The 55,155-nt window shown below is 31.6% G+C and overlaps 4 protein-coding genes across 4 annotated transcripts; 2 read left to right on the top strand and 2 right to left on the bottom strand.

Annotated features, from left to right (window-relative positions):
• Positions 1-3,536: 3,536 nt before the first annotated feature.
• Positions 3,537-6,662, bottom strand: LOC131654774 (carotenoid cleavage dioxygenase 8 homolog B, chloroplastic-like). Its single transcript, XM_058924705.1, has 6 exons — positions 6,291-6,662; positions 4,875-5,618; positions 4,566-4,759; positions 4,278-4,467; positions 4,083-4,185; positions 3,537-3,994 (listed from the first exon to the last, which is right to left on the bottom strand). Exons 1-6 carry the CDS (start codon positions 6,588-6,590, stop codon positions 3,849-3,851), a joined length of 1,677 nt encoding a protein of 558 aa, XP_058780688.1. The 5' UTR covers positions 6,591-6,662; the 3' UTR covers positions 3,537-3,848.
• A 1,743-nt stretch (positions 6,663-8,405) lies between these two features.
• Positions 8,406-9,036, top strand: LOC131657154 (uncharacterized). The gene is made up of 2 exons (XM_058926634.1): positions 8,406-8,758; positions 8,895-9,036. Exons 1-2 carry the CDS (start codon positions 8,406-8,408, stop codon positions 9,034-9,036), a joined length of 495 nt encoding a protein of 164 aa, XP_058782617.1.
• An 8,691-nt stretch (positions 9,037-17,727) lies between these two features.
• On the top strand, positions 17,728-22,267 carry LOC131660080 (probable transcriptional regulatory protein At2g25830). Its single transcript, XM_058929210.1, has 8 exons — positions 17,728-18,019; positions 18,119-18,258; positions 18,484-18,545; positions 19,516-19,672; positions 20,239-20,516; positions 21,094-21,214; positions 21,639-21,774; positions 21,906-22,267. The coding sequence occupies exons 1-7, from the start codon at positions 17,827-17,829 to the stop codon at positions 21,729-21,731; spliced, it is 1,044 nt and encodes a 347-aa protein (XP_058785193.1). The 5' UTR covers positions 17,728-17,826; the 3' UTR covers positions 21,732-21,774; positions 21,906-22,267.
• Positions 22,268-22,280: 13 nt separating this feature from the next.
• Positions 22,281-25,566, bottom strand: LOC131660078 (carotenoid cleavage dioxygenase 8 homolog B, chloroplastic-like). The gene is made up of 6 exons (XM_058929209.1): positions 25,196-25,566; positions 23,538-24,281; positions 23,236-23,429; positions 22,946-23,135; positions 22,751-22,853; positions 22,281-22,662 (listed from the first exon to the last, which is right to left on the bottom strand). The coding sequence occupies exons 1-6, from the start codon at positions 25,511-25,513 to the stop codon at positions 22,517-22,519; spliced, it is 1,695 nt and encodes a 564-aa protein (XP_058785192.1). The 5' UTR covers positions 25,514-25,566; the 3' UTR covers positions 22,281-22,516.
• Positions 25,567-55,155: the final 29,589 nt, after the last annotated feature.

The following is a 55,155-nucleotide window of genomic DNA, read 5'->3' as shown; positions in this document are numbered from 1 at the left end:
GCCACCTCCCTATGGGGGGTCACCCCCAGCGAAAATTCCAAAATACCCCTGCTTCGGAAGTTCATTTCCGAAAGCGTCTTTTTTTGAAAAAATTGACTTATTTCGGAAGTTCATTTCCGAAAACATTATTTCGGAAGTTCACTTCCGAAATACTGCGATTTCTGCAGATTTATCAAAACACTCCCCCTCCCCCAATCATTTACCCTAAATCAAAACAAAAAGTGGCAAAGGCGAAAATTTGTGCAAACAGAATTCCAAAGCTGCATCAAGGCTCCAATCACACTGCTAAACAACATTCAAAAGCCCTCAATCCTAACACTTTGTAAGTTTTGAAATTTTTAGATCTATTATTCAAATGCATGTTATTTAGGGTTTTAATTGCATAAATGATATATGGTTAGGTTGTTAGTAGTATTTAGGTTGTTTAGAAGCATTTTGATTTGGTTTGAAGTTTGGTTTAGGGGTCTGCCATGGAAGTTGCAGAAAACTCCATCGCAGGGGTGTTTCGGAAGTTCATTTCCGAAAACACCTCCATCCCAATTTTCGGAAATGAACTTCCGAAATGTATCAGAAGTTCAAATTTTTTTGTTTTTTATTTTGTCTCGCATATTAATCGATTTCAATTGTTTACAGGAACATGTCAGACAATCAACCAGCACGCAGGACTGCGTCTTCTAGAGAGGGTAGGGAGTGTCCGTTTTAATTTGCAAGTACTTTATTTTTAACGCCTTTGTTTATTGTGCCTGTTTCTTTGAAGTTTGTGTCCCTTTCTTCTTTTATAAAAGGAGGTCTCATGGACCTTTCTTTCTTCATTTTTACGCAGGAATGGGTGGCGCTAAGGGAAGAAAGGGTTCTTCAAAGAAGGAGGTGAAGGAGGTGAAGGAGGTGAAGGAGAAGAAGAAGGTTTTGACTGGTTCTGCTTCTCGTCCCCTGGGGGTCCATGGCTCGGACGTGCAGACTCAGTCTCCAGGCGTGATCAACGCTGATGGTTCTGATACTGAGTGGGATGAGGATTGGTATAATTATCTTCATTCGGAGGAGTTCGCTCGTCGGGAAGAATAACGTGTTTTTATTTTGTTTGATGTGTATTTTGTAACGCTCGTCGGGCAGAATAACGTGTTTTTGTTTTGTTTGACGTGTTTTGTTTTGTTTTGTTCTGATTTCGGATTGTATCGCACAGTGTTTTTGTATTGGATTTATCATCTTAGTTTTTGGATTGTTCTGATTTCAATATGTAGATTCTTGGATTTCATCGCCGCGAACACTATCCATCTTCTGGATTATAAACATAGAACTTTGACTTTCCCAGCGCACCCCTTTGTTTGATTTTTTTGTAATGACGTCCCCTGATCAGGTAAGAAATGTGGACACATGTGCCTACGTAAGCCTTCTAAGACGGTTACCTTCTAAGAAATGTGGTAACACTTTCCTACTTAAAAGCCTACGTAACAAAAATTGGGAAGCTCTACAGCCACGCCCTATTTAAAAGAATAAAAAACCTTTTGAAATTTCGAAGTTCCCTTTTCCTTCTCCCCACCACTCTCAGACGGTTAACTTCTAAAACACTTTCCTATTTAAAAGCTTCTCACCCATTTTTCTTTCAAAATATCCCAAATCATTTTCGATCCTAAGTCTTCTTCTTTGCTTTAACGTTTTCTATCTCTTGTTACTGCTTTCATCACAATGTCTCGCCGCGGTGGAGGAAATCATCCCGAAAATCGCCGGAGTCAACCATCTCCTGCACATTCTCAACAATCATCCATCAATGCTGCAGGATCAGGCCGTGGTGGTGGTGGCCGTGGCTCTCGCGGTGGACGTACCTCCAATCCTTCTTCCTCCGGACATCCACCTCCTCCGTCATATGCTCCGGCCCCGGTTACCTCTCCTCCGTCTGTTGTTGCAGCTCCGGTTGTTCGTCCATCTGTTTCAGCGCCGTTTGTTCCATCTGTCGCAGCGCCGGTTGCTTCCTTGAGTTCGGCTCTGATCTTCATCGAGAGCCTGACTGCCGAAGTTAAACAGAAGGCTACTCTAGAGTCGGCTCCGTCGTCTCAGAAGGAAAATTGGGAAGGAAAATTGGGAAGGAAAATTCAAGTTCGTGCTAATCATTTTCAGTTGCGAGTGGCTGATAAGGATCTACACCACTATGATGTAAGTATAGTTTGCTCATAAGTTTTTTGTTGTTGTTTATTATGTTGGTAAGTTACAATGTGGTATGGATTTCTAGAGGATCAGGACTTTCTAACCTGTTGCAGCGTCTCCTCCATCGTCTTCATCTGATTAAATAAAGCGAATCGTTCTTGTTTGTTATTTTTCTTCTGTCCAGACCTTTTTTCGGAAGTGCATTTCCGAATTCCTCCAAGGGGGGTGAGTTCGGAGATGAACTTCCGAAACACCACATTTTCTGAAAATGTAACTTTATTTCGGAGATGCATCTCCGAAATCAATATTTTATATTAAAAAAAACACGTTTTCGGAAGTTCATTTCCGAAAACACCTTTTTTTCAAAAAAAAGTACCTTTTCGGAAATGAACTTTCGAAACAAGGGGTAGTGTTGTAAATTCACCAGGGGTGAGCAAGAAGGTTAGGAGGTGGGTGGAGAAATTCTCTTGAATTTTCACTTAAAAGACATTGCTCCTCAGATTTCAAAGCAACTGCAATTGTAAAAGGACCTTCACTCACTACAGTACAAGAATCCAATTGAGCAGAAATACCCTTATTATTGAAATGATTTTCGTAATTGATTGTGAGAATCTCATTCCATAAACACCCTTGTGCATCTCCTTCATATATACCAAATTCATCATCACCATAATTTAGTTCAATATTCTTTGTTGCCCTTTCGACAATTTTGGACATTGCCTCTTTAATAGAAACTGTCTCCAACTTCTTTTGTTTAGGAATGATACTCTCAGGTTTGCAAGGTATATAGTTTTTCTACAATCTGTGTAAATTGGAAGCTTTTACCTGAGAAAAGAAATCAATGAAAGGAAATGAATTCCATAAACTTGATGATTTTATTGTCTCTGTTTGATACATTGTTTGATCTATTATGAATGGTGGACATAGAACGAAAATTGGGTTATCCGAAAGTTTTCCGCCCCTAACCCGTTCTTCTCTCCCGTCTCTTCGCTAATTCCTGTTTTTGTTGGCGTTGTTTACCTGATTTGCTAAATTCTCCATCTGTTCAGTCAAAACAGTTAAAGTCGTGGTAAAAACCGCAATAATTCCCTTAAGATCTGCTCTGGTCGCCGATTGATCCGCCATGCTTGTCAAGTTACAAAAAGAATAGGAAAAATCTGCTCTGATACCAACTGACATAGTCGGAAACTCCAAAGGAATAGCAAGCTCTAAACCTAGAATAAAAACACATGGTGATTGCAAGCACAAAATTTGTCAGATAAGCTGGAATCCACCAGAAAAAGATAACTTTAAATTTTATTATAATGAAATATAATCCTTATGGCCACATTATAATGAAATATAATCCTTATGGCCAAACCAAAGGTCTTTAAATACAGAAAATAAAGAAACCCTAAAGGATCTTATGGGCCTTTAATCCAAAACATAATTAAATAAATAAAACAGAAATTGCTCAAATGGTAGAAAATAGTAAAATGATGTTTTCAAACTTGAAACGAACTTGAATGGTTTTAAAAGCCCATAAATCACAGCATAGCAGTATGTGGACTCGTGAGCCGATTCTCTTTCCGAAAAGGTACAATACGAGTCATTCTAACATCAGACGCCAAACTTGCACAAATTTTGCTGAACCGTTTCGACACGCGGCTTCCCTTTTGATACGCACAACCAACCCTCCTACATCATAATGATAGTTTTTAGTCACATTTTTACTGTTTTGGAACCCAACATCCATGCAACCCATATGGAAGACCATAAGGGAACTTAGCCCTAGCAACCTCTTCAAAAGTGGAACCATCTAACACCAATGCATATCCTTCTCCATTTTTCTCACTGATTATGGAGATTACCACACCTGTCATACAAGGGTTAAAAAGTTCAGAAAAATGAGGGGATGATCTTGCAGAAACATGAATTGATGAACTAATTATAAGAGTTCTTACCATCATCTTCTTCTGTTGCTCCTGGTCGAGGCACAAATAATGGTTCTGAGGGTACAACTCCTTCTTCGTACCAGTTCTTAGCCCTTTTCAATTCTAGATCAATCTAGATATTGCATGTTAAAGCACATTCAATTAAATATTTGTAGGGTTAAATTAAACAGAAATTAAGAATGGTGAGATATAATGCAAAATAACCTTGGTGAGGGTGTTGGGGAAGTTACAAGGGCGTTGTGCTCCACAAGCATAGGTATATTTGTATTTCATCCCTAAATAATTAGGGTTTATGCTGCACATATCAATGCCTCTCCCATGTTCATTTGGGTCTAATGCTGCTTCTAATGTTCCATATGGACTTCCATCTAGTGGTATTCTGAACCTACCAACCCTGTTATTTCAATAAACATTGATTATAGATCAATTTCATTAAATTTACTATCTGCATTCAATTATGACCTTGCAGGAAGGCATACGATAAATACGTACCTAGAATCTGGTAGAACATCTTTGCCATCAAATGAGCGAAGATTCTGTAATCTAAGCTTGTCAAGAATGTCAGTGTTTGAATTCTGCTCACAACAATCAACAATGATAGCAGTAACCCTCCCATCTTCATCTTCCTCTTCATATGCATTTATGAAATGGAATGTAACAAATAAAGGCACTTCCACACTTGCCACCTTCAGAATCACATATCAAAATTAACAAGTAATAACAAAACTGATAAGTGAAACATTAATACAACTCATCCTATTATAACATGTGAACAATGAAATGTAATTAATATTTACTTACAATCTTTCCACTATTCTTGCACATTACATGCATAAAAGCTTTGGATTCGGGATCCCACTGAAATATGTATAATGGAGTTGGTTCAGCCCTGAGCAAATTCTGAGCACAATACCTCAATGGCATTTCAGGCACAATAGCATAGTGTTGAGTAACCGGAAAGGAGTGAACCCAACCGGGTAAAGATCCGCCTCGACAATCGACCCGACCAATAACATTTCTCTCATTAGAGCCAGCTTCCATCCTCACCACCAAGTATCCTGATTTCACAAGGTTAGGGATTAATGTTAAAAACTCCTTATCTGTCACAATGGGGTGTGGAGAGTGAATGAGTCCCCCCAATGAATCACTATACTCAAATTTTCCAATTGTCTCCAATGTCTCAGGGTCTATCACTATAGACCCTTTTTGTGTCTCCGTTAGACAAACCACCCTCCCATCGCCGAGCTTCACCACACCAGTGTTGGCATTGTCTGTAAGCGAGGAACCAGAGAAAAGACTTGCTAGCTCCACTATGTAAGCTAAGAAATTTTCAGCCTTAGGTACTTCAGAAAATTCACGGTAACATATCTTCTGATTTTTCTTTGCTTCTTGATAAGCTTGAGATTCGATTTGGCGATGACCAGCCGTCAACCGCCCATTCTCAAAGTGAAGTCCAACCAAGGTGGCATAACCATCAAAGAGATGCCTGAAATTGTAGTCTCCTATGTTCCACATGCCTGGACCATTTCTTATGTACGTTCCTTTCTGCATGTGTATAACGATAACCATTTTTATTTTTATGTGTATTTTATTCGTATATAATTGATTTTTCAAGCCAACAACACGATACCATTTGTGTATTATAGTGTTACGAATCAATGAATGTTCAAAGATGCTTTTTTATCTGGTCAAATGTTCAAAGATGCTTTGATATTTACATAGTATAAGTTCAATTATTCATTTTAATTAATTTGATATTAAGTTCTTGATTCCAGTAATATATAGTACTCTGCTAGGTTTCATTAACTAACACTATTATTACTCGACAAACACAAACCAATGTAGAATCAGCATCTTTTTTATTTTTAATAATTTATATGGAGGTTTTGAGACCAGAATATTTATGTTGTTCTCCACTTTGTCTATGTTTTAAATATTTAGCTCTATCAAATATTACTACTTACTTTAGTGATATTATTTAAAAATAAATAAATTAAATTTCAATAGCTATTTTATTTTTATGAACTCAAAATATACTTATTTTTATAAGATGAAGAAGAATAGTTGTATTTTAACTAAACTAATTAACTGTTTTTTTTAATAATTTAATTAATTAATTTTTAATAAATATAAAATTAGTTACTTTTGTTTATATTCAATAAATTGATATTTTTATTTTATAAATATATCAATGTTAGAGAAAAAAAAATCACTTACCAGCCAAAGTGGAACATGTCCTTGAATCTGAAGTTCTCCTTCCCATCTTTCTTGGGGGACACTAGTCCATGCAGCATGGTGTTGGCCACCGGCTGTTCCCGGAGGGTTCTCCTGCGGTGGAGGTGGAGTAATCACACCCGACGGGCTCGTAGCATTTGCGATGGTCAAATGATCGTGACGATTGCGTCGGCCTTTATAAATGCCCTTGTTTCTAAATATAGACTTGTCCCTACAAGAGTTACCAGGCATATCACAAACAGTGGAGTTTCTCATTATAGTTGGTGAGACTATGAAAGCCATGGAAATGGAGTTACTATTGAGTGAAGAAACAGGAGGATAGATGTATTGAATATGAGTTTTGTGAGTGAGGAGTATGAGTATGAATGAGATGCAAAAAACTATGTACGCGTTGCTTTGTGGGAATCTTAAATTGGTGTTCCACTACGAGACACCGTTTGTGTTTTTTATTGAGTCATTAGTATCCATATATACCTTAAATTATAATATTTCAAATATTTAAATAATTACTTTTAGGATATGTTTGGTTTGGAAGAGAAATTGTGAAGAGAGAAGTAGGTAAGAGAGAGTGTGAAAAGAGAGAAAGTAGTGAGAAATGGAGTTGATTTAATATATTGTTTGGTAGAAGAGAAAGATAAGAGAAATAGAAGAGATAGAGTAATATGATTATTTTTAAGGGGACAACTTCTCTACCCATCACAAAAAGTTGGGTAGTGTACCTCCAACCAATCACATGATTCCATCTCATTTAAGACATTTAATTATTTACTAAAATACTACAAATGTTTGTTGTTTTCAAAGCATTTTACAAAGGAGGTAACCTTACCCAACTTTTTGAGTTGGGTAGATAAGAATTCACCTATTTTTAAATGACAAAACTATCCTTGAACAAAATAAAAAAATAAAAAATAAACATAATATTATATTATAGGAGCACTATTTGGAGGATATAATTGGAATACTGTAAATATTGTGCATCTCTCGTCTATTTCTTCTCATGTATGAGAAGACTCTAAAAACAGTGGGGTCCACATGTTTTATTTCTCTCTTTTCTCAATCTCTTCACAACCAAACAAGAGAAGTATGAATCTTCTCTTCTATCTCTCTCTCTTCAACCTCTCTCTCTTCTATTTCACCTCTACCAAGCACACCATTAAGCAAAAATGACACTAATATAGTAAGAGTATATTGTAAATTGTAATTTGTAATTAGACATAGTAGAGTTGCTTATATAAGAATATAAACAGTTAACTAGTACTAAGTGTTGAGAAAATTACTAATTCAAGTGGTGATATCATGTTACGTCAGGACTGTAATCAGTTACCATCTAAGTCAGCAGTTTCTCATAACAGATTACTACTTTTGTATAATCGGTTATTACTTAAGTCAGTAATTTTTCATAATCAGTTATCAGAAGTGTGTATCCGCTTACCACCTCGAAATATTTGTTTTTTATTAAGTTTATTAAGTTGGTTAGCTATTATTTCATGTAGTATTGTATAAATACTCCATTGAGTTGATCAATGACACACATAACCACTTTTTCTCCTCATTCTCTCAAACTCTCTCTTTCTCCAGTACTCTATATATTATTGTTCATTATTTTTCACTTAGTGATTCTAGTCCCAACATTTGACATCACGGGCCATTTTTTTTCAAACACTAAGTGTGTTAAAATGATTTCCATTTCAAATGAACGAATCTCTGCAAATCTCCCAACTTTCGATGAGAAGAATTATGAGAAATGGTGCAAATAGATGAAGGCGTTGTTTCGTGATCAAGACGTTCTTGAAGTGATCCATAATGATGTTAATCTATCTGTAGAAGGTGGAATGGCTCCACAAAGGACCGTGTATAAGGAAGAGAAGACAAAAACTTCAAAGCTTTGCATCTGATTCATCAGTGTGATGATGCTGATAATTTTGAGAAGGTTGGTTATTGCACTTCATTAAAGGATGCTTGGGAAATTTTGGAGAAAAGCTATGTAGAAGCTAATAAAGCAAATGTGGTGAGGTTAAAACTCACAAGAGGTAGCTGGAATTTATTCAAATGAAAGAGAAGGAAACTATTAGTGATTTTACTAGAAGAATCATAAGAATGGCGAATCAAGTGAAGGCTTGTGGAGAGACAATCATTGAGCAGTACATGGTTGGTAAAATCTTGAAATCTTTAATATCAAGATTCGATAACATAATGGTTGCAATTGAAGAGTCCAAGGATCCTTCAACCATAAGCAAAGAAAAAATACAAAGTTCTCTTGAGGCTCATGAGCAAATAATGGAGGAAAGGAATGTTGACAAGGCAAAGGATGAGATTGCTTTGTACGCCCGTTTTGTTGGAAGAGACAATAAGGTGAAAGGAAAGTGGTCCATGAATAGAGGTCGAGGAAACTATCAAAACAATGGTGGAAAGGACTCCCAAATTTCCAACAAATTCAATATTCCAAAATGGTGAAAACAACTACAACGGAGGTGGTAGATAAAACAATTACAAAGGTGGCAACAATAGATGAAGAAGAGGAAAGAAGAAAGTTAATAAGAGCAATGTTCAATGCTATAATTGCCAAAAGTTTGGACATTTTTCTAGTAATGCCAACAAGAAAGATTCACAAGAAGCTGAAGTAAAGTTTGCAGGGCAAGAGGATGATGATAAGAGCATGCCGTTGATGGTGATCACTGAAGCAGAAGACAAGACAGAATGGAGTGATCATGATTGTCAAACTCGCTAAACTCGTATGAATTTAGGAGTCTAGGAAGCAAAAACAAGCAGACTCACGCATATAATCATGTTTTAATAGACTCGAGTAGACTCGCACAAAGTCGTATAGATTTACGAGTCTATAGCGAGTTTATGAGTCTATAATTTTTTCTAATTTTTTTCTAAAAACCCAAAAAAGGCCCAAATTTTCGAAATAAAATTTTGATTTTTTTAATCTTATTTTATTGCTTGTACGAGAATTAGAAATGCGTATATCCTAGTCTCTTCTTTCAACAACATTTTTTTCTCTCTTCGTTGACAATGTGGTCACATTTGACAGTCTCTTGTTGTGTTCGAGTTTGTTGCCATAAATCAATCTTTTGTCGTGTAAGTGTGCTTATCTTGTATGTGTTCTCTTGGGTAAAGGTGATGTGCCATTTTGTTTCCTGCAGGTCCACTGATAGCTAATATTCATGTATCAATTTGCTCCACCAAATACAATCTCTATATAGAGATATCTTGTCAAATTGGAGGCACTGTCTGTGAGTTTTAAATGGATTTCATATGACATTTGTAGGTGTCAACACATATATAAGTTCACATATAATGTAACTTGAGCAACTGTGCCCTAACAATACATAATGTACTATAGGATGAGTAAAGGTTTTAATATTCCTTTTTGGGAAGCTATTTGGTTGGAGGAGTCTAGCTTGAGAGAGGATTTTATGGATCTTTACTCGTTGTCTTGTTTGTAAAAAGTATCGGTGGCCGGTATGGGGTGATGACGTGATGGAGTGTGATGTTGGGGCGATTTTAGTATCAAAGATGTTTTGTTGTCTTCGAATATTCGGTCGAGGCTTTCTTTGCTCATTTTAAAGTTAGGGGGCGTGCGATCACGATAAGGGTTTTTGGTTTGTGAAACCGGCCGACGTTTTTTTGGTTTCTTCTTGTTATGACTTTTATGCAAGATTTCACATTCCTTTCGGTCCCTATAATAGGAATGATGTGGCGTTGGGAAAGATTTAGAATTTTGAGGTTCCTTTTAAGATCAAGGCTTTTGGTTGGAGAATTTTTATGAATAGAAGTATTGTTTTTCCTTTAAACTCTTTAAATTGTGTTTTTTTGTGATATAGATCTTGAGATTAGAGAGCATTCTTTTTTTAATTGTAAAGTGATGAAGATTATTTGGAACGAAATCTCTATTTGGATTGGCAAACCGGTCGATATAGCAGAGGAGTGCTTATCGAGTTTTATGGATTTGTGCTTATTTTCTAAAGAAAAGAAAGTTAGGGAGGGAAAATTGGGAGTTGTTTGGCTTGCAAATTCGTGGTTTATTTGGTTATTACGAAAGAGGAGTTGCTTTCGGAATGATGGTTGAAATGTCGATAATACAGTATGGTTGACGTCGACCATATCTAGACTACTTATTTGTAGTGTACTTATAATCTAAATTCACACATCCAACCATTTACCATATAAGTATAAAATAGATAAAACTAAACCCACTTCGATAACATTTTTTCCCTTAAAATATCAACTTTAACGCTCCACAATTTGTTATATTTAAAATAAAATATTGTTACATAAATAAGTGTCTATAAAAATGGAATGCTTAACACATTTTATTTATCTCGTAGTACCATAGTCTATAAACATTATGAACCATGTATAAGGTGAGAAGGGAACTATCTTTGATTGCTTTCTGATAATGCTCCCTGATCTGGTGATCAGGCTATCAGTCCAAATGACGAATTTGGAAATTCTCACGACTATGATGAATAATTTAACCGCCTCGCCCACTATATTGTGCCGCAAAATATATCTTTAGACAAAATGTATATTTAGATATATTCTGATATATCCATGAGTTTAAAAACTCTTGTCGACCATAAGGATAGTTGGTTGTGGCATTTGAGGTTTGGACATTTGAACTTTCGATCACTCAATCAACTAATTACTCAAGATATAGTTACTGGTATTCCAAGTCTTGAGATGCCAGACAAATTCTATGAAGGTTGTTTAGTCGGAAAGCAATCCAAAAACTCTTTTGCTTCGACTATGCCAATGAGATCATCATGCATACTCAAAGTGGTGCACTCAGATGTATGTGGTCCATTCGAAGAACATACCCTTGGTATAAACATATATTTTGTTTTGTTTATTGATGAGTTTAGTCGAAAGCTGTGGCTTTATGTGATAAAGAGAAAAGACAAAGTATTTGAAATCTTTAAGAGATTAAAGATACTTGTCGAAAACCAGAGTGAGAAGAAGATCAAAGTTCTGCGAATAGATAGAAGTGGCGAATACACATCCAAGATGTTCGAAGAATTCTGTGTCGAACATGGTGTTGATCATGAGGTAACTTCTCCTTATACTCCTCAACATAATGGAATTGCCGAAAGAAGGAACAAAATCATATTGGATATGGAGAGATGCATGTTGAAGTAGAAGAATCTGCCAAAGTCCTTATGGGGTGAGGCTGTTTCGAATGCAGTTTATATCCTGAATAGGTGCCCTACCAAGAAGTTGAAGAATAAGGTTCCTGAAGAAGTGTGGAGTGGAAAACGACCATCAGTGAGTCATCTGAAGGTGTTTGGCTCTATGTGTTTCAAGCATGTTTCTGATGCAAGAAGAAGGAAGCTGGATGACAAGAGTGAACCTATGATTCTGGTAGGATATCATCAGACTAGTGTATACCGGCTATTCAATCTAGTGAATACGAAGATTATGTTGAGTCGAGATATTGTGGTTGATGAAAATTCTTCTTGGGATTGGAATTCAAGTAATTCAATCAACAAGCCATTAATGAGCTCTAACTTTGAAGAAGAAAATGTTGAAGTCGAAGTTGATGAAATTGTCGAAACTTTGGTCGAAGTCGAAGCAATTGCCAACATTCCTGACACAATCGAAGTCGAAGAAAGTGTGGCTGATACAAACCAGAGACCTCAAAGAACTAGAACTCTTTTAGCAAGACTTCAAAACTATGAAGTGGCCGGCGATGATGAAGTCACACCAAATGAAGAATTAGTTCATTTTTCTTTACTTGCAGGTGTTGAACCAACCAACTATAACGAGGATTTAAAGATTCAACAATGGAAATTAGCTATGGTCGAAGAGTTACGGGAAATCGAAAGAAACAACACATGAGAGTTAGTCGAATTGCCAGCACATAAAAAAGCTATCGACATAAAGTGGGTGTTCAAACTGAAACACAATGCTGATGGGTTGATAGCAAGACATAAAGCAAGATTAGTAGCTCACAAATTTCTTCAAAGAGCAGGGCTTGACTACTTTGAAGTATTTGCTCTAGTGGCAAGATTGGAGGTTGTTCGAGTAGTGGTAGAATTGGCATGCAACCAAGGCTAGTCGATATTTCACTTAGACGTGAAGTCAGCATTTCTGAATTGTCCTTTAGACGAAGAGGTCTATCTCACCCAACCTCCAGGGTTTGTGATTCAGAAGGAAGCGAGTAAAGTATATAAGTTTAACAAAGCGCTCTATGGCCTCAAGCAGGCACCTAAGGCATGGAACAAGAGGATCGACTCATACTTAGTCGAATTCGGATTTGTAAAATGCAAATCTGAGTATGGTGTCTATGTTCAGGTTGTGGCACAAAATATAACAATCATCTGCTTATATGTTGACGACTTGCTGGTAATTGGAAATAGCTTAGAGAACTTGTCGAAGTTCAAAGAGCTGATGATGAAGGAATTTGAAATGTCGGATCTGGAAAAATTGTCTTATTTCCTAGGCATGGAATTTTAAATATCTAAGCAAGGTATGGTGCTGCATCAAAGGAAGTATGTCAAAGAGATACTTAAGAGATTCATAATGGATGATTCGAATCCTGCATCCTGACCTGTCGAAACAAACTTGAAGTTGGAGAAGCATGGAGAGGAAGAAAAAGTCGATGTAACTTTGTTCAAATAAATTATCAGATCTCTGCGATATGTGTGCAACAGTCGACCTGATATAGGTTTTGCAGTCGGATAAGTGAGCAGATACATGAGTGAACCAAGAGTGTCACATATGAAGGCTGCAAGAAGAATTCTAAGATACCTAAAATGATTGATAGACTATGGAATTCTATTTTGATGAGACTCTAAAGGCGAAAAAACAAAAATTACTTGCTTTTCAAATGCTAATTGGTGTGGAGATAAGGAAGATCGAAAAAGCACAACAAGATATTTCTTTCAAGTATTTGGTGCCCCAATTTTATGGTGTTCGAAGAAACAACCTGTGGTGGCATTATCATCGTGTCAAGCTGAATAAATAGCAGGATCTTATGCTGCATGCCAAACAATCTGAATCAGATCAGTACTTGAAGAAATGGAGGTCGAAGTGAAGAAACCTCTTGTTGCAAATCGACAACAAGTCATCCATAAATCTGGCGAAGATTCTAGTTATGCATGGAAGGAGTAAGCATATCAAAGCTAGATTTCACTTTTTGAGGGAAAAGGTAAATCAAGGTGAACTTGAAGTTAGGCATTGCTCGAGTGAAGCATAACTGGCCAACATTTTCACAAGAGGATTGAAGATTGACAGATTCCTAATTTTGAGAAAGAAATTAGAAATAATTCAAATTTATTATTTTTAGAGTTGTTCGACAACTTGGATTATAAGGAATATGTTGAGATATTACTGAAATTTGTTAAGATATTATTGAAATTGATATTATTAACATAATATCAAATTAAATTTCAATAATATCTCAAAAAATTACCCCTATCTTTAAACAAAATCTATTTAAAATTTTAATTTATTATAAAATAAATTGTTATAAAAAATACATGACAAATAAAAATGCAAATAAAAAATTCTGAAAAAAAGTAAAGTTTAAAAACTTTTACAAAGTTAAAAGAAAAGAAAATTAAATAAAATGGCAATGTACACTCTAAAATTATACCATTGAATATAATTATAATCTATGCATTTTCTCACTATCTTTCCTCCAAGTCTTTTCATTTTTACGTTAGTATGTTTTTTTTACGAAATTGTTTTTCCTTCACCATCATATTTTTCATTAAATACTACTACCTCCGGTCCCATTTATAAAAAAAGATTCTCTTTCTAGATACATTGAATAAATAATGTATCTGGAGTGGAGAGAGAAAAATAATACTCATTATACACTTTAAATTAATAAGAAAAATAATACTCTTAGAGTAAGAATATCCCTCCTCATTAAAAAAAGTAAAACACTTTAAATTAAAAAGATATTAAATCATTTAGATTCTTTAATTTTCAAGCATGGAAATTTTGGGTTTTAATGATGGATGCATTGTTACCCTCAAGATTAATTGTTTAAATGTGAATTATATAAAAACCCGTGCTTTGCACGGGTTTGATTAGAATAATTACCTGAAATTTTATTTAAAAAAATATACTCTTGCTAATATAATTACATATCATCTTATAATTGAATGTATTTTAAAATTATATTTAATATAAAAAATTGTTTAATAATATGCGAATTTTTACTAATTTATATTATAATTTTATTTTATTATTTTAGTTTTTTAAATTTAAAAGATATATCATATTTACGTGAATAATTTTATCATTTGTGTCTATTGTTTTTAATTAATCATAAAATTCATAATACATATAAACGTATATTAATGTATACTTTAATTATTTAATTAGTGTTTAGTCTATAATTTAACAAACCTAAGAAATACCTAAAATTATCAAAGTCAAGTCCAAATAAATTCAAATAATATAATTTTTAGATAGTTAAAAAAAATCATACAAACATTGTCATATAAGATCAAACCTTCATATAATAATAAAATAATAATTATAATTGACCTTAAATTTTCAGTAACTCGTCTAATAGTGGCAAACCTTCGATTTATTAATGGTCAAAATATTACCATACCCAAAAAAGAAAATAATGATAAAAGAAAAGAAAAAAACTATCATAAACATATTTTAAACAATTTATTTGTAAGTCCTTTATTTTTTACGTACTTCATAAAAAATATCATACGTATATTTAATTTTCTTGCAAATAAAATTTATTTGTATTGTAATGTTGAATTTTTGTACTATTCAATTTGTTTCTTGACATTCTTCCAATAATGAAATCCAAAATGAAATAAACAAAAAAAATTGGCTTATTTTTTAATCTTAAATTTGTAAAATACATATTAAGATATGTATTTTTCAATTTTGTTTATATTTATTGCAAAATCAACCACTAATGTATAACTATGTGTTCAAAAGGTGTTATAGTAATAAAAATATATGATCATTAATTTTATTGAAATTGAAAGGTTGAAAAGAATTTTAAAAATAGTTTTATGTCATTGTTGAAACTAAAGCGATAAGAATGATTATTAAATAAATCAATGATATAAAATAAAAAGAATGTGACATTTAATTCTGATGTGTGATATTTAATTATTGTAAATAAATTGATTGATATTTTCTTTTAATAATAATAATAATAATAAAAATAATGTTAATAAGAAAAAATTAATATAATTCATCATCTCATTTTAAATGGATGTGTGAAGGGAGCGTGAGAGAGGGCTCCAAATGACACGTCAATCAATAATAATAATAATAATAATAATAATAATAATAATAATAATAACAATAATTTGTAGAATTTTACAAATTATAGTTACCGTGCATATATACCTGCTCAGAGAGAAATTAAACACAAATAACTCCGTTTGTAACGGGTTCTTTTTAAACATTAAACCAATAACTCCTAAATAATTTATTACAATACAATATAATAGACATAGCAGAGTAATTTGAGTCATTATCCTGTAAAATAAGTTAAATATTATTTCAAAAATACGTTATAAATAAGAAAGTGAATTAAAAATTACAATACAAAATCAAAAAGTATACAATAAGTCTACAAAATTCACACAACAAATTATGTATTTATATATGATTTTAGCTATTAATAGGATAATAAATCTGATTAGAAAGTGTAACCATAATTTTAGTAATTAAAAAGAGTCATTTAAAACTATAACGTTTAGTAACTACAATAAGAGTAATTATTATTATAATAGTAACCGAGATATACTATTTATAATTTTTAATATAATATATAACAATATAATAATTATTAATTATTTAATGTTTAGTAATTACAATAGGAATAATAATTATTATAAATTATAATTTTCTATAATATAACTTTTTATTAAAGTGTAATTATTTTTTATGACTTTTTTAGTTTTTAGTAAATAATAATGTATAGAGAAGTAGTTATTAATTAAATATAATCATTGAATCTATTTGAATTTTAAAAATAAAAAAATTTAACCATAAAATATATAACATTGTAAAATTCATTTTAAAAACGTAACAAAAAAATCATAAATCTAAATATAAAATATTTAGGAAACAAATAATATTAATTATAATATATATTTTTGAATAGTTATAATTAATATCCTTTATTTTGAAGAAATAATTATATTTTTGAATAGTTATATATTTTTTAACTATAATATATTTTGTATTTTGGATTCTAGATCTTCATCCTTCTATTCTAACCATGTTCGTAAGGTACCAAATTTTTTTATTAAAAATTATATTAATTATAATATCTTTTACTTTGAAGAATTAATTATATTTATATTTTTGAATAGTTTTAATGTTTGACTACTTTATTATAATAATTTAATTAATATTCTTTATATTTTATATTGAAGAATTAATTTTTATTATTATTATTATAATTAGGATATTAGATTCGATAAATGTAGTGATTTGGTGGGAAGAATAAAATAAGAGCGATAAAAATTCAAAATTTAATAGGTTTCTAAAATGATTCTATATTGGATTAAGGTTTCTAATATGATGTTACATTGGATTTAGGGTTAGAGTTGTGTTCAAGGTTGTCATCATGACAACCTTGGATTTATATTAAGTAGATTATTAAAAAATAAATAAACTTTAGAAAAGATGTGAAAACAATATTATGTGTGATAGTGTATACATATTTCCATTTTTACCTATTAAATCTATATCATTAATTATATTTAATCGTATAATTTTAAGGTCTCACCAGTAAGGGTGGAAATAGGCCAGGTCGATAAAAGTGATCTACATGCTAGCATATATAGGCTCAAGTCAGACCACACATTATTTTTAAATAAAAAAGGCTTAGGCTTATTTATAAGCCTATCTAATTAAAAAACTAGGTCTTAGACCCTAAAAAAAACCTTTTAAACCTATCAGGTCGACTTATTTAAATAAATATGAATATTTTTTTATGATCAGTATGTTATGTTTTGTACTTTGAATTAAAATACGTAAATAAAACTTAGTTATCGCGAAGAACTTGTGAAAATAAAATGAATACACTATATAAACATTGTTTTCATAAATAATCTCCTAAAATTTATGGTAATAGGTAAGTTAAAATAAGTTAATCTATTTAAACATTATTTAAATTTATGTAGGCTAACAGACTAACCAGACTTTCGAAAATGCCAGACTCAGAACTAAAAAATAAATCTACGACAGACTACAGACCAGACTTAAACTTCAAATTTTTTGACAAGACAGACTTAAGCTTAACAAAACCTAACTCGAATTAACCTATTTCCACCCCTACTCACCGGTGACGGACGCTCACCTTAGATCCCACCAAATAAAATAAAATTTCTTATTTATTTATTTAATATTTTATTCCTAAATAAAACCCCGTTTCTCTTTGTTCTATCGTATAACTTGGTTTGTTCCCACCAAATAAAATTTCTTATTTATTTATTTAATATTTTATTCCTAAAACCCCGTTTCTCTTTGTTCTATCGTATAACTTGGTTTGAATTGAAATACAACCATGTCCTTTCTTCAGTGGCGCGCTGCCTCAATATTGCATGTTTCCCCCTCTGTTGCATTGCACTTGGAGCCGTACAACACTGGTCTCACTTATCATAGGATGATGTCGAGAGCATCGCGAGTGGCGCATCACCTCCAAGCTTCCTCATCTCGCGTTTCCTCCACGCGCCCCATTTCCTCACTCTTTCTCCACAGTACCACTCTACTCTCCCTCTCTCAATTTCACATTTTGTATTTTCTCAATTGTTTTGTTGATTTTCCTGAATGAATCAGAGTCACTCCTTCATTCTCAGGGAATGTTCATATTTCATCGTCGTTGGGTGATGCTAATGCAAGCTTTACCAATTATGATAGCAACTGTCGAGCTAGAAAGATATGGACTTTTGCTCCTGTTTGTATGGGCAGACGCTCCAGCAAAATCGCCGGTCGAAAGGTTCTTCATTGAATTGTTTTTGTTTTTGATTAATAATGCATGTCATCTGTTTGATGAAAGTCCTGTTAAACCGAAAACCATTTTGATATGCTCTGAGTTGATTTGCAGTTTGATTAGTATATGTTTTTCATTTTTATGATTTCTACTTCTGTAAAGACAGTTTTTTGAAGCTTTTTTTTTTTCTAATTCAAAGTTTTTTTAATTTTTTATTTGCCATTACTTCAGGAAGCCAATAATGCAAAGAAAGCTAAACTATATTCAAGGATTGGGAAGGAAGTTGTGTCTGCGTAAGTCCTTCTCCATGTTTATGTTGCTTTTGTTATATGACTGTTTTGTTGTTATTGATCCCAAGTTATTTCAAGGACACAATTGGTGTTTATTCATCATAGTACAACTATAATCACTAGGCTTTCATTTTAGAATTTTATTATTGTGCATTGCAGGGAATTTTTTTTTATAGGTTCCGTTGGATTTTCCGTCTTCATTGCGGTCCGCTCCTAGTTGTCTAAATTGCGGCATTTGACTTGATTTAGTCCCAAATTACTTTAGAGATATGGCTGTGTTTATAACTGAGGGCAATCCTCACCATACAAGTCGGGTTTGTAGGGATGAGCTAAGCCCAACCCAAATTCTGAGATGGTATCAGACCCTATCCTATATCACTTGTTGGGTTTCCCGCGTCGTCCACGCTTCAGCCTCATTGAGGTCTCAACATGAGGGTGTGTGTTGGAATTTCCGCGTTCATTGCGGTCTGCCCCTAGTCGTCTAAATTGCGGAATTTGGCTTGATTTAGTTCCACATTGCTTAGAGATATAGCCGGTGTCGTATTTATAAGTGGGAGAAATCCTCACCCTACATGCCGGTTTTGTAGGGACGAGTTAGGCCTAACCCAAATTTTGAGAGGTACAATCATTTCTCGCAACTTACATATATGTGCGCAGATATTTTATGTGATAATGCTACATGGTGGCACCACAATGAGTTATGATTGAATGTTTGTGCAACATGTTTTATGGTGTCAATGCATAGTAGTTGCACTCTTGATTTCATTAAATGAAATAGATCATTCGGTCATTCTTTTATCTTCTTAGGTTTGTTTGTGGCTGGATTGATGTCGCTGATTTTCCCTACTTTAACGATGATCTATTATAGAATTGATTTTGGTTCTGGCTAGAGGAGTTTTATTAGTGTCCTGCTTTCCTTTTATGATCAAGTAGCCATTTTATGCATGCCTTTTGTGCTACTAAAAAATGACAGTGTAAAGAAAGGTGGTCCGAATGTAATGTCTAATTCAGCCCTGGCTGCTGTACTTGAGAAAGTAAAGGAGCTTGATGTTCCTAGAGATATTGTCGAGCGCAACATCAAGAGAGCAACTGAAAAGGGACAAGAGGCTTATATTGAGAAAATTTACGAGGTTAGTATAACATCATTGTGGACACATTTGGATAATCTCTTTTTTCTTAAGAACATGATAGTGTCGTTATGTTTTACGAGGAGTTCCCTAATCTTCAACAGCAGTAGTTTCTTTTATGGTTCTTGTATGGTGATGACACTATCATGCTTTTAAGTTGAAGTCATAAAGGCAATTAACCAAATCTGTCAGACAAAGGGATAGTACAAATGCTGTTTGGATGCCATTGGCATAATAAATTCTGGTGCCTTGAACATCTCAGATATATGTTTGTGCAGACATAACATTCTGTTGCTTTTGTCCAGTGGATGGCTGGGTTACAACTTCTGAACTTCATCTTCACTTTTCATATTTAAAATTATAATAGAAGAAACCTGATTTTCTTTTATTTTATATTTACTTCACTACTAAGATGTAATTTTGCTAGATATAATACGGGTCTGGCCCAACCACCCCAGAATGGGTCAGCTTTCTGTTTGCCATTGCCTTGAGTTCTGCAGTGTCCTATCTTTTGAAAAATGGATCCTGGAGTATTAGTTTAGCTCATAACTTTCTGCATTTACCCTCAGGTTTATGGTTATGGAGGAGTTAGTATGGTAGTTGAGGTATCAACTGATAAGATAAATCGTTCTATAGCAAAGATTAGAGACGTGGTCAAGGAATGTGGAGGAAAGATGGCGGATTCTGGGTCTGTGTTGTTTAAGTTTACGCGTGCTCGGGTAGTAAACATTAAAGTCACTGATGCTGACAAAGATCAATTGCTTGGAATTGCTTTAGATGCTGGAGCCGAGGATGTAATTGATCCTCCCACTTATGAAGATGATACTGAAGAGGATAGGTCAGAAAGGTAATGCTCTCATTTTTGTTTTACTGTGTTTCTCAGTTATAATCAAATATCTGGTCTTCATATGAATAAGTTTTATGACTTCATCATCATATCTCTAATGAAGCTCCCCCACCCGATTCCTGTCTGTTCGGTCTATGGGGTTTGTGCTCTGTGTGGAGGAAACTTGGAACTGGCTATGATTCATTCATACTGTTGTCTCATCAAAACCTACACCAAAGTGAAAAGTTTAGCCCTCCCTCAATTACTTTAGTTTTATGAATTTGACATTCAGATTTTAAGAATTTCACTTTGTTTGAGGAGTTAGTGGATGTTATAAGTGTATTGAGTTTTACATTAGTGTTAAATCGGTCTCCTGCCCAGTTATAAGTGTATCGAATTTTAGTGGATGTTATAAAGCGCAGTTATTTCTTACAACCCCGGCATCATCTGCAATGGGGTTAATTGATTTTCTAGTCTCATACACTTAAAATAAGTTACATTTTTGCTTTTCCATTTGATTACTCCATCATAACAAGGAGATTCAAATATTTAGAAATAGACCTTAAACCTAACGATTGATTTTAATTTCTTTTGCCAGGTATTATAAAATTGTTGGTTCTTCAGAGAACTATTCATCTATAGTATCAAAGTTGCGAGAGGAGGGCATAGATTTTGAGCCTGATAATGGTTCTGAGCTTCTTCCAAATACCACCGTTGAGGTATGTTTTGGCTATCACATATGCTATTTCATTTTTCTTTTCTTACTTCTCCTTTTAGTTTTATGGAGCCTATGAATGTCAGCAAGCAAACAATCATGAAGGTGTGAATTTAATCTGTGAGGTGGCAGTATGCAACTTCGTAAGATGGGCCTGTAAATTGCCCTTGTCATTCCACTTTTCCGTTCTTCGGTGTCCGAATTGCAAGTTTAATGAGTTCTCTCAGTTGACAAACTTTTCCATTATGAAAAAGCTTTCTTGCAGATTACATTTTCATCACAAACCATCCATAATGCTAATCCGTTTTCTTATGATAAAAAACCTCACTTCATACTTTGAGACGGCCTTCCTCCCATTAAATGTTTGAGCATGTCTTAAAAAGGGGTTACCGGTATAAAACTTGAGTCATGTGCTATTAATTTTTCAGGTAGACGATGAGGCTATGGACTTAAACAGAGAACTTATGAGCAAATTACTTGAGCTTGATGATGTTGACGCTGTTTATACAGATCAGAAATAGTCATTTCTATACTTTTAAGAAGCTGGTCACCAGACTAATCATGGTAATTCTTCGAAATTCAGAATCCATATTACATTATTTACATGGTCTATTTGCAACTGCAAATTAGGCTAAAAAAACATTATTGCATATCTGACTAGTGTACTGTCTAATCTGTTTTTTTTCCTTTGCCAGGGTAGCCAGAAGCATGTTTTCTGGGACGGGAATTTTATTTTGAATTTTTAATTCATAATTGAGGTTATTTAAATAATTTGTTGTCTTAATTATATAACAAATTGAACGCTTCAATAAAAATAGAAAAGTGTTGCATGATAACCAAAACAAATTAAAACTGTTTCCTTCTGGTTGGGTTTGATGATTCCGAAGAAAAATCTTTGCAACTATCTCCTTAGATTTCTGTCTACATTGTATTATGTAATTGTCATTTAAGTAGATTACTATGATTTTGCTAGACAAGTCAACAAGTATTTCACTTCATTTATGCGAGTCAACACATGACTTTTAATGCGTTTTAGTATATGCGAACAACCAAGATAGGAAATCTGTATAGTTGCTAATTTTCTATGTATATTCTTGAATTTTACATGAGTTATAATTTTATAATGCTGCGACTAATATGAAATCGTATAATTGCTACTTTATCATACATGTACTTGCGTTTATGTATTGCACTCAGCTTGCACTTATAAATAGTTGTAGAATATAAACTGTACAGATGTGATGCTTTCATGTAGTTTCTCTGAGCAGATCTTTCACTATGATAATGACAGTTTTTAGTAACTCTTTTACTGTTTTGGAACCCAACATCCATGCAATCCATATGGAAGACCATAAGGGAACTTAGCCCTAGCAATCTCTTCAAAAGTGGAACCATCTAACACCAATGCATATCCTTCTCCATTTTTCTCACTGACTATGGAGATTACTACACCTGTTATATGAGGGTTAAAAAGTTCAGAACAAGGAGGGGATGATCTTGCAGAAACATGAATTGATCAGCTAATTATAAGAGTTCTTACCATCGTCTTCTTCTGTTGCTCCTGGTCGAGGCACAAAGAATGGTTCCGAGGGCACAGCTCCTTCTTCATACCAATTCTTGGCCCTTTTTGATTCTAGATCAATCTACATATTGCATGTCAAAGCACATTTAACTAAAGGTTTGTAGGGTTAAATTGGACATAAATTGAAAATAGTGAGATGTAATGCAAAGTAACCTTGGTGAGGGTGTTGGGGAAGTTACAAGGGCGTTGTGCTCCACAAGCATAGGTATATCTGTATTTCATCCCTAAATAATTAGGGTTTATGCTGCACATATCCATGCCTCTCCCATGTTCATTTGGGTCTAATGCTGCTTCTAATGTTCCATATGGACTTCCATCTAGTGGTATTCTAAACCTTCCAACCCTATTATTTCAATAAACATTGATTTTAGATCAATTTCATTTGATCTAGTATATGCATTCCATTATGGCCTTACAATAAAATAATCAAGTCAAATACGAACCTAGCATCTGGTAGAACATCGTTGCCATTAAATGAGCGAAGGTTCTGTAATCTAAGCTTGTCAAGAATGCCGGGGTTTGAATTGTGTTCACAGCAGTCAGCAATAACAGCAGTCACCCTCCCATCTTCATCTTCCTCTTCATATGCATTTATGAAATGGAAAGTAACAAATAGAGGCACTTCCACACTTGCCACCTTCAAAATCACACACCAAAATTAACTACAAAACTAATAAGGGAAACACTAATACAACTCATCATATTCTAGCATGTCAGCTATGAAATGTAATTAATATGCACTTACAATCTTTCCACTAGTCTTGCACATTACATGCATAAAAGCTTTGGATTCAGGATGCCACTGAAACTTGTATAAAGGAGTTGGTTCAGCCCTGAGCAAATTCTGAGCACAATACCTCAATGGCATTTCAGGCACAATAACATAGTGTTCAGTAACAGGGAAGGAATGGACCCAACCGGGCGATGATCCGCCTCGACAATCAACCCGCCCAATAACATTCCTCTCATTAGAGCCGGGTTCCATCTTCACTACCAAGTATCCTGGTTTCACAAGGTCAGGGATCAACGTTAAAAACTCCTTATCCGTCACAATAGGGTGTGCGGAATGAATGAGTCCTCCCAAAGAATCACTATACTCAAATTTTCCAATTGTCTCCAACGTCTCAGGATCTATCACTATAGACCCTTTTTGTGTCTCTGTCAAACAAACCACCCTCCCATCGCCGAGCTTCACCACACCGGTGTTGGCATTATCGGTAAGTGATGAACCAGAGAAAAGACTCGCTAGCTCTCCTACATAAGCTAAGAAATTTTCAGCCTTAGGCACTTCAGAAAATTCACGATAACATATCTTCTGATTTTTCTTTGCTGCTTGATAAGCTTGAGATTCGATTTGCCGGTGACCGGCCGTCAACCGCCCATTCTCAAAGTGAAGTCCAACCAAGGTGGCATAGCCATCAAAGAGATGCCTGAAATTATAGTCTCCTATGTTCCACATGCCTGGACCATTCCTTATGTACGTTCCTTTCTGCATGCGTAATATGTACCATGTTATTAGTATATACTGTAAATCATCTCATATTTATACTACCAAATTAAAAAATAATAGTGAATATTTTATTCGTATATTATAGATTTTCATGCCAACAACACGATACTATTTGTGTATCATAGTGTTACGAATCAATGGATGTTCAAAGATGCTTTGATATTACATACTCCTATAAGATCAATTATTTATTTTAATTAATTTGATATTAAATTCTTGATTCTAGTAATATACTCTGCTGGGTTCCATTTGCTGACACATTGGTACATTACTGGACAAACACAAACCAATATTACGTGTAGAATCAGCAGCTTTTTCATTTTTAATAATTTATATGGAGGTTTTGAGACAAGAATATTTCTGTTGTTTTCCACTTTGTCTATGTTTTAAATTTGGTTGTTTCAATAAAACAATCGAGTAGAACTCGACTAATAATAATATTGGTGGTAAAATTTAAGCAGAGGGTAGAAGCTACAGCGATAGATATAATATAAAATTATCCACACATTTATATCTATATTTAGAACTTAAGCTTTTTGAATAGTTTATTCATTATATGATATTTTAATCTTTGTAATGGATTAGTGGCTTGGAGTTTAATTATTACTGTCCTCATTCTTTTAATAAAAAATATATCAGAACAAAATCAAATGATGTTATATTGAATGTAAGAAGAAAAAAGAATAGTCATATTTATTTTTATAATCACAAAATATACTTACTTATTTTTATGAAATTAAGAAGAATAATTGTATTTAACTAAATAATTAATTTTTTTTTGAAAATTTAATTAATTAATTTTTAATAATATAAATTAATTACTTTTGTTTATATTCATTAAATTAAAGATTATTTTAAAAATATATCAATGTTGGAGAAAAAAAATCACTTACCAGCCAGAGTGGAATATGTCCTTGAACAAGAAGTTCTCCTTCCCATCTTTCTTGGGGGACACTAGTCCATGCAACATGGTGTTGGCCACCGTTGGTCCCTGGAAGTTTCTCCGGCGGTGGAGGCGGAGCGATCACACGCGACGGGCTCGCAACATTTGCGACGGTCAAATGATCTTGAAGATTGCGTGTGCCCTTATAAATGCCCTTGTTTCTAAATAAAAACTTATCCTTATAAGAGTTATCAGGCATATCACAAACAACTCTATTTTGCAATGAAATGGAGTTTCTCATTATAGTTGGTGAGACTATGAAAGCCATGGAAATGGAGCTACTATTGAGTGAAGAAAGAAGAGAATAGATATATTGAATGAGTTTTGTGAGTGAGGAGTAAGAGTATGAGTGAGATGCATTTATATATAGGAATGTCTTGGGCAATGAATTGATTTATGAATGTGTAAGAAACTATGTATGCTTTGATTTGTGGGAATCTAAAATTGGTGGAAACCCTTTCCACTACGAGACACCGTTTGTTTTATATTGAGTCATTAGTATATACATTAAATTGTAATATTTCAAATCTTTAAATAATTAGTTTTTAGCAAGAATGACAGAAAAAACACTAATATGTAGTAAGAGTATATTGTAAATTATAATTGGACATATAATAGGGTTTCATTATATAAAAATAAACAATATACTTGTAGTAAGAACTAATCTATTTCAAATTAATTAAATTCGAGTCTAAATCAAACCAAGTTTAATATATTATTCATCTATTAATTTAATATTATTATTTATAATTGTTTGACTAAAATAGGAACTAAATTGTTATATTTTATTATTACTATTATTTTTATTTCAGACATATTTGGTAACATTTAGTAGTATTTTGTACACACAGTTATCTCCCATTTTTGTCTGGGTAAAACGACGGACATAGGTATAAATTTATGTGTTAGCATGTATAAATATGACAATCTTATAAAAGGTATTTTTTTGATGTTTTGATGACGATAACTATGATTAAAGTAAGTGGCAATAATTTTCAACCTCGATAATAGTCACCTAACCAGAGAAACATCTCATGCCTCAAAGAGACTAAAGATTAAAGTGTTTATATCAAGAACAATCCAGCAAAAAAAAGCTTGAAGCCTCTGATAAAGTGTGAAAGTTTGTTTGATCGTGTTTGTTTGTTTGTCTGATCAGAGTGATCCGAGTTTTGTAAAAGTAAATAATAACTTTTAAAGGACTACGACAACTCACACACCCCTTACAAATCTTTTTCAAATGTTTTTATCATGCAGATTATTTTTTAGATCAAACCAAGTGATTAAGAAGCTGTCCAATCTTTTTCCAAAGCCTTTTTGAACAAACCAATCGATTTTTTATCTAATAGATTAGAATCTTATGCTAATCCATTAGAAAATGGCTAATCAATTACCAAGCGATGGAGACAACACCTTAATGACCTAAAATGACAACACATCCAATATTTCCTCTTTAGGCCCGCTAATCGATTAGAACGTTATTTTAATCCATTAGAACGTTAATCTAATTGATTAGAACGTCTTACCAATCAATTAGATAATCGATTCGACCCATGAATCTTTCCTTTTTTGGTTTCTCTAACTACTATAAAAGAGAGGTACACCCTCACTTCAAATCACGCCACTTTTCAACGTTTTCATATTTCTTTGGAATTTAACTATCTCCCTCTCTTTAGAAAATATTTTATTTCACTCAGATAGCCTTAGTGCTAGTAAGTGAAGCATTACTTGTGAGGAATAAATTTTTGTAAGTGGTCGTGATGATCATTTATATTCGTAAGGGTGCGATAGTCTTAAGATATTGAGTTAGGTTCTTGAGATAAACCAGTCATAAAATCTCCGTTCTTGGTTTATTGAGAATTTCCGGAAAAATTAATGTTTTAGTTATTGAGATCAACTATAAATCTCTAAATGATTCGTTAGCTTAGTCTGGATTAAAAGTTGACATTGGTTGGGGATAAGACTCTTAGGGCCCATTTGGTGCGCATGATAAGATATATATATATATATATATATATATATATATATATATATATATATATATATATATATATATATATATATATATATATATATATTATATTCGATATCCTGTAAAACCAAACACATGATAGAATAAGTCTTATCCTGTCTATATCATATCCTATCATATACTATAAAAGAGAGGTACACCCTCACTTCAAATCACGCCACTTTTCAACGTTTTCATATTTCTTTGGAATTTAACTATCTCCCTCTCTTTAGAAAATATTTTATTTCACTTAGATAGCCTTAGTGCTAGTAAGTGAAGCATTACTTGTGAGGAATAAATTTTTGTAAGTGGTCGTGATGATCATTTATATTCGTAAGGGTGCGATAGTCTTAAGAGATTGAGTTAGGTTCTTGAGATAAACCAGTCATAAAATCTCCGTTCTTGGTTTATTGAGAATTTCCGGAAAAATTATTGTTTTAGTTATTGAGATCAACTATAAATCTCTAAATGATTCGTTAGCTTAGTCTGGATTAAAAGCTGACATTGGTTGGGGATAAGACTCTTAGGGCCCATTTGGTGCGCATGATAAGATATATATATATATATATATATATATATATATATATATATATATATATATATATATATATATATATATATATATATATATATATATATTATATTCGATATCCTGTAAAATCAAACACATGATAGAATAAGTCTTATCCTGTCTATATCATATCCTATCATATCCTATCATATACTATAAAAGAGAGGTACACCCTCACTTCAAATCACGCCACTTTTCAACGTTTTCATATTTCTTTGGAATTTAACTATCTCCCTCTCTTTAGAAAATATTTTATTTCACTCAGATAGCCTTAGTGCTAGTAAGTGAAGCATTACTTGTGAGGAATAAATTTTTGTAAGTGGTCGTGATGATCATTTATATTCGTAAGGGTGCGATAGTCTTAAGAGATTGAGTTAGGTTCTTGAGATAAACCAGTCATAAAATCTCCGTTCTTGGTTTATTGAGAATTTCCGGAAAAATTATTGTTTTAGTTATTGAGATCAACTATAAATCTCTAAATGATTCGTTAGCTTAGTCTGGATTAAAAGCTGACATTGGTTGGGGATAAGACTCTTAGGGCCCATTTGGTGCGCATGATAAGATATATATATATATATATATATATATATATATATATATATATATATATATATATATATATATATATATATATATTATATTCGATATCCTGTAAAACCAAACACATGATAGAATAAGTCTTATACTGTCTATATCATATCCTATCATATCCTATCATATACTATAAAAGAGAGGTACACCCTCACTTCAAATCACGCCACTTTTCAACGTTTTCATATTCCTTTGGAATTTAACTATCTCCCTCTCTTTAGAAAATATTTTATTTCACTCAGATAGCCTTAGTGCTAGTAAGTGAAGCATTACTTGTGAGGAATAAATTTTTGTAAGTGGTCGTGATGATCATTTATATTCGTAAGGGTGCGATAGTCTTAAGAGATTGAGTTAGGTTCTTGAGATAAACCAGTCATAAAATCTCCGTTCTTGGTTTATTGAGAATTTCCGGAAAAATTATTGTTTTAGTTATTGAGATCAACTATAAATCTCTAAATGATTCGTTAGCTTAGTCTGGATTAAAAGCTGACATTGGTTGGAGATAAGACTCTTAGGGCCCATTTGGTGCGCATGATAAGATATATATATATATATATATATATATATATATATATATATATATATATATATATATATATATATATATATATATATATATATATATATATTATATTCGATATCCTGTAAAACCAAACACATGATAGAATAAGTCTTATCCTGTCTATATCATATCCTATCATATCCTATCATATACTATAAAAGAGAGGTACACCCTCACTTCAAATCACGCCACTTTTCAACGTTTTCATATTTCTTTGGAATTTAACTATCTCCCTCTCTTTAGAAAATATTTTATTTCACTCAGATAGCCTTAGTGCTAGTAAGTGAAGCATTACTTGTGAGGAATAAATTTTTGTAAGTGGTCGTGATGATCATTTATATTCGTAAGGGTGCGATAGTCTTAAGAGATTGAGTTAGGTTCTTGAGATAAACCAGTCATAAAATCTCCGTTCTTGGTTTATTGAGAATTTCCGGAAAAATTATTGTTTTGGTTATTGAGATCAACTATAAATCTCTAAATGATTCGTTAGCTTAGTCTGGATTAAAAGCTGACATTGGTTGGGGATAAGACTCTTAGGGCCCATTTGGTGCGCATGATAAGATATATATATATATATATATATATATATATATATATATATTATATTCGATATCCTGTAAAACCAAACACATGATAGAATAAGTCTTATCCTGTCTATATCATATCCTATCATATACTATAAAAGAGAGGTACACCCTCACTTCAAATCACGCCACTTTTCAACGTTTTCATATTTCTTTGGAATTTAACTATCTCCCTCTCTTTAGAAAATATTTTATTTCACTCAGATAGCCTTAGTGCTAGTAAGTGAAGCATTACTTGTGAGGAATAAATTTTTGTAAGTGGTCGTGATGATCATTTATATTCGTAAGGGTGCGATAGTCTTAAGAGATTGAGTTAGGTTCTTGAGATAAACCAGTCATAAAATCTCCGTTCTTGGTTTATTGAGAATTTCCGGAAAAATTATTGTTTTAGTTATTGAGATCAACTATAAATCTCTAAATGATTCGTTAGCTTAGTCTGGATTAAAAGCTGACATTGGTTGGGGATAAGACTCTTAGGGCCCATTTGGTGCGCATGATAAGATATATATATATATATATATATATATATATATATATATATATATATATATATATATATATATATATATATATATATATATATATATATTATATTCGATATCCTGTAAAACCAAACACATGATAGAATAAGTCTTATCCTGTCTATATCATATCCTATCATTATCCTATATCCTATCATGTCCCTATCATATCCTGTGCACCAAACGGGCCCTTAAAATCTTGAGATCAGATTATATTAATGTTTGTGGGCATAACCTTCAAAAACTCATAGTTTATAGTGAAACTCTCAAGAAGACCTCTTAGGGACATTGCCAACGTTTAGCCAAACCAGTATAAATTTCCGGTGCAATCTTTCTAACCCTATCCTTTTATTTTCTATGATTTAATTTCAATATTTTATTTTCGACTACAAATTACTCACCTAGAAATTATTAATATGATCTTAATCGAGAAAAGTTTAAAATTAATCATGATTTTAAATACCACAATTCACCCCCTTGTGCTCGAAGTCACTTGTCTAACAATAGGTGCATCAAGCAATTGTTTTGGTAGGTGGTGCCTTTGATGGTTGAAAATCTCAAACTTATTTACTCTTCTATGGTTAGAGAAGCTCTCAAGGTTCATCAAAGGTTGATAATAGTACTTATCTCTTCGATTTGAGAATCCTTGAGCTCTACATCTGCTATTGACTCTGGTTCTATAACACTATAGAGATGTATTAGAGTTGGGTCACCACCTCTAGTGACTTTCTCTCAGTAGATGGACTTGGCTGCTTCCATTATTCCAGCAGTGAGACAAAGTTTCCTACATGATCAGGTACATGTGTTTTCAAAGCTTCCTTTGAATTCGATCCCTAATGTGAGGTAGAAGTAAAACTCGGTGATTATACCCATTTCAAATTAGTTAAATTTAGTCCCCCTCACCTTTGTTGTAAACATGTATTCTTAATCATCTCTCTTCTATTGACTTTTGTATGCAAAATAATGTTTAATGGCTTGTGCCAGAGGAAGACTTGTGTCATAGTTAGTCTGATTTGTCTTAAAGCATGCTTTGTACTCCTTTTCTCGTGCTTCACAGGTATTAGATCCTATTTCGATATCATCTAAGATTTATGTTGATATTGATAAGATAAGACACTCAAACCTTCACCACTATCGTAAATATTCAAACATTTCATCTTTGAAAATTCTATGGATCCCAAAGTTGTTCGTACTTCATCTAAAGTAATAGTACTCCCTTACCAAAATGAATGGCGTCCTAAAAGGATCTAGGTAATGAGTTCAACAAGGTTAGAACCTCGTCCTCATATTCACTCTTTACCTCAATAGTCTTAAAATCACCAATGATCTTGTGAAATCCTATTAACTACTCCCATATATATTATTTATCTATCATTTAGAATGAGCAAAGTTGTTATTTCAGACACAATATGTCAGCTGAAGACACTGTCATATACGACGATTCAAGTTTTTATCACATTGAATCTCAATATTCTCCATGGCCACTTCCCTTATAACTTTATCCTTAATGCACAAGGTAATGAAATTTTTCGTCTTATCCAACATCCCAGTCTTCTCTGCTTCAATTAGGCATGAAAATATCACCACTTCACCCTTTAATGCTTCAATACATTTCTCTTGATATAAGATTGCTTCATCTTCACTTTTCATAACTCAAAATCAGTGTCTCCAGAATGCCTCTCAATCTAACATTTCAAATTCATGGTGCTCAATTGTAAACAAAATCTCTTTTTCCACTTACAAAATTGAAAGGTTCAATCACACCAAATTTTTTGATGTGTGGGGATATTAGACAATAGCAAAAAAAAAAGGCCTTTAACAAAAATAACTCTCTATGAAATAAGTGAACTACTTAATTGGTAGAAGAAGATAAAATACTAGCGACACAATAACTTGTTTACCCAATTCAATCAAAAAATCTCCGATGACAGAGAGAATAGCTCTCCAATTTGCTATACTTCCATGAGTATTTACAAAAGATTACAAATGAGTTACAAGAAAATAGTCACAAAGGTTTCCAAGAATAAACCCTATTCTCTATCCAAGTATTTCCAATATTTCAAACTCTATACATATGAATCACATAAGCCCAAGGTGTTAAAAGTATTTCCCAATCTCCCTTAGATATCTCTAAGAGTGTGTTTGGATGAGGTAATTGATAATTTTTAAGGAATTTAAAATTCTAAGAAATTCAAATGATTCAATTGAAATCCACTCATTTTTAAATTCTTTTGTTTGTATAAAGTATTAAAATAATTCATTAGTAATTTTTGGGGTTATTTAATAAAATTTATTGTTTTGGATCAAAAGTAAAATATAAAAATAGTGACCAATTTATATAATTTGAAAATTATTAGGAACTTATTTGCTATTTTTTGAAAATTTTGGTGATAAATTTATAATTTTCATAATGAGGTCCATGTTGCAAAATTTGAAAAATTATTAATAAACAATTAAACATTTGCATTATATAGAGTGAAGAAGTAATTTCAAATTCTTTATTTTTTGGTATCATTTGAAATTCCTTAAATTTAGCTTGAATAAAATACTTCATAAATTTACATCATTTTAACATTTTCCCATATTTTTTATCCAAAAAATTAATTTTGGTCAAATTATTTTTAGTTCCTTCAAGATATTGTTTTCCCTCATTAAAATGCTTCATCCAAACACACACTAAGGGTGTGTTTGTTTCAAGTTAAGAAAAAACATTCCTTAAAATCGTATTTCCATCATTATTATTCCTTGAAATAATATTCCTATCCAAGTGTTTGTCAAAAACTAAATTTCTTAAACAAGTTTATAATATTTATTTAATTTAAAAATTATAAATAAATTAAAAAATTATAAAACGTGAGTAGTAGTGAGGAGTTATCGTTAGTTGAATTTTATTCCCATGGGAATGTTGGATTCCCACCTTTTAAACCTTAGAATAAAAATAGAAGAATCATGTATTAATAAAGTTTCTGGGAATAAAATATGCCTTGGAATAATTTTTTTTTAAATTGAATCAAACATGAGAATATTGCATTTCCATTGCCATATTCCCGGGAATATATTTTACAACCTTGAAACAAACATATCCTAAGAGTTTCCCAAATTTCAAGAATACTACACACTTAGGAATATACCATTATCTCTATAAGATTACCACTATAATTCTTAATGTTTTTTTTTTTTTATCTTCAACTCTAAAATTCTAAAGGTTGTATTGATAAGAGTGATGAAGATACATATTTATAAGTAGTGAACCCCAACAAATCCAAAACAAGTAAAAAACACAACCCATTAATAAACAGAACCACGAACTCAAATAATGAAGCATAATACACGCGAATCGAGAAAATTATATCTGAGCTCTAATGGATCGAACCTCCCGCCGGACCTGGTCTCACTGTCGCCCCGTCGCCACCGGCTTTGCCTCCAGGATGATTTCTAATTTCTGTAACCTCATATTTTTACAATTCTTTTATGGGAGAAAATAACAACTATCTGATTCACTATACTTCCAAGAGTTGTTATAAAATATTACAGAGGAGTTACAAGTGAATAGTCACCCAAAGAACAAGTCCTATTTTCCCACCAGTTTACTAATCTCTATAGCTCTCTATATATGAACTCACAAGCTCAAGTTGTTTAGAAGTGTTTTCCAATAACTTTAAATATCTCTAAGAATTTCCCAAATTCTAAGAACACACTCTTAAAAACTTACCCTTATATATATATATATATATATATATATATATATATATATATATATATATATATATATATATATATATATATATATATATATATATATATATGGAGCATATCAAGTGAGAGCATTTTATAATGAGAGATGAGAGGAATAAATATCAACCATTAGATTCATCAAGAGAGAGAATGTTAATACATTAATGTGGCTATTAATTTCTCTCTCTTGATGAATCCAATGGTTGATATTTATTCCTCTCATTTCTCATTATAAAATGCTCTCACTTGATATGCTCTCTCTCTCTCTCTCTCTCTCTCTCTATATATATATATATATATATATATATATATATATATATATATATATATATAAATAAAAGATTACCACTAAGATTCACAATTTTTCTCTCTGTCTTCGATTCTAAATTTCTAAAAGTTGTGAAGACAAGAATGATAGAGATACATATTCATAATTGCTGAAACCAATATATACTTAACTGAGCCAAAACACAACCCATTACAAACTGAAACAACTAAGCATGATATACAAAAAATGACCTGAACAGAATCCAATATACAACATACTCAAATTGCCAGCTGAAACCGACCTAATCACTACAACTTTCAACCCTCCTACCACTGCTGCTTGCTAGCGAGTAAAACTACCGCACCAACTCTGTGTTGAAATATAAACTTGATTTGGGCCTAATTATTAATGGTATTCTCCGGCTTAGTTATTTTGGGCTTAGATAATTTTGGGTAGTGTTTCTAGAGAACTCTTGTAGTATTTGGAGAGTCTAGATATTTCTTATTATTGTAATATTCTCTAGAATACTCATTGAATTTCTAGGATTGAGAACTCTCTAGAATTAGTGAGTCTAGAGTTCTCCTTAGAGTACTATAAATAAAGATGTAATCTCACACATTTGTATCAAGCAAAAATACAAAGTTCTTTCTTCCATAAAGAATTCTCCTATCTATCAAATTCTATTCAACTTCCAATATTTCTAAACACTTGTCCTACTCACAAAAAACAATCTTAATTCCATTACTCTGTCACTGTATTTGTTCGCCACACTAACTTTATCAACCGCGGCTACCCCACTTCCAGCCTCTATCGACTTTCAAGCTGAACGTTAATTTCTTCAATCTCAAAACACAAACATACTTTAACTTTTTTTTTTGACAGCAACAAACTTAACGACTTTCATTCCTTAAACAAAGATCAATACAAAGAGGTACCATATTAAAGAAACTACGCCTAAACCAAGAATTGGCCGCCTTAGCTAAAGTATGGGCAACCGAATTCGCTTGGCGTTTAATGAACTTTACCGCAAAGTTCAGAAAAAGAAGCAACAAGTTCTGAATAGTTCTAATAATAAGGCTAAATTCAGAGTTACCTACAGTTGTAGTATGAATAGCCTTAGTTACAATTTGACAATCACTTTCAAAAATAACATGGGATAAATGAAGGGAGATGGCATTCTGAACTGCTTCCTTCAAAGCGATGGCTTCAGCTTCAATGACGGAAAGAGAACCCACATCCCAAGCCACCCCTCCTGTGATAAATCTCCCCAAATGGTCCCTAAAGCACCAACCTCTATTGGTAGAACCACATACCTTATTGAAAGTTGCGTCAACATTGCACTTCACTTGATTAACCGTAGGCGGAATCCAACCCTCTGAACTATTAGTAGTAACGGTAGGCTCATGCTTCTCTCTGGCTAGAAACCAATCGTACCAATTGTGATAGGCTTGTAAACCAATCCGCATAGCATCTTCACGAGTATCTTGCCACACCACATTATTCCTACTTCTCCAAAGAGTCTCAAGCAAAACCGCAAATCTACCCGCATTCCTACGGTCCTCACGACTACAAACATCCAAAATAAGGGATTTAGCATCATGGAAAGTATGTAAACGGGGTTCAATTAAGGATGACAAACCTGCTGCCCGCCAACTTTGACTAGTAGAAAAGCACCCAAAAAACACATGTCATTCATCTTCATCTTCTAATTCACGCCAACTTTAACTTTTTTAAATTTCAATAACTTATTTTATATATTTATGCAATATTTATTATGTTCCTCTAAGTGTCTCAAAGCTCATCTCATTATTTAGATCCATTAAAGGTGAACTAAATTATTATCCAGATCCATTAAAGGTGACCTAAATATGGTTTAATGTGTTAAATTGGTTAATATGAACAACTAATTGCAATTTTTTTACCTTACTTTTCTAAGGCTCTGTTTGGTAAAACTAGCTGGTAGCTGATAGCTGGTAGCTTATAGCTGATAGCTGGTAGTTGATAGCTGGTAGCTGGTAGCTTTTAGCTGGTGACTATAACTGATAAGCTAATATGAGTGTTTGGTAAATTAACTGTTTCATTAGCTGATAAATACGAAATGACATAAATGATCATTTTAATTAATAAGGGTAATAATATTTTGTTAAAATAATAAGGGTATAAATGGAAAAAAAAGTCACAAGCTAAAAGCTACAAGCTCAAAAGCTACTTCAAATAGCTTTTGAAAAAAAAGCTAAAAGCTAGTAAAAAAGCTACATACTAAAAGCTAAAATAGCGTTACCAAACAGAGCTTTTTTATTAATGTGAGCTGAAAAGCTAAAAGCTAAAAGCTAAAAGCTCTTTTTTGGGTGTTACCAAACAGACTCTAAGTTAATCTTAATTTATGTTGAAAGTTGTAGGGCCCACCACACTTGTAATTAACGTTATAGAGTAGAGAATGACATCATCATAGAAGTTAACCAAGTCATTAAGGAACTATAGGCAAAATTAGGTCTAGTTACTTCAAAAAATTGCCATCTCTTCTAAATTAATAGATTGAGATGCTATCATCGAATTCACTAATTTAAAAATAATCCTAAATAATCACTTTTTTTAATAGCTTAATAGATAATAATTGATCTAGTATAAGTGAATAAGTAAAATGCTGCGAGCTCAAATCCGCATATCTTAGAATTATGCTGCGAGCTCAAATCCGATCTGCATCCAAGAATTAGATGTCAGTACATAACTATTAACTAAATTCCAAATTAATCTTACAAATAATTACCCGACAGAATTCTTGGCAATGAATATGATTAAGAACATATTACCGTCCAAAGTGGAGATGAAATAAATTAATTAGGAGGTGCATCGGTCATAGCATTCAAATGGCAAAACAAATGATGATGCTTTCCATGAATGAAGTATAATACACATGCAACACATTTTTCATTATTAGTATTTGATTTTGGTATTTTATTAACAAGTGTTAATGAAACTATGAAACTATTTCTTACATAGTTCTTACTTCTTTAGGAAAGTGGGAATGTTAATTGTTGCCACTTGACATTTTGTAATAGATTTAGTTTTCAGGTTGACCTGCATGGTTGTGCAATCTGGGTCCGTGTGTTGGCCACTCAATTTTTTCAATCCTTAAATTACTAATTATTGATAATCACTTTGCATCGCACAAAGCAAACATAAGTGTATCTTAACTGTGCTATATTTTAGTAACTCCTCCATTTTAATCATTGTATGCTTGAGTTAAACGTTTCATATGGTGCAACAATTCTGATGAACTTAGTATTTACTATATGAATGGACATTTCATATGGTGAAGAAAAAAAAAATGAAGGGCGATTGGTGCAAGAAAAACTCGATTTTTAAGAATGGTGATTGATACAAGCGAGATAACGAAAGGTGTAGTGAAAACTTGACACTTTATCCGTCGACTTCTGATTAACCAAAAAATAGTTGAAATGATCATCAGTTCGATCTGCAACAACATCATTTTTATATTTTCAAAATTAATGTCACATATCTTTTGATACATGATCAAAATCGAGGGAACAATATTTTTTTTAAATACAAATTATATTGTTTACACAAAATATTAAATTAAATTGTTTATAAATTACATTGTTTACATAGAATATTACATCATTTACACATAATATTAAAATAAAAATATATAATAAATTTTGAATCTGATTCATCGTCATCACTGCACTACAAGAAAAATGGTCCCCAACGACGTGTTTTAGTGACGTGATAAACATATGGCAAAAAAATGCATGTTGCGACGTGTTTATCACTTCGTTAATTTTTTTAAATATTAAAATAATAAATGTAACGTTATCACATGGGAAATCAGATATTTTTTCAAAAAAAAAAAATTGTGACATGTTTATCACGTCACAACATTTAATTCCATCCATGATTTGGGGTTATGGGAGTCTGTCACGTCCCGGGGACAAGTAACTATTTGGGGTTGCCATCCATGATTGGTCGCAGTAAAAAAGATATGTTCTCTTATATCAAAGATCGTATTTGGAAATAGATTAATTCTTGGAGAGGCCGCTCATTATCCAAAGCGGGGAAAGAAGTTATGATTAAATCAGTGTTACAGGCAGTTCCGACGTATATAATGAGCATTTATATTATTCTAGATTCAGTGGTAAATGAGATTCAAAAGATGCTTAACTCTTTTTGGTGGGGTGGAGGGAATAATAACAAAGGTATCAGGTAGATGGAATGGGAAAAGTACTTACTTATACCAAGAAGGACGGTAGTTTGGGTTTTCGTTACTTTAGAGCATTTAATATGGCGATGATTGTGAAACAAGGATGGTACAATATGTCTAAGCCCCATGCACTTGTCTCCCAGATTTTCAAGTCAAGGTATTTCCCTAGAACTTCTTTCCTCGATGCTGAGCTAGGATATAATCCTAGTTTTGTTTGGCAAAGTATTTGGAAAGCTAGAGAAATTCTAATGCTTGGTTGCAAGTGGAGTATTGGTGATGGTAGTAACATTATGGGGATGAATTAACCTTGGATTTGAGGGTACCGTGAGGGGTGTTTGGCTGGCCCTCATAAACAAGGTGCGTACAATATTACCGTTAATAATCTCATGTTGACCCATGTTAAACAATGGGATGTGAGAGTTTTACGTGAGTTGTTTGATTGTGCAGCAGTGGAGGAAATTATACATGTCCCGTTAGTAGAGGAGGTTACTGAAGACAGGTTAATTTAGAAGGAAGAGAAAAGTGGTAGTTATAATGTGAGGTCAGGGTATAGGCTGTGGAGGAATGTTATCAAAAGAGGGCGCGAGATGCCTAATATGCAGAACTGGAATAGTATTTGGAATATCAAAGCGCCGACTAGAGCTAAGCATTTTCTTTGGAGGATTTGTCATGATTTCCTACCCTCCCGAGTGAGACTTCGTCAACATCATGTTTCGTGCCCGGTTGAATGTCCTTTTTGCAATAATAGCTTGGAGGATGAGTGACATATCTTCTTTGGATATGCAGAAACAAATCAAGGTTGGCAGGCAACATGTTTGAGTAATATTATTGATCATCGTCTTCTTTCTTTTGATGAGGTAAAATTACTAATTGTTGATATATATATACAAAGGAAGATAAAAATACATCTGGTAGAGTTGCAGTTATGTTAGAAGATTTGTGGAAGAATCTGAACGATTTCATATGGCATAATGAGAGGGAGGAAGCAACAAAAGTTGGGTGGCTGGGGTACCATAGTTTGCAGGAGTGGTTTACGGTTCAGAATAAATCAGAGGATGACCATGTTCCTCAACACGGGCATACTTGGGAACCACCGCCTCCTGATTGGCTCAAATGCAATGTGGATGCGGGTTTTAATAAGAATTGTAGAACTTCTAACAGAGGATGGTGTATCCGAGACAGTTCAGGTAATTTCCATACGGCAGGTACAACTTGGGACGTTGACGTGTTTACAATCCTTGAAGGGGAAGCGTCATCCCTTAAGGACGCCATTCAAATAGCTATCTCTATGCATCTAGACCGGATCATCTTCGAAAGTGATTCCCTTCGGGTGGTTCAAGCTCTAAGAAATAAAGTCATTGGTAATTCAGAATTCTTTACTACTTTGAAAGTCATTCAATCTACTCTTTGTAATTTTCCCAACTTTGAGGTAAAGTTTATCAAACGTCAATCGAATATGGTTGCTCATTCGTTAGTAAAGGCGGCCAATTCTTGGGCTAGACAAAGTGATATTCATGATGTTCCTCCTTGTATTGATCTCTTGATTTATAATGAAAAAAAGTTAGTTTTGATTTGCTCAAAAAAAGATAATAATTGAATTTGAGATAATTGAATGCTAGCTTCCGTTTTATTCTAAACTAAATTTGGTAGATCAATATAAAGGTCTCTTTTTAGCTGCAAAATTGGCTGCCGAGGATCCAAATTCCTTACAACACATAAAGTCACAACCAAAAAGATGAATCATCATAAAGAGAATCAATAATCTAATAGACGAACTAAGATAGAGAAACTAAATCAAGCCAAACAGAGAGAAAATCTATCAAACCGAAAAATCTCATAGAGAGAAATGACTAAACATAACAACTTCTAAAAAGAAACAATCAAATAAAAGAACCACTAAAGAGAGAAGTATTGAGAAAGTCTTAAGTCCCAAATTAATTAGGTATAGAGTTTAAAAATACTTTATACATAGTGACATCTTTCTCCTTATAAGTTTGACTTTATAGAAAAGAATTAGGTTAAACTCTAATTTTAATATAATATCATCAAAGTCTATCTATCATATCATGAGTCACCCACCGTGTATATCAACACAACAAGTCCTATATATATATATATATATATATATATATATATATATATATATATATATATATATATATATATATATATATTACCACATCAACATGCATACTGCATTAAACTGACAATACAAGAGTCTGGTACAACTTCCACCGTTATAAACCAATCGTACATCCATATCCAATGAAAATTCAATACTTCTCCACATCAATATATTGACGTACGCTAATTAAGTTGTTTTTGCATATAAAGAAACTCAATGCCTCTGTAGTTGCTAGGGTCATTTCATGCCCTGCTTGATTCCCACAAACCGTCAATCAAAATTCGAGTAAAAAATATCTGTGGCAGACAAAATTAGGATTTTCCCACAATCAACAAACTATTAATTTATATAGAGACCACCACGTATATTATTATAATCAATGGGCCAGTCTTCAAAACCAACTATCAAATATGTGGGTGCTGCTGAAAATTATTACTAGGAAATTATTCTTCAATATAATCATTTTTTCTTACAATTCTATGATAAATTCATGAAATAAATTATTATTAATTTTTTTATAGAATATTCATTCTTTGAACAAATAAATATGAGTTATACTTATTTAATGAGATGCTGAACAATGAGTTTGGGTGTATATTTGGATGCTTTTGAGTGTTTTTCTGCTTGACATTACATGGATTTGATAATGACTGCTTGGACATATCCCAGTGAATGAGAGCATATACAACCGAACAAGAAAAGTTCAAATTTTGTTAAAAAAAAAAAAAAAAAGAAAAGTTCAAATTTTGTTAAAAAAAAATGGAAAAAGAAAAGTTCAAATTTTGTTAAAAAAAAAGAAAAAGAACAAGAAAAGTTCAAATTTTGTTAAAAAAAAAAAAAAAGAAAAGTTCAAATTTTGTTAAAAAAAAAATGGAAAAAGAAAAGTTCAAATTTTGTTAAAAAAAAAGAAAAAGAAAAGTTCAAATTTAACTCTAAGACTTTTCTTTTTTCCACATGTCTCTAACAAATTTATATGAAATACCATATGCAACGCTTTAAAATCCGGATTGATTATCAATCCATTCAAGTTATTAGGTTATTGGGTTACTAGTCTGATCACTAGTTGATAATATAATAAGTAATCTGATTTGTATAAATAAAAAATAAAAAATATTTATGAAATAAATTATTTGACATAAATTTCATAAATATAAAATTATTAATACAAATAAGGTGAATAACAATCTTACGTAATAATTTAACTTTTAAGCATAATAATTTTCAAAAAAATTCAAAACATTTTTGTATTGTTTCTTTCAATTTTTAGATTTTTAATACTCCCCATACAAAATAACATCGCTTTGACGAATTAGAAAATACACATAAAACAATTAATCTGCCAGTTCAAAAAACTTACCAATTCATTGGCTAACCAATGATATAATAGGTCACATTGGTTTTCACTAAGTCAATTGTAACTAAAGTCCTATAACCTTACTAGAGCACCCTATCTTTGTTACAATTATTGCTTTGAATTTTCACTATTCTGTCTCTTTTGCAAAAGAAGTCTTTACTACTTGTGTAACTGTTATGGATGGATTGCTATCATGGAATGGAAGAGTATAGTTAAGTGAGTTGCTGTCATGGAAAAGAACTTAGATGCAATTAAAATTTAAAATGTGAATATTAGCATATTCTTAGCTCATATTTTTTAGCATAATGCTAAAAAATACACATATTCATTGAATATTAAAAATTAATTTAGTCAATTGTGATTTTATGTCTTTCACATATCTTCTCAATTTAGTCGGCTGATATTTTCTACTTCTTCATCCCTCTCTTTTTATGATTTCCCCACCCACAAAAACTACATAATTCAATTCATATTTAAAACACAAAAATTGAATAAACATGAACATTTTCATGTCATAAAAATGATATTAAGAACCCACATATGAAAAGTTTATGTAAAAAAAGTAATAAAAAATAATTATAAATTTTTAGTAAAATCAACCCATAATTAAAAAAAAAAGTTTTTACAATTAGCTCTTAATTTGTGTCATTAGAATACAAATTATTATTAGTCAAAAAATAACTATAGAGTTGTCACAGCATAGATTAAAACTAAATGTATTTTTTTAAGACTAAGAAAACATTTCTTAAAATTAAAATGATCCATTTTAAATTCAATTTATGATGATAATTACCGTACTAATAGCTAACATATTCCAACAACATTCTTTTATATTTTAATATGTACGTACAAATCTTAAATATCAATTTTTTTTTAAAAGTATAGATATAACAGTTGTCATTAAAACTTTATATTATAGCATTTTTAAAATAATGATTGATTGAGAATAACTACAAATGAGTCCCCAAATGTGGAGAAGAGTTTATCCTGCTATTTGTTACATCTACAAAAATAATGAAATCGGTATATTGAAATTCATTAAAAGAGATAAAATCAAATTACTCAATAATAAATGCTCAGTTTTAAAAATGATTAGTTTGAAATATGGTAAAATCAAACCAACTAATTTAATCTTTGTTTGATCCTCCAGTGAAGGATATCTTTATGTTCGTTTGTGGAGGAGGTTGTTGAAGATAGCATGATATGGAAAGATGAGTAAAACGGAATGTATAGTGTTCAGATCAGGTTATAGATTATGGAGGAAATCCCAAGCCAATCCGTGGAATAAAAGGATGGACGGTAATTGGAGTAATATGTGGAATATCATAGCTCCTCCTAGGGCCAAACATTTGTTATGGAGGATTTGCAGGGGCTGCATCCCGTCACGGTCTAGGCTCATTCAACATTATGTCCAATGTCCGATTCTTTGCCCAAGTTGTGAAACCGATGATGAGGACGATTGATATGTATTTTTTGGGTGCTATTCCATGATCCAAGGTTGGCGGGCAACAAGTTTATCATCTTTGATCGAACCTCGTATTCATAATTTTAATGATGCTCAATCCCTTATTCTTGACATTTGTAGTAGAGAGGATAGAAGGGATGCCGGTAGATTTGTTGTGATGGTGAATGAGAATTGGAAGAATAGAAATAATATTGTGTGGAATGATACTCGAGAAGAGGCTACAAAAATTGGCTTGCAGGGCTATTTTCATTGGCATGATTGGTTCTTAGCTAGAGGAAGTAGTGATTGGTTCTTACCTATTGCTTGGACGCTGTCAAATGAAGGGAAGTTAAAGTGTAATATGGTTATAATAATAGTTTGGGCTCAACTAATAGAGAGTGATGTGTAAGAAACAATGTTGGAAACTTTATTGTTGCCGGCAGGGACGGATCCAGACGTTATATATTGGTGTGGCTAAATAAAAAAGAAAGCATAAACTAAAGAGAATAATAAAACTATTTAAGATATTTATTCATACTTTAAAGAGAACAGTAAAATTAATTTATTATAAATAAAACCATTTATGTGAAATTGAAAAAATTGATTTTTTTTACAGAGTTTTATGGTTCAACTTAAAAAAATAGAAAACATCGACTTAGAAATCAAATTTTGAGTTTTTTCTTTTTTAAATTTTTTATAACGTTCTAAACATGTCAGCAAAATAATCATTAAAAAAATACACATTAATTTAACATGATGGACTGAAATTACGTACATAATAATTTTGTAAGGACCAAAACATGCAATTTTTTTTAATAAGGACCGAAAATAAAATTTGGTAATTTTATAGGGATAAAAACATATTTAACTCATCTGAGTTTATATTTTGTACTATTTTATTGTGTGTGATGGCTATATTTAGAACTTGAATTTAAAGAATGATATTTCAAAATTTTATAGGTGTCGTGATACTTTTTAGCAACCGAGTCATCCGATTTTATCGGTTTAATATTTATATAGTTGTTATAAAGACAAGTTTATTCAACCGAGTTATCCATATTAATTTAATTTACTGTATTCATGCGATTTTACCAGAGACTCAGTAGTTTGACTAATGAATATAATATTCTCACCGTTTTAATACCCGATTTAGTTTTAAAAATATTAGAGAAAAGTGAGGAAAATAATTACTACGAGATAGAAATATGAGATAAAATGCGACTTAATAGTACATTTTTTTATTAATTACTTTAATAAGTCTTAGTGTGTGTATCCATAAAAAAAGAATTTAATTATCTTAGTAATAAAACCTTAGTACATACTAGTATATAATATCAACAAGGTAAATCCGTCCATGGTTGCGGGGAGTAGCTTGGGATTATGGTATCTTATCCACTATGTAGAGGAAGCAATGATTTTGAAAGAAGCTATGCAAGACGTTATTTCGCTACAATTGTGACTTAATAATAGCAATATACAATTGCGACTTACTACGAGATAGAAATATGAGATAAAATGCGACTTAATAATATATTTTTTTATTAATTATTTTATTAAGTCTTAGTGTGTGTATCCATACAAAAAAGAATTTAATTATCTTAGTAATAAGACCTTAGTACATATTAGTATATAATATCAACAAGGTAAATCCGTCCATGGTTGTCGGGAGTAGCTTGGGATTATGGTATCTTATTCACTATGTAGCGGAAGCCATGACTTTGAAAGAAGCTATGCAAGCCGTTATTTCGCTACAATTGCTCAATGTTATTTTTGAAAGCGACTCACAATTGGTGGTACAAGCTACTCTCTCTAATCACTTTGGAATATTTGAATTTAGTCATATTATTTTATCTATTAAGAAGTTGTTACATCGTTTTCCGAACTTTGAGGTAAAGTTCATCAAATGCCGTACGAATCTGGTTTCCCATTCATTAGTTAAGGCGAGACGGCTAATTCTTGATTTAGGCGTTATTTTATTAATGAGATTCCTCCTTGTATTGATTCGTTTTTTATGAATGAAAGTCGTTAAATTTGTATTTGTAAAAAAAAGAAATCAACTAATAGAAATTATCAGCTTTTGAAATAATTTATTAAAACAACTTTTTTAAAACCTATTTATCTTTGGATTAAAAAAATTAAACATGCATATAGAGATTATATATTTTTCTTGCCTTCTCAAGATTATGATTTAAAGTGTTTATTTACTCTACCTTATTCCTTCATTCACATTTTATTTTTTTACCTCCTAAAATTTATGAATTTATACTTTACATTTATGTTTCATGGGTAACCAATTATCATTTGAGGTTAAAGGTAGTGCATTGTCAGTATAAATTTTTTTTACACTGTCATCCAATAGAAACAAATTATTTTGTCATGTCATATAAACTTTTTTAAAATTACAGTTTGATTTGTCCTGATTCATGGTCGTGATTGGTTGACAGTGTAAAATTTTTTTACCCTGTCAGTACATCACTCATTTTCTCTTATCATTTTATGTATTTATTTTAATATATATCAATTTGATATATTTATTTTAATATATAAAATGATAGTTTACAATTAAAACTTTTCTCTTAATCACATTCCAATCAAACTGAAACTGCTTCTTTCTTCTTTTATAACTGCAAAATTCAATTTTTCGTCAAAGCAATTTACAATATAAAAAACAAAAATTATAGAGAAATATGAAGAGAATATTTTTACAATTTAGCGTAAACGTGTAATGATGGTAATATGTGGGCCTAAAAGTCTCTTTAGTTATTTGGGTTCATTATCATTTTGCAAGCAAGGCCCATTTTATATTTTATTGCATCTTAATGTGTTAACTTGGTAAAATGACTAGGTAATTTTTTTTCTTCTAAATTTTAATTTTTATGTTGTTAATTAATAATAAATAAAAATTGGATGTATACTCATTTTATTCATGAGTGTATGGACTATGGACACAAGTGGTATAATTTGTTAAACGTCACACTAGTTCAGGTACATACTTAGTACTTGATACCGGTATGGATATGAAATATGACATTTTAAAAAAAAATTAAGGCACGATTACATCACTATAATTTTTTAATATATTTATAAGAATAACATAACATAATTATATTGTAAAAAAAAAAAGTCAAGTTAAATAACATAAAAAATTATACTTGAAACTTGTCAATAATTCATGAAATCAAAAACTCAAATCTTATAGTAGTTATAGAGTATAATAAAAGTACAGAGGTGGTAATATTTAAAATAAAAACTCTTCTATTGTTTTTTAATCAAAAGAAAAGTATATTTCTTTTATAGAACCATAATGGGCTTGTCATTGTTACAAGAATTCAAATTGGGCCCTTTTAAACCATAGAAATGCGAGGATTTAGCTTGACATCCTCCAAGTTAAACCTAGCACCCACAAGTTAAATGAAAAGAATATAATATTTTTACTCAAAATTTTCACCATTTTCAAAATTCACTAAAACTCATAAAAAAATTGAAATTTCTCAGGCGATATCGAAAATTGCAAGTAGCTATCCGAAATTCTTCTAAAAAGTGAGTAAAATTATCGGAAAAGTTGGAATTGCCGAAAAATATTTCAGTAAATTTTAGAATTTTTGGAAAATCCTACAGAAAATTATTAAATTTCCGGAATTTGTTACCAACAATTTTAAAATTTCTGGATTTTTGTGAGTTAATTTGTACTAGAAATTTCAAAATTTCAGGTATGCCAAAAAAATTTGAAAATTTCCAAAAATTTTAAATTTTCAGGTACATGCTTCTTTCACTAATTTTTGCCATTTTTCATTTTCCAGTGAGGACCAGTGGAAGGACAACACCGTTGCCGACGGGATCACTAATAGAGCGATAGCCCATGCTATGGCTGCTAAGGTAGTGGCATCCCAGATACGGGTTGGACGAGTTACTCCAACCGCTTCTCATTGAAAATAGATGGCTAAGCAGGCATATGGACAATTTCACACACCGCAACGCCGAACAACTAGAGTTGTTGTTGAGGATGTACCTCGTGCTGAGGAGGTTCCTGTTGCTGAGTTATTGATGAGGAAGTTCATATGCCAGTTGCTTATAAGGAGGTTCCCGTGCCCGATTGCTGATGAGGAGGTTCCTATGTTGGTAACTGTTGCGGAGGTGGCTCCCATACCTCCTATTGGCGCTGATGACCATGGGCGCTTGAAGTTCATCACTTTTATTATGGATAACCTAATGTGTTTAGTAAACCCAAATGGTGAGGTTTTTGTGGATTATCTCGGGCAACACACATAGCTCATGAGGGCATATTTGATTTGAATCATGTATTAAGTATGATTCAAATCATGAATCACGTGATAATTGGGATTTGCTTCTGGATTCTTTGATTCGAATCACAAAATAAGCTTGGCTTGAATCACAAACTCTTTTAACTCGAATCAAGTAGTAACCATGATTCGAATAAAATGTCTTCATGAAATTAAATTGGGCTTTGCTCAAATTGACTTGAATCAGGAACTTAACTAGACTTGAATCACAATGTTTTATAATTTGAATCATGATTTATTCTTGACTCAAATCATAGCTTCATAAATCCAATTTTCTGTCTTAGATTTAAATAGTTATTTCTTTGATCCAAACAAAAGAGTGTAAAATCAAGTGGGTGAAACCCATTTTAAGACAAGTTATCAATTTGTCTTCTCTTCTTTAGTGTGTCTATTCATAGCATCTTTAATCTTTCTCTTCTTCCCTAGAATAACTTCTTGAATGTTAATCCATGTCAGATTCACCTCTATTTTTTGCACTTTGTTCATGTGAAATTTGTTGTTATTTGAATGAATTAGAGAGAGAGAGAGAGAGAGAGAGAGAGAGTTAGTTAGTTGATTAATCTTGTAATTTTTTTCATGATTAATCAAACTCATGATATCAATCAAGAATCAAGACCTATTCATCTAGAACCACTTAGTGTTGAAGTGTCGCCTACAAGCCGCCACTAGCGCCTCTACGCCCATGCCCTCATACCCAATCCTAGAGTCGGAGCCGGTGTCGCCTGTGGCGACACTAGCGAGATGTTGTATGAATAAGATAAATGGCATAATGCTTGGAACCACCACACTTGTCCATGTGACACTTTATCCTCTTTTGTCATTTTGTTGAGTTAATAATATTAACTATTTATAAATTTTTTTAATGTGAATAAATCTTTTTATGTGAGACTATATCTCATGAATTTATTAGCATTTACTCACTTCCACTATTTTATTATTTTCAAACATATTTTTTTAATTAATTTTCATAAATTACAACAAATAATTGAGTGACAGTTTACGGGTTTGTTATATAAAAATGTAGTAGTACAAGAAAGTTATATCTAACATGTTAAAATATGTTATTCAACTACAACTAACTTTGTTGCAAGCATCACTTAATTAGATGACAAATTATCAAAATGTGAAGAACCATTAGCAAGTAGTTTGTTAAAATGAACCGGAAACCAGCTTAGTGAGTTGTGATTGAAAGTACGTGTGAGCTTTGAAGAATGCCGACAATCGCTATCAAACTGAGTTGTGGCTATCAAGACAAGACGTGCTGTCAAATGTCCATTTTGTCGCCGGTAACATTCCTTAACTTTCTTCTTTTATCATTATACTACTTTTTTTTTATTCCAGATGCTTCTATTTGTTCTCACACACCAAAAGAATTTCATTGTTTGATTTTCCTAATATTTATAAGGTTCAACAAATTTAGTTTTATTTTCCTTTGGGGGGAATGACTTATGTTTATTAATTTATTATTATGGGAGAAAATTACGTTTTAAAATTTTTGTTATCATTATTTTTCTTTTGTTTAGGATGATTGAAATTTTTTAGTTTTGTTATATAAAAAACATGTTAAGTAAAATTTTGTTCAAATGAGGGAAAGCGGAAGAGAGATATTTTAGTGGAGGGAGGAGAAGGATAGAGGAGGGGAGGAATTATTTAATTAAATATATATTTGATTTAAAAGAGGAGAAGGAAGGGGAGGGGAGTGATTTTGATTAAAAAAATAGGTTTGGTTCACAAGGGGAGGGGAGAGATTTTATTGATAATTTACATTTTAATCCTTATGATTTTATATAAGTGCTATGAATATTCAAAAGTGAAAATTTCATATATCTTTTTGGAAATAATATTTATAAAATTGAGTGATTAAAAAGTCGTAACTTATCACATAACGTTAAAAAATTGTGTACGCTTGATTCGTATTATAACTCTCGACACAAAGTAAATTATGGTGAAAACAACTTTTGAATACATAAAATAACTAGTTATTGAATATTATATATAAATATATATATATATATATATATATATATATATATATATATATATATATATATATATATATATATATAAATATATATATATATATATATATATATATACTACAATATAATTAAAAATTAATGAATTAAAATTTTAATAAAAAAAATATATAATAGAATACACAATAAAATTAGTTAAACAAAAACAAATATAAACATAAAAATTATAAAAGAAAAAAAATAAATTGTAGTCATTATTATAAGTTGAAGGTGAAAAATAATTATAATAAGTTGGTGGAAGCAATAGACAATAATCACAAAAAAGAGAAGTAGGAACACGAAAGAAAATAATAATTTTAAAACACTAAAATAAAACTGAGGATATTTTAGTAAATATATTAATTTATTAAATATTAAATCTCACACTCTCTCTCATCCCCTCCAAATCTCTTTGATTTGAGGAAATCCAAAAAGTGTGTTTTGGAGAGATATTGCTCTCCTCCCCTCCCCTCATCTCCCCTCTTAAAAATTGAACCAAACATATTTTACTAGAAATATTCTCTCCCCTCCCCTCCATCTACTTCGAACCAAACATACCCTAACTATCACTGCGACTTCCTCAACCACTATTAACCATCACATTAATCATATATATATATATGATAACATTTTACCCCATATCCTACAACAATCAACCATTAAATTGAAAGTTATTATTATATAGATTATATATAAAAAATTTAACATCAATCGAAAATCATTTAACCTGTTAATAAAAAATAAATAAAAATAAATGTCTTGGGAAAGTTCATCAAAACGGTTAATTTTAATCTATCCATTTAACCTATTAAATTATTTCTTATTAATGTTAAATTTTATAGACATGATCAATATAATAATAGCTTCCAATTCAACAGTAACTTTTAATATATTGATATACAATAAAGAGTTACCAGATGTCTCATAATATTAAGTTTGACATCTTAGTATCATTTGCTCCTTATATATATGTATGTATGTATATATATATATATATATATATATATATATATATATATATATATATATATAATCTTACTGAGATCAGACAATCGTCTTGGACTGTAATATGATTTTGGTCGGTCCAAAGAAGAGGAAGGGGTGTACCTGCAAGATACTCCGACGTCAAAGTGAGAATCAGAGTGAGAGCAAGTGTAAAGTATGAGTGAGATAATGAATGTATACCTGACCCTCTATGAAGGAGGGTATTTATAGTGCCCCAGTACTGAGTCAAGATCTGTTGTTTTGGGCTGGATCGTGGAGGCCCAAAACATGAAACTGCTAGATATTACGTGGTAGAGCAGAGCATGTGACTCCCCTGAGTCAACTGCCCATAGGGTTCAGAAGAAAAAGACCGAATCTTTCAATAGACAGTTAACCACGTATTCCTCGTGGGGCACGTGGCTGTGACTCTCTAACAGTTAATAACACAATTAATAACAAACGCATGTTATATTACTAGAGGAATGAATGGTCCTTTTTTGTTTTTTTAAACAATAAACCTCTCTTATTTATTATGATTAATGTCCATGGTGGTTCATTTTGTGATTACATATTAGGCCACCTACTAGGTTGTTTGGTTATTGCTTCTTTTAATAAATCTCTCTTGAGGGATTTATCGTGCCATCCCTTATTTTTTACTCGACACTCCATACATTTTTACAATGAGAAAATTGTTCTTCCTTTTATTTACTTTTCAAAAATTTATATTAGGTTAAAATTTTATTTTACTTTGGAGAACGGGAATAAAACGAAAAATCTTATGTTGGAAAATTTAATACAAAAAATTTCAAAAAAGACAGAATTTATGCAATTTTACCTGATATTTAAAAACCGGTATGAGTTTTTACCGTTTTTTAAAAAATTCGATATTTTGTTGCATTTTTACCGCTTATTTTTTGAAACATTCAATATTTTCTGAAATTAGTTGCATTTTTACCTCATTTTATAATAAAAGTACATTTATACCTAATTTTTTTTTTAAAAAAAATTGATATTTTTGGGGAAACCTATATTTTCTACCAAATATTTTTGAAATATTTGGTATACACAAAAAAATCCTAGTTATTTTGAAAATTCTGGTACAATGAATATTTCGCGTACTGTAAAAAACCAGTAGTTCAGAATGCTTCATTTCTGCGTTCTAGATCCTGATGATTCCCTCTGCATATTTTACACAGTTTTTTTACCACTGTAGTTGTATGTTTTACTTATATGTTTTCTTTTTAAAATGTTTAAAATTTAATAGGATTTTTGTATCTCTGACATTGATAATTTATTTTGTATATGTTGAAAATTATAGGTATTTCCTTTCCTACTATAATGTGTTTGTTCCATATTTCAAAAAATTTTAGTATGAAGTGTAAGGAGTTTGTTGAATCACATAGGCAAAATATATTATGTATCTATGGAACAACATCATGTATTTGAATAGGGAGTATGAGTTTGTGAAATACCAGTAGCATTTTGAGGTTGTGTGTGCTGATATTCCTTTATTTATTCAGTATGTGCACGAAACATGGTTGACACCCTATGAATAAAGCTTTTGTTATGAATCTTGTTGTGAATCACGATAAAATTCAATATCAATTTGTTAGGCAAAAAATAATAGCAACCAAAATAAATGGTCTACTGGAATAATAATGCGTATACAGATAATAAAATAGAATAAGGCGAGAAAAAGACGAAGGTTTGTTTACCCAGTTCGATCAAACGATCTACTCTAGAGGAGAGAGCAACTCTCCAATTCACTATACTCAGAATATTGTTACAAAAGATTACAGATGAGTTACAAGAAAATAGCCTTTGCCTTCAAGTTCCCAAGAACAACCCTGAAGGCGCCCAAAAAATTAACTATATTTCCTACCCAAGTGTTCCCAACCTCTTCAACCTTCAATAAATGAATACTCCAAAAAAATTCCCCAATTCCCTTAGATAATTCAAAAGGTTTCCCAAAAACCCTTGCCTTTATAAAGTTTCACTTGAGAATACCCAAAACCCTATGCTATGCCTTTAAACCCTTTCCAACCCTTGTTGCTGTAAGCTCTAAGATTGTCACACTATAATAACAGAAGAGATACATATTTATAATAGCCAAAAGTAGTTGACTATCAGCAGGTGAGATTTATGCAAAAATTGGAATGTTTTGAACACCATGTTAAAGTTGTAATTAGGTTCAATCAGAATATGATTTCAATTCTTTTTGCCAACATCGAGTATTGGTATAACACTTTATTTTACTCCATATTGCACAACTTCGTTTCAAGACAATATATACAACACGTTAGAAATGAGTTGGAAATGGTAAAATTTGTTTGTTTTGAAAAAGATGCATGTGGTTGCTTCATTAGAACAACACATGAGTTCTAGATGGTGAGAAGCAAGTTCACTGCATGAATTCTATGGGATATCTTTTTCTAAAGCTTAAGCGCTGTCGTTTAACTTTTACAGACTGCTATTGCTTGCTAGTATAATATAGATATCATCTTTTACTTACAACCTATGTTTGAAGGTAAAAGTCAATGCAATTTTTTTCTCCAACATGAACTATGGATCCGTGTATATCTACGTAAATTGAAATGGCAGACAACTAAAAACGTGACTTTTACATATGGTTACAGTAAAGTCGGGGTTAATATTATGCTAGCTACCTACAACCAATGTTTGTAGGTAGTAGTAATATGAATGGTACAAACTAAAATTACAATAACTAGTAACAATTCGTCAAAATCTAAATTCATAAGAACACAAAATGAAGCATACAAATTAATTTTTCTAAATACATTCATGTACAAAATCACAATTCAAACATATGCAGAACCTTTGCATCAATATTTGCACGGTTTTATTCTGAAAATCCAAAACACACAAACACAAAATGAGAATATGAAAACGCAAACCGATCTTTCGCATGACGACTATGATTTGGGATTGAACTTGAGAAGAGGGATGGTGATATCTTCAATCGAATTCAAAGGGATTTTTGTGTTAAGAGGTTGAGGATTAAGCAAAATTTTGAATAATTTGAGCAGTCAACAAAAATATAATTTTTATTCCAATAAAAATAGATATCTTTTCTGCGTAACTGTAAAGATTAATCTTTTGATTTGTGAAGAACCAAGAATAGATGATCAAACTCTCTTTTAAAATTTGGATTCGAACCAAATATAAAATGGAATAGAAAAGAAATAAAATTTTATTTTAAGAGAAATTTTGTCATTTTTGGGGTGTAACTAGAATTTCTATTATTTTATTTATATTAATAGATAATACTTCATGAATAAAAAATATACATAATGTCATCTTTTGATTATTTAATTAGTTCATTTAATTAGTTCTTTAATTATTTATCCACTTAGATATTACATGCATGTACATTATATTATTACTATCCTTTTAAGAAAACATTACACGAAGAAGAAGACAGGTAAATTTATCTCTAATACTTTCGTGTATAATGAATGACCAATAATTATTAGACAACGCAATATATTCCGCTCCTATTCTTTTGATCAATGTAGTAAAAACTATATTAAACACTCTCTAAATAATGCTTAGAGACTTGTTAAATATTTTTAAAACAAACGTTCTGACAAATCTGAAGAGAGACAAGTGGGGCTATAACCCATGCATTTGTTGACTTAGGATGTCGGGAAAAAAAAGTGCCAAATGAAACTTTTGATAAATATTTGATAGCTTGAGAAAACTGACTTTGTGAAGTGAAGGGCAATATGATGAAACACTTTCATTTGATAATGACTGGGCAGCTAATTTCCAGATATTCTTCTTTTGCGTCTTTGCAATAAGCATATATCCTATTCAACTGTTCACATCATTTTATTTTTCTAATAATAAGAACTTTTGTAAAATTATTATTGATAAAGTGAAGGACTTTAAACTACCAAGCAATGTGGAAACAAGGAGCTATATGGTGGTCAGAATATAACTATTAAAAGATGTATAAACATAATGTCGCAGGATAGATTTAGATGCACAATTATCAACTAAACTAATTTAATAAATAAATAAATTTTAATTTACCATGATTTAATTTAAAATATAATGTTATTGTTTTAATATATTATATTATAGACAGTTAGAATTAAAGACTGATAATTTTTTGTTAATTTTTATATATATATATATATATATATATATATATATATATATATATATATATATATATATATATATATATATATATATATATATATATATATATATATTATTTTTTTTAACTATTTAATGGTTTTATATCAAACAATATAATTTTAATTATTCTATCTCATTAATATTTTTATTTAGGTGTAACTTTATACTTATTTAATCTAAATAAATACAGTTATAAATAAATTTTTTAAATACGATAAAATCCACACATTCATCTTTTTATCTTTAAAAATTTATTAAATATATCAAACAATATAATTTTAAGGGTTAAATAAGTTTGTGATCCCTATAAATATTGCAATTTTATTTTTAGTCTCCTGATTTGGCAACGGTTTTAGCTGGTTTTGACAACGTTTTTTTTTATAAAAAAACCATTGCCTAAAGGTAGGAAGGGACTAAAAATGAAAACTGTAATATTTATAGGGACCAAAAGCTTATTT

This window comes from Vicia villosa, linkage group LG3, assembly GCF_029867415.1.
Source record: "Vicia villosa cultivar HV-30 ecotype Madison, WI linkage group LG3, Vvil1.0, whole genome shotgun sequence".
Taxonomy (NCBI): Eukaryota; Viridiplantae; Streptophyta; class Magnoliopsida; order Fabales; family Fabaceae; genus Vicia; species Vicia villosa.
The sequence above is the reverse complement of the archived record's forward strand: the minus strand, read 5'-3'. Positions and strand labels throughout refer to the sequence as shown.

What these genes read in the sequence shown, in the direction of transcription:
- LOC131660080 (XM_058929210.1), top strand. Translation starts at nt 17,827, where the DNA reads ATGTCCTTTCTTCAGTGGCGCGCTGCCTCAATATTGCATGTTTCCCCC. An exon ending in TTCCTCACTCTTTCTCCACA is followed by an intron (nt 18,020 to 18,118) that starts GTACCACTCTAC and finishes CTTCATTCTCAG; the next exon opens with GGAATGTTCATATTTCATCG. An exon ending in GGGAAGGAAGTTGTGTCTGC is followed by an intron (nt 18,546 to 19,515) that starts GTAAGTCCTTCT and finishes AAAAAATGACAG; the next exon opens with TGTAAAGAAAGGTGGTCCGA.
- LOC131654774 (XM_058924705.1), bottom strand. Translation starts at nt 6,590, where the DNA reads ATGGCTTTCATAGTCTCACCAACTATAATGAGAAACTCCACTGTTTGT. An exon ending in GATGTTCTACCAGATTCTAG is followed by an intron (nt 4,468 to 4,565) that starts GTACGTATTTAT and finishes TTGAAATAACAG; the next exon opens with GGTTGGTAGGTTCAGAATAC. An exon ending in TCCCCAACACCCTCACCAAG is followed by an intron (nt 4,186 to 4,277) that starts GTTATTTTGCAT and finishes TGCAATATCTAG; the next exon opens with ATTGATCTAGAATTGAAAAG.
- LOC131660078 (XM_058929209.1), bottom strand. Translation starts at nt 25,513, where the DNA reads ATGGCTTTCATAGTCTCACCAACTATAATGAGAAACTCCATTTCATTG. An exon ending in TCCCCAACACCCTCACCAAG is followed by an intron (nt 22,854 to 22,945) that starts GTTACTTTGCAT and finishes TGCAATATGTAG; the next exon opens with ATTGATCTAGAATCAAAAAG. An exon ending in AGCAACAGAAGAAGACGATG is followed by an intron (nt 22,663 to 22,750) that starts GTAAGAACTCTT and finishes CTCATATAACAG; the next exon opens with GTGTAGTAATCTCCATAGTC.
- LOC131657154 (XM_058926634.1), top strand. Translation starts at nt 8,406, where the DNA reads ATGGCGAATCAAGTGAAGGCTTGTGGAGAGACAATCATTGAGCAGTAC. An exon ending in AAATTCAATATTCCAAAATG is followed by an intron (nt 8,759 to 8,894) that starts GTGAAAACAACT and finishes ACATTTTTCTAG; the next exon opens with TAATGCCAACAAGAAAGATT.